The 72,089-nt window shown below is 48.2% G+C and overlaps 1 protein-coding gene across 1 annotated transcript; it reads left to right on the forward strand.

The window, feature by feature from the left end:
* Positions 1 to 28,281: 28,281 nt before the first annotated feature.
* LOC144160706 (uncharacterized) lies at positions 28,282 to 29,961 on the forward strand. The gene has a single exon (XM_077691904.1). It carries the CDS (start codon positions 28,282 to 28,284, stop codon positions 29,959 to 29,961), a length of 1,680 nt encoding a protein of 559 aa, XP_077548030.1.
* The last annotated feature ends 42,128 nt before the right edge of the window (positions 29,962 to 72,089 follow it).

Consider the following 72,089-nt stretch of genomic DNA (forward strand, 5'->3'; position numbering starts at 1 on the left):
AAAACTGTTTATGAATAAACGCATCCGTTATGTAAGACCCGAGCGGTACGAGGTGATCGTTAGAAGATCACCCTGCCCTAAAGCCTGCCTGGCAGCTCTCGAGAAAACCATTGTACACAAGAAAGTACACGAGCCTCCTGTTTATCATCTGCTCGAAGAGCCGGCACAGGCAGGTTGTCAAAGCAAAGGGCTGGTAACTGGCGGGAAAAGAAGGGTCCTTCCCTTCTTTCAGGTTAGCCAATAATATGGCCTCCCTCCAAGAAGGGTATGTGCCCCGAAAGCTATATTTTATTGTATACAATCTAGAAGAGTTCCAAGCGTGTATGAGTGTACTTGTTTTATCATGGTTTATGTGGTTTGGTCTCTACCTGGAGCGGAAGGATTACATGTGCTCAGGACTGGAATTAAAAAAAAAAATTGTAGGAAGTGTGCGATTTGGTGCTATCACGCAGGGACTTCTTTTTTGCAGTCGTTTTGTGTTGCATGAAAGTGTTTTTGTGGTGTGCTGAACTGGACAAGTGCTCGAAGTTTGCAAGAGTGTTAGAATTGTATTTGAGTGTGTCCCCCGTTGTGCTAGCCAGGGGCAGGAGGCGTGTCTGTCGTCCTTTGAGCTTACGTATATGTTCCCCGCCTTGGTGTGTGTCCATGTATGAATTATAGATGTCAAGAAGGTGTGCAAACTGTCCCTTTTTGACTCACGGCGAACACGTTTTCGAAACGCCTTGTCCCGTTTGAACAAAATAAGGCTACCCGACGTGGGGTACCGACGAAGGATACAGCACGCCTTCTTGTGGGCCTCTCGCGCCCGCCTTCAGTCCTCATTCCACTAGGGCATCCTGTAGTTGCGCGGTGCACCAGAGGTGTGGTGAATGCACTTTTTGGCGGCATCGAGGATGTGCGCCGTGAGGAGTTGGGTTGCTTCGTCGATGTGTAGGTGGCCTAACGTTGTGTTGTGTAGTTTGGATGTCTCTGTAAATGTATTCCAGTTAGCTCTTGCTTCATTGAACCTGTTCTGTTAAGATGGCTTGCATGGGCATTTACCTATAAATGTTAGGGATTTGGGAAGTGGTCACTATCATATGGTTCACCTCCCACACCCCACTCGATAAGAGGAAAGAGAACTGCGGCGCCAATAGCCATGTCAAGATAAGAGTGTGTGTTATGTCCTATATTAACGTATGTTGGCTTATTTTTGTCGAAGAGGCATAGTCCTCAAAATGTAAAGAATTTCTCTATATGGTGACCTCCTGCAATTGTGCGGGAAGAGCCTCAAAGAGAATTGCGCGCTCTAATGTCGCCTGTGAGGATGCATGGTTCCGCCAGCCGGTCAACCAGTGCCTCTAAGTCAGAGCTCGAAAGTGCACGATAAGCAGGAATGTATATAGATCATATCGCTATCAACCTGTTTAATTGTCTTCTGCGTATTCCTGCAGCCTCAAGAACAGCGTTCACTGTGATATAGTGGCATGCTAAGTATTTCTGGGCGATGATGGCCGCACCCTTTGAAGAGTGTGTGCAGTCAACACTATCCTTTCTGAACACCATATAGGTATTTAAAAACTTGATTGATTGGAAATTAAACGTGTTTCTTGGACACACTATAAAAGTGGCTGATTAACATGCCGAATCTGATACACGTCGTCAAGATCATTTAGAAAGCCTCTGCAGTTGTATTGAACAATATTTTCTCTTCCTATTATGATGTGTTAGAGCTACTGGAGTGTCACTATTTACGTAAGGTCTTTCGGCGCTTCCACTTTTGGGAGGATTTTTTATCTTCTCTAAAGGTTTATATGGAGCGACTTGCTCTTTTCGCTACGAAGCAGACAAAAAAGTTCCCACATCAAAGTCATCATCAGATTTGAAGGAGTACCCGGCATACCGGACCATCCTCAATTGCACCCTTTGCGGTGCCCTCCGTTTTGGCCGTCACCGCCGAGGTGGTGAGGAGCGCCCGGGGTGGCAGAGGTGCCGATGCGGGGGTGAGAACTGCTCTGGTTTCCTCCGTACCCATCTCCTCCGTACACATGTCCTCCGTGCCCTGGCGTGTGCTTCGTGCCGGTGGTGAGGAAACAATTGATGCAGCAGCATCCCCAATGAACGTGGGTGCCACCAAAGCCACTTCTGACTGAGAAGGTGGTGTGGTTACAGGTTGGGACGCCGGACGTAACCCGGGGGGGGGGGTAGCGTCGAAGGCGGGACAGAGTCCGACTCGCGGTACTGGGTCCCCGCCGAAACCAAACGCCCCTCCGCCCTCCGGCGAGCCGTATCAGCGCACCTCCCCAGAGGAAAAGAGGCGAACCTCTTTGGTGCCTCTGCGAAGGGGATGTGTTCTGTGACCTTGATAGTTGTTCTCTTCTCAAGTTGAAGCTTCTCGTATTTTCTGGACTACGTCGCGTGTAGTCCGCGTGTTGTCCAGCTACAATTATCTGTTTGATAGTCACGTTGGGCGCGCTTGGCACACGTTATTTGGCCCTGACACGAGTTAGTACCATACCCGAACCGTTTGCACTTGAAACAGCACTGCGGGTTTGGGATCTACCCTCGGACTGAGCACCGGATGAAGCCTACGTTGGTGTGATTTGGAAGAGTGGGCCCTTCAAAGGTGAGGATTATGTTCCTAGTGGGTATTTGCTTGTCAGCTCGTCCTATCGTAATGCGCCGAACTGCCGACAAACCTTGATTTCGCAGGCCTTCAAGGACGTCGGCCTCGGTCTCGTTTGCCAGATGTGGCTCAGAGGTCAGGCCTTTTGAGCTGTTGAGGCTGCGGAGGTGGTGACTCGGATGGCCAGATTGGCGATGCGGGTTTGAGCAAGGAGTTCATCAGCCTGATCATGTGTACTGACCTCGACAAGGATTTCACCAGTTCGACGTTTTTTTTTTTTGCCTTATACGACTCTTAAACAATACGCTTAAAAATTTCTGAAACAAGAAATACCGACTGTGAAGGAAGCGGTTTTGATTGGTTGACCAATTCCATCACCATGAAGCGGGGGTAGTTGTTCGGTTTCGGAGGACTCATGATAGGAAGATGTGGGAAAGAAAGTTTGTTGCGTCCCCTTTTCGGGAGGCGATCACGTTCGGGTTGGGGTTTTGATAATACCATGTAGCATAGTATAAATAAGGGAAACGGGGGTACATTCTTTGTCAACCTTACCCTGATAGCTAAAGAGGTCGCGGAGCTCCCTACCTGGTAAACAGACAGGGAGCCCATCTGCTGGAGCTTGACCTGGGCTCTGAAGGCCACCGTTCGTGGTTTGTACCCTTCACCAAAAATTGAATTATAGAACTTTTAACACATCGCCATGGTTGCTTCAAGCCTGTGTTTGGGCGCACGGGGTCCGCGGTATCGCCAATACCGTCACCAAGATTGGTCAAGGTACCCCCATGCTGGGTGCTAGTGGAGCCTCTGAAGAGTTATTTGATTGATGAAAACAAAACAGAGAAACCTGCCATCCGACACTGTACACTCGCTTCCTTGCTCAAACTAAGTAACAGAAAAATGAAGCAAGCTTTTATTACCCCATTTCACTTCATGCTATATGACAACTCCAACCATAGCACACCCCTAAAAATAACGAGTCACCATGCACACAAATTGTCTTTAACAGAACAATGTGCAGCCGCCCTTTTCGCTACCCGCAAATGATGTAGCAAGCAAACAAGTAAGAGAGATTGTTCTGATCATTGTGAAGAGTATGATTTCTGGAATATGTAATTCTCATGCACTGTTTTTACCATCACTAAAAAATCATATGGACAATGCGAGCGAGTGTGTGCATGAGCAGATTTCATCTGTTTTTTGATTGGGAATATTCTGTTCTAAACGACAACATGGTCCATTGGAGTGACCGGTTAAGAACTTTGTTTTTTGCAGTAATGCAACACCTAGACACGTATGCTCCCTGAAGAAAAGGCATATAAATATATAGCATGATGAATCCATGAGGGTGAATTCAAGTCTAAAAACGTGGGCAATATTTTTTCACCTCTAGTTCTAACAGTGCTGCCTCCATGAGGATCAAACCGCATCGTTCGGTTCATCATTACGTCACCTTATCCACTAAGCAGCAATGGCATGGTAAAGAAATATTAGGCACGTTTAAGATGACAAACAAATAAAGATTGAATGCTGGGGCCTCACTACAGGAACACATAACTGAAAATTGAGAAAGAGACAGGTAGACCTGTAGAACTACTGAGGCAGGTTCCCGCAATTGCTCTTGCATTCCAAACCTGAGACTCCATCTTTCAAGAAGAGCCCACCCATATGAGTAAGCGTTGCAGCTACAAAAAGTACACTATGGAGAGTCGCATCACCTTGATAAAAGTTCGTTCCCGCCCACAGTGCGGTCATGCAGCAGGAGAACGAAAGGCTAAAAATTGCTGCCATCCCGCCCTGCGAACTTTACTGTCCACGGCGGCTGTACCAAACAAGACACATGCTGATGGGGGGTATGTTTTTTCTGGGTTGTCCGAGGTATATATGGGGGAAAGAGAACTCTTCTTCAATTTTGTGACGCAGAAGCGATATACGAACTCGTCCTTCGGTGGTATCCATAACGAGGAAATTAATATGAAGTTTCAAGCCTGCGAGATTCACCTCTGCATACACAAGGGCCTGACTGGATGCATTCATTGCGACGATACAATGATAGGGGTCATTCATATCACCCACAAGGCTCAATTTCTAGATTTCTTTGTTGTCTACGCCCGCATATTCAGGGATAGTTGCGAATGTACTACGGCTGAACACGATTTTAATGTGCTTGTACAGCGGACGCCGTAAAAGTACGTCCAACAACGCTTTCACATTTGCTTTCTTAACTAACCCATGCAGTTATGTGGGTTTCGCCATAAGACGACGCCGGATGTGTGGGTTAAAGGTGGTGTCATCCAAAAGTGTCTCGGTGGGCGCTGTAACGTAGTTCGGATATTTTTCGGTACCTTAACGACATGTCCTTCAATACCAAACTGCCCACCACCATGCGTTAGGCGCCTGGTGCTCATGAGAGGTAGTCTCGCGCAACGAGCTGTTCGAATGCGTTAAGGTTAGGTAAGTTAGACGGTATTTCAGTAAATATATAGCCATGCGTCGTAGACAAGAGCAGCGCTTTACCTCGTAGAAGAGAGTCTTTACTTGCACTGCACACACTGAAGCTTCTACTGTCACCGTCGGGGAAAGCATTCCTGAGCACGAAGTTCTCTCTTCGACATGTTCTTGACACTTGCAATTGTCAACAAGCCCTCTTCATACCACAGGTGATCACACAGACTGCACGATACACCAAATTCATGGTCCAGGAACTGCCGCCTAAATTTTTAATGAGCACCCTCAAAATTGACCAACTGATCAGCATGATACTTGCGTCTTTTCGCAGCGTTCTCGGCTTCCCGACGATCCTCGTAGCCTCGGCGGGCCTGCCTTTTGCGCTGGGTTCTTGGGCGAGAATGGCGGTGTTTTACCGACGGCACTGTTGACCATGGCGAATGTATTTCTTTCGTCGAGCATTGTAATCACGTTGTTCAGCTGGTGTGTTTTATTTCCGTGGTCTACCCATGACGGTTTTAGAAAGAACTGAATCAGTTTATGCGGTTTGCACCTCACGTGATAACTTTTAATGACGTCAAACGGCCCTTTCGCAAGTAGTTTCAACCAAATCAATAGTGGGAACCCGTGACAGGGTGTACCCATTGTTCACAAAGCCTTATCATCTCTAATGCGGTTTGATGATCGTTTTCTGTTTTTGTTTTTAAAATGAATGCTGAGCTGTTTGTTGCACGCCTGATTAGCACGATGCATGGATTCAGCGTCTTGGTCGAGCACTGCTTGGTCCTGCATGGGGGTTTTTGTTTACGACACGAAGTTTCCGACCAACAAGACAGCAACAGCTTCGCTGTAAAAAGCAGCCCGATGCAACATACCTCTTGGCCAGGTTATGATCACCTATTGTGCGGCCGCGGGAAAGATGTTTAGCACCACTCTCGTTTATCCTAGCAACTGATGACACCCGCGGGTGTCATCACCCAATTTCTGTCGCAAGGTTTATAACATGTACAAAGCAGAAATAAAGATGTCATAAAAAAACGGAACCACGAACGTTCTTCATGTGACCCCGTCGACTCCAACATCTCTAATTTGAAGTGGTCCCCAACCAGGCATCTCTAAATAGCAACCCCATCCTAATTGATGTTTCTGGTCATCCACCACTGCGCCTCCACGGCTACCACATTGGACACCACCGGGAAAGCTAGAACACTATATGTTTTTGGTCATGTCGTGCCTACGGGCACGAAGAGTAAAAGTGCACACAGTCGTGCACTACCAGAAAGGCGCAGCAAACACCCGCGAAAACCTTAAAGAAAAGTAGCGTACGCCTGTAATTCAATGCGCGCTTAGTGAAACGGTCACGGGCGCCCTCTACCCCATTTCCTCTAAACCACAATGGCCACTCTCCGGCATTCACTTAAGCTTGCAACGTTTACTGTCGTGAGTCACGTCTCCGCAAAGCACAGATGTTGAACACTCAACTTACTTGGAGACCATAATATCGACGTCCCCTTTCTACAGGAAACCAAAATCACAAATCTGGCACACGCAAGAAACTTCATCCAGTTCTTCGGAAAAAAATTTTGGCATTTTTGTACCGTTGCGCGTGTCCGAGTGGGGGGTTCAGTTCTTTTCATAGAGTAACAACTTGTTAGTATCGTCTACTGCAAACTGGTGACAGATGGCCACTTTGGCATGAATGACACGGTCATGGGGAGGGAGCTAACCTTTTTCCAGTGCACGTACGCCCCCAGAGATATTCCCCCCACGGGCTGAGTTGTTTGAGGTACTCCGCTCCCTCCGTCCCTCCCCCGGAAACGTGTTTCTGGGAGGTGACTTTAACCTCGTCCTAAATGCAGGGGACCAGTCAGAGATTAGAGGCAGGGCAGACTATTCGGAGCGATTATAAATCCACAAAAAAAGCTGCATCTTGATGGATGCTGCCTTAAAGCAGGAATAGAATACAGTGCAGTATACACGTTGGAATGCCCAGTTGCTGGCCCGCATAGACCATGCGTATATTCCTGTGGATTTGTTGTCACAGGTGTTCCGCTACGAGGTCACACCATTCCCCTTTTTTGACCACGGGCTCGTTACTTCTACACGTCCAGCTCGGCCACACTTTGGCTACTCTAAAGTCATGTAAGCGTGGGATAATAAATGACATCATGCTAAAAATACGTTATCAAAGAAAAATCACCACAGAAATATAAAATCTCAAATTAGGTGCTCTAGACATCACTCCCTGGGGACAGCTGAACATACAGCAAAGGAGCGCAGCCTTTTCAAAACGCTTTGAGGGCCCATCGAGGTCGATGAGGAACAACCAGGAGAATTCGAGAAGGACTTATAACTAGTAACAGAAGAATTAAGTTATGAGCTCGAGCGATGCTACCGGGAAGCACAGGTCTACAGTCGGGAAATACAGGTTGACCATAAGGCACAACCATGGAAAATCTCTTAAACCTTCGACAGGGTACGCCATGCTCAAAAAAAGATTATCCAGGTTGAACGCAATGGCGTTCTTGCCTCCAGGAATAGACAAGTAGCTTTTGCCTTCTTCGAACACGTCCCGCGAGTATTCAGCACCGACAAAGAGCCCGAATCCTTCCCACAAGAAGTACTGCAACACATCCCGAAAGTGTCAAAGCATATTAAGAACAATGAATATGCCAATACACCCATACCACCCTCTGAGGTAGACCAGACTGTTAAAAAGGTGCAGATAAACCAATCCCCAAACCCAGATGGAATTGTCGCAGAGTTCTAATCAACTTTCCGGAAAGAACGTAGCACTAACCTCGCGATGTGTTTGGATGCGTGGCGAAAGAGAAACTCCTGCGGCTATTCATGCGGGGCAGTCGTCTTTTTCTAATCCTAAAAAAATCGTTAACAGAATCCAGGCCAGATGTGAATGACTTCTGCCCCATCAGGCTATGATAATTTTATTACGATATACTCGCGAAGATCCTGACCAAGCGACTTGAGGCGGCCCTAGGAGGCATGGTAGGGAACCAAACAATTGGAAGTCCTCCAACAGGACTTAGGGAAAGCTTTTGACCAAGCCAGCGGCCCCTATGTACTTACCCTTCTGCGCAACTTAGGAATTGGGGACGTGATGCTCAAATAGATGAAGACTTTTTACAACATTACCACAAGCCCTGTCTTAAACTGTCGGCCTGGCGCCCCTATTTCAGAGCACAGATTAGTGTGTAAGGGGAGCTAGATGTCGCCAGTGCTCTTCACCGAGTACCTTGAGACACTGTGCTGGATGGTTTCTGCGCCAGACACAATCAGATGCCTTATCCTCGGGGAGGAGAACTTGCAAGTCCGGCCTATGTGGACAATTTTGCTTCTGCACATCTGCGGCAGAGGCGGCTGAGGTGGTAGAGCTGGCTAATCGCTTCTCCTTCTCGGGGGCAGAAAAAAATATGTCTAAGTCAGAGGGAGTTGGCTTGGTGAGTTGGGTTCAAAAACCTTGACAGCTCTTCGGCATAATTTAGGGCAATTGTTAGGTAACTACCTCAGTGTAAATCTTCACCTGTAGAAGATGTTTATTGCAGGATCGCGGAAGAAACTGGTATATTCCAAGAGGAAACTCCAGCAAGGAAGGACGCGGCACACCATCATTCCCTCAATCGCTCACGTCTGCATTCTCCTCGTGTAGTCTGCCATGTTGTACGGAGCCCGGATCACTACGATTGACACCCGCTCAATAAACTTTACGGGTTATGGGCTGCCTGTCTCTTGAGTTCAACGTAGGAACCCATGTGGACCCCGTATCGGTTTTGGAGTCTATAGAAATGCGAGGAGCGACCCTGGTGAATGCAGAGCTCACGATGATCGTTCAGTGCTTCGTGTACTTCCACTACGAGCCGGGCTCTTTTCTTTGCGCGACTTTACAGTGGCTCGGCCTCGTACACCTAAGCCGCTGGCTCACCATATCAGAGGGCCTTAACGACAATCTGAGTAACACTGTTTTTACAAAGAGGTTGCCACTAACCTCGTAGCATTGATTCCATACACCTAACCAGCTGGCTCACCATGTCAGAGGGCCCTACCGCAATCTGAGTAACACTGGGTTTTACTAAATTTCCACGGCCCTCCTAACATTGGAGGAGCAGTTTTAAAGGGAAGCCACCAAAGCCTTAGTGTGACATTTTGGCGGAGGTCCTTCTGCCACCTTTGTATCGGCAACCTTGCGAGTTCCCGCCATGCAGGAATGTATAGCGGCGTGTGTGAGCCGTGCCTGTGGCCACCAATTCTAAGATTTCTTCCTTCCTTTTTATGCCGAAGTGCTGCCAGTTATGACCCGGCAGGGGTCTTGGGGCTACTTTATGCCGTGAGGCGCGAGATGCGCCTTGTGCCGTAAAATGCACCTGTTTGGCACAAGATCGCAAACCCGTGGTAGAGCCTCACATAACTAAGGGCGGAAGCGGATTGTCCCGTCCGTTGCAACTGTGTTCTCGGCCTTGGCCTTCACTCCCTCAGGAGGGCCCACGTCGACCGCGCTGAGTGCCGTGTGCGCTAAAACCTGCCTCGCCTCCCCTTGTCCATAAAGTGAACTTCAAGTGCCCTAGACGAAGCCTAATCTCACGACGAACTGCGTGAGGCATTGGTGCAGGGTTGGCAGGTGGTGATCTCCTTCAAGACAAAGGAGGCTATCCGCTAATTCAGCTAAGCTATACGAAAGGGGTAGACGCTGAAGAAGTAAGCGTCAAATACAGCTTCCGGTAATTTCTATCACGGGCATATCTTACTTTTTGCTTTTCCGAAACTATTGATTACATTTGTGAGGCCGTTTTCTAGGCTTCCAATGTCCCAGCTTATGAAACTTTTTACTTCCCTTTATTTTCCAGATGCACTGCGAAACACGTCCTCATGATAATCGTTTTCTAGTTTTTTTTTGTTTGTAATCGCTACCGTTTTTGCCATATATTTACGTCTGAGAATATCCATGGGTGAATGCCTAACGTTGTCACCATTGGCCGCGCTCTCATTCCGTCGCAGATCATATCATATCTTCTCATCTCACATTTAACAATAAATATTCGGCTTAATAAAATTATTGGAAAATCAAGTGCTTTAAAATGGGAAACAGTCCGTATCAGGGCACTAGCATGTGCTGGGAGCACATGGTTGCTTAGTTAAAAAAAAACAGCAAAAGTCAAATGAGAAATTCTCTGGACTGAAATGGTGGAGCAAGTGGGTGGACACATCCTTTAACATTGAAAGGCTTTGTACTGCCCAAACTGTATGGTTTTCGCTACCACAACGTATCTCAACTGTTATATTGCACTACCCCAAAGCAACTATTCGGTTACTGAGAGCATGATGTAACCTACACACCAGAACACATCCGTGGTTATAGGATGACCATGGCCGTTAATAAAACTTGGGAAGTTGCAGGACCAACCACACCTGATGCAGCCAAAGGTGAAGTCAAGATGTGGGCAGCAGCTGGGAGCGGTGAGGAATAATTTAGCAAACACAGATCTACAAACCAGTGAAAGGCCAACCGGAAGTCTCCGCCTGTAGGACCCGTATAAATTAGTTGCAGATAAATTTTTCTATTTTCTGAAATCTAGTACGGAAGCAGGGTCCCCTTTGGTACACAGTTCTTCTAGAAATATTGAAGAACTTTAAGGCCCTTGTACCAAAGTTAGTACGAACGCGGTTCTCCCCCATTAAAGTTACTGCCGCCACTACTATCACAAGCTCAATCGATGTCGCTGAAGAAATAGCTATTGCCCTGGCCGCCATTTTCCGCCCTGACCAAGTAACCATCCTCACCGATTCGCAGACACCCTGCCGAAATTACCAAATTGGCCGAATTTCTTCATCACCACTTCACATCCTCAAAAACTGCTCAACGACATCTGACATCCGCATCGTCTGGGCTCCAGGACACGCCGCCATCCCCGGCAATGAAGCGGCTCACGCCGCGGCTCGCGATATGATACACCGAGCCATTACCGACTGTGTCCAATGTTTACCCCCTCACGATCAACCCCACCCACTCAGTGGCTACACGGAGATTCTCGCGCATTACCTGCAAACTCGCCGTCGATCAAACCACCACACTGGCGCCTCTCCAGAGACGACGCTACAACTTGGCGGTGGCTCCAAACGAATACCTATCCACACCCCACCCACCTCCACCTCATCTTCCCCACGCAACACTCTTCCCTCTGTGCTCAATATACCCAGCCTGGCACCCTCTACCATATATTGTGGGAGTGCCAATGAACTCCAGACTTGCCCCCCCTTTCCAACCCAACCTTCGAGCAGTGGAGGGCTTCCTGGCCAGCCCGGACCCGGATATCCAGCTTAAGTTGGCGACCCAAGCACGGACGGCCAGCCGAAGTCAAGGCATCCTGGACTAGGAACACCTTCCACGGGACGACGCCCACACATCAGCCTCTGCTGGAGAAATAAAAATATTTTCTCTCTCTCTCTTTTATTAGAGAGAACAAATGGAAGTGCTTTCATTTATTGCACTTAGTTTCAATCAACTAGACGAAGTTCTGTAGATTGCACCTAATGTTTCATTTGAGTAGCTGAAATTCTGAAGCTAAGGTGAAATATTTTAATTTCTACATGCGTCCTAAATCTGTTCAGTTTTACCTTAAATTTTGCGCTTTTTCACTAACTGTCTGCCTTCATCACACATATGACACCAGAATATGTTGCTGAATTTTCGCCAAATCCACTTTTACACAGGCAGCAGTGGCTTCAAGCCCTCATTATATGTAAAAATCACTTCATCACGATTGCACACTAACCGACCCACAGGACAGAGAATGCAGGGTTGGCCCAGACCAGTTAGAAATTAATCAGTTATGATAGCTTGGCGGCTGCCGCTTTTTAAAAGGTGGGGGCCTCTTGGATAGATATATTTTTTGGGCGTACTACCGTTTGATTGTTGTTGTCACCTTGTTGATTCATTCTAGCCCCCTTATTTTCTTTATATTGCCAGTCGACATTACATAATGTAAAGCTGATTCTGTTGGTTTATACTTCCTGCACTTATTGTTGGCGCTGCACATGTATCCGTGCAAGCCCTTTTGAGGAATTCTTCATGCAAAGAACACAGAAACAAGACAGAAAACAGACTTCGACACAGCACCGAAACAGCAATGTGTCAATCTATTTTTTTTTGTCTGGTTCCTGTGTCAGTTACCTGAAGAATGTAAAGAGAGCAAATAACCGACAGTCCAAAAGTTTTGCAAAAAACCTAGCACCTCTTATTCAATGACACCACTTGGGTGTTGGTGGTTTAGTTTTTCGTACAGCAAGACTTAGTTTGGCCAAGTCCTGTTCCTCCCCACTGACCAACTTTCACCAACACATCAGAGTTCTCCACAACTAATATGTACATGTAGATCGACATTATGTTCATGTAGTGAGGTGTAGGTAAAAAGCTCGGCCGATCCTCGGAAAGGATGCTGCCGTACGTGCTTAGGCAGGGCAAAAAAGAAACCCAGCAAAACAGGCTACGTGGCACAGATATCCCGGAGACGTCAGAAATCGACATTCCAGATGTCCAGGAGACGTACCAACGGGGTCGAAATTACATATATTCAACGTTGCTACTACAAAAAACTCATGCAAATCACACGAAGGATAACATAGAATGGACCTGTCATGGTACGTTCATACACTGTTTACGCGACGTTACCTTAGCGGTGCAGCTTACGGACATGTTAGTGGTGCACATGCAAGATGTACATATATATGTCTGTTCTACATTGTTTTGTTGTCTTTGGCACAAGCATTAGTTTGTTATATTCATGTCTAGTGTACGTTCGTATGATATTGTTGAGATGAGCCCGTATGCTTGAAATTTACAGTGTTTATACATTATTCTGGAGCTTGGCCAGCCCCCTTTCAAAGGTTTCCTACGTGTAGTGGCATTTATACTTCATATACATGTCTTGCTAGCTATTCAAAACTGTTTGCTGTACTTCGTACCTGGTTCATAGATTAATTTGTTTCCATTTCTGAAGTGGTGCATACTGCATGAAGTCTCATATGTGAAGTAACAAGCTTACCACACACTCTTGCAGACGCACACGAAGCACAGCTCCACACAAGAACAAGTGGCCTGGAAAACAAGTGGCTCTAAGTAACTGTAAACCAGTCCTGATCAGCACAAGCGCCCTTGACACTAAGGCAAGCACAGTAGCGTCATCGAATTGTACCACACAGCACTGCTGTACAGGCAATCTGCAAGTAAACTATCAAAGAAAAAATTAAAAATTAAACTAATTAAAATGACGGTCTTGCCAACCTAGCTGCGTTTAGGTGAAGCTGGGTAGTAAGAAAGCTTTGAAAGTACACGTAAAACAAAAAAAAGTTCCCGTAAAACAGTTTATCTCGAAATCCAAATTATGTAATATGCCTTCGTAACACAACCACTTTGATTCCTATCTGCCCTGGCCCACAGGGTACACATTGTATAAATACAGTAATAGTACAAATATTGAGAGGACCTTGTGGGACTGGTGCAGGAGGACGTTTATTAGGAAGCGTTGCAACCGTCGCGGACCCAGAACCAGCCTCTGATTACGATGATCTTCCCAAGAAGGGAATTGATCGAATGGTGATGAGAATGATTATGAGGGGAAGAAGATGAAGCACAGGAGGTTGCCCACAATGTACGACCCGGTCACTGTAAATAGAACGCGATGCTCAGAACGTTCTCACAATTTCCCCCTCCGTGTGAAGGCGGCCTCCTGGCCGCGGTACATCAAGAGGAGCGACGCACGAAAGGCTTGAGTCGTGAGACGTGCACTATTTCCGTGCCGCGGTAGCGACGATCCACAGGAGCACTGCACGGAGCGACGCGGTAGTTCACGGGCGAAGTTTCTTCTAATATGATGTACGGGCCTGTGAAGCGGTGAAGACATTTTTAGCAGAGCCCAGGTTTGCGTGTGGGCGTCCACAGTAGCACCTCGTCACCAGGACGGAAGAGGACGGTGCGGTGACTGGCGTCGTAGCGGTCCTTGCGATCGCGTTGGCTGGCTGCCGTGTTGAGACTAGCAAGCCGACGGCAGTAGTTGAGGCGGGAGATGAACTCCTCGTGTAACAAGCTGGAGCTATACACAGGAGCACTTAAGACACTGGCGTCCAGCATGAATGAGGGATCGCGGCCGTAGACGAGCAAGAAGGGAGAGTAACCGGTAGTCTTTTGTACTGCAGTGTTGTATGCAAAAGTAACGAATGGCAGAATAGCGTCCCAGTTGGTGTGATCAGGCCGAATGTACAAAGAAATCATTTCTGAAAGAGTTCGGTGGAAACGTTCAGTGAGACCGTTCGTCTGCGGATGGTAAGCGGAAGTGGTCTTATGAACTGTGTTTGCAGTACGGAGAACTTCTTCAACAGTGCTGGACAAAAACGCCTTACCGCGATCGCTCAAAAGAACACGGGGCGCGCCATGGCGCAACACTATGGCACGCAAGAAGAAGTCTGCGACCTCGGCTGCACAGCCAGAGTGAATGGGCGCTGTTTCGGCGTAACGGGTTAAATGGTCTACGGCTGTTACAATCCACCGAAAGCCGGCAGCCGTGCAAGGCAAAGGTCCGTAGAGATCAATGCAAAACATTGTGGAAGGGCTGCGAAGGGCAAGGGAGCGGCTGTAGAAGTCCGGCAGGCGGAGATGTGGGCTTTTTCCGCTGCTGGCAAGATGGGCATGAAGCGATGTACCGGGCAACTTAGGTGGAGAGGCCAGGCCAGAAGAAACGAGAGCGGACGCGGTCGTAAGTTTTGTGGAAGCCGAGGTGACCCGCTGAAGCATCGTCATGAAGGGCTTTTAATATCTGCTGTCGAATAGCGCGCGGTACAACGGGGACCCATCTGTTGCCCGACGAGTGGTGGTTTGAATGGTACAAAATACCATACAAAAACCGAAAGTGCTGAAGCTGCCGACGCGCCCGACTCTTCGGTGGTTGCATTGTGCCGGTAAGCCGGTCGATTATCGTGTGGCAATATGTGTCTGCTCGTTGAAGAGTAGGCAAATGAGACAGGCCGTCATTAAATGCTGTGTGGTTGACGGGTACGATAGGGAGGGTGGTAGGAAGTGACGATGACGCGGAAGTCGTAGACGACTCAAGAGGGCACCGCGAAAGTGCGTCCGCGTCGAGGTGCTTTTTCCCGGACTTGTAAGTGACGGTAAAATCATACTCCTGAAGTCGGAGAACCCAGCGTCTGAGACTCCCAGATAAATTTTTCAGTGTCTGCAACCAGCATAACGCATGGTGGTCAGTCACTACTGTGAAGTGGCGTCCGTAAAGGTATGGTCGAAATTTCTGAACGGCCCAAACCACAGCGAGACACTCCTGCTCAGTGATGGTGTGATTTTTCTCAGATGTACTTAGGGAACGACTGGCGTAAGAAATAACGCGCTCTCGATCTTTGCCATCCGACTGCAGTAGAACAGCGCCAAGGCCGTGGTCACCGGCGTCCGTGTGCAGAATTACAGGTCTGGACTCGTTAAAACGGCAGAGCACCGGCCCAGAGGTCAGCGCGGCCTTCAGCTGTTGGAAAGCTGCTTCACAATTGTCTGTTCAGAAGAAGGAAGCTCCAGAGTTAAGGAGTGCGTTGAGGGGCGAAGCTATGGAAGCGAAATTCTGGACAAAACGCCGAAAGTAAGACGCCAGACCAAGAAAGCTACGCAGAGATTTATGCTGCTGGGGCCGTGGGAAGTTAACCACAGCAGAAATCTTGTCTGGGTGGGGTAGAATCCCGTCGTGGCTGACGACGTGTCCGAGCACCTCATCCAGCCATTTTAAGTGTTCAGAAAAGGTTGAAGAAAATATAACGATATCATCGAGATAACACAGGCACGTTTTCCATTTAAGACCCTGGAGAACAGTACCTATCATGCGCTCGAAAGTTGCGGAGCGTTACATAGCCCGAAGGGCATCACATTAAACTCATATAGTCCATCAGGGGTGGCAAACGCTGTCTTTTCTTTATCCGCCTCATGCATTGGAATCTGCCAATAACCAGATCGAAGGTCGATACTAGAAAAATATTCCGCTCCTTGTAAACAGTCCAAGGCATCATCGATGCGAGGCATCGGATAAACATCCTTTCGTGTTATTGGATTCAGTGCTAGGTAATCAATACAAAATCGAACGGATCCGTCTTTTTTTTGCACTAAGAGAACAGGAGATGACCAAGGACTGTTTGATGGACGAATAATTTTGCGCTGGAGCATGTCGGCGACGTTTTCATTAATGACTTTTCGCTCAGAAGAAGAGACGCGGTATGGTCGGCGGCGAATAATCTGTGAACCGTCTGTTTCAATTCGATGAGTGGTTACGGATGTTTGACCGAGTGTGGTACTCTGAGAATCGAATAACGACTTGTGCCTTTGTAGGAGGTCCAGCAAAGAATTGGCTTGGTCTGGAGAGAGGTCGGAGCTGAAAGGGGCAGATAAAGCAAGGCGCGGCGGGTCAGAGGGCGAATTCGAAACTGACGAAATACAGCAGAGGGGAACAATAAAAAAAGCTTCAGACTGAACAGTGGTAGCGATATTAGTGCCTTGCCGTAAGAGGATTGCCTCAGGGCTAGTGTTCATGGCAACGAGCGCGGCAGATCCTTGCGTAAAGCGCACAAGACGGGTGGCTATTACAATACCTCGTGGGAGAAGCCGAGAGCAGGGCACAATAAGCACGTCACCATCAGAATACTTTCCACCATAAACAAAAATTGTCGTCTCATATCCAGGGCTCAGAATGTAATCTGCACTAGCCACCAAACACTGCTCTTGGACATCCGAACTTTCTATACGGTCTGTAGCAGTGATTTCAATGTCCGGGCACTGGCAGGAGATGACAGCGCTGGCGGATGAGAGAAAGTCCCACCTTAAAATGAGTTCGTGAGTGCAACTGGACAAGACCGCGCACCGGACGTGGTGTCGAATTCCCTCATTCAATATACCTACTGTACAGTATCCGGATGGTCCGAACACAACTTGGTTAGCACCGCACAAAGTAGATCCAGTACAAGGGGTTCTCACTTTCCTGAGCCGCGAACACAAATTTTCACTAATGACTGATATTCTGGCTCCAGTGTCTATGAGGGCATCAACATCAAATCGTTCAACGTGTACGTGCATTGTATTCCACGGTTGTGATGAAGGAGTTCTTGGCTTTTCGTCGAATGCAGTTTCCTCTCCAAAAACTGCGGGCTCTAGTTTTCCTGATGGTGGCCCAAAGCGTTGGACGCGGGGCGAAGAGGTGATAAAGAGCGGCGATATGGTGAGGGCGATCGTCGCCGGGAAGAACAGTCCCGCTTAGGCGTATCAACAGGGGCTGGAGGTGGAGAGGAGCGGCGAGGCGGTGAAACAGGAGCGTTGTACCGAGTGCCATAAGAATAGCTGAGGTCGCGTTCAAATGGTGCATACCTTCGTCGCTCATCCTGCTGACGTCGGCTGCAGAAACGGGCAATGTGTCCCCTAATCCCGCAGTAGTAACAGACAGGACGATCGTTCGAGAAAGCCGGGCGGCGGGGTCGCATGTGGGTGTAGTAATAGTCCCGGGACGTAGGCGCTGGAGAGATCGCCGTCAAATGCTCATGAGCCAGCGGAATTTCTTGGGGAAAGGGTGGCTTTGAGGCGATTGCCGAATACGACAGAACGGGAGTCGTAGGAAGAGGAGACGAGGTTGCCAACAGACTCGTCATGGATGCCAACTCCTCCTTGACAAGGTCGCGCAGCTGAGGTCCATCCTTCAGAAAGGGATCACGTGGAAGGGTAGGCTGGTCATGTAGCTGCAGCTCTTCGCGGATGATTTCGCGAATTATAGCCCGCAATTCCATGTCCCCATGCGGTTGAGGAGCCCGAGCCTCCTGTGGCAAGCGAATTGACTGCAGTTCATCTAGTCGTTGACACGTTTCGCGTACATCGCTAAAGCTTTTAGGATGCTGAACCACCAATGCATTGAATGCAAATGCAGAGATTCCTTAGAGAAGGGGGCGTACCTTGTCGGCCTCTGGCATGCTTTCGTCAACGCGGCGACACAGGGCAACGACGTCCTAGATGTATGAGGCATACGTCTCCTCAGCGTGCTGAATACGACCAGACAGCTTCCTTTTCGCCACGTCGGAACGATGGGCTGGAGAGCCGAAGGGCTTACGCAGCTTCTGGGCAAAGCTGGCCCAGTCATCAATGTTGGCTTGATTGTTGAAATACCATGTTTCTGCCGCTTCTTTTAGGGAAAAAGATACGTTCTGGAGCTTAGCTGTATCGTCCCAGCGGTTGAATGCACGGACCCGAACATAGGTGTCAAGCCAGTCATCTACGCCCTCGCCGCGGAGCCCGTAGAAAAACGGTGGGTCACGCTTGGGGGTGGTCACTGCAAACGCCGGAGGCGCAGCAGAAGCGCCAGTGGGGTTGCTCCCGGCTTCACGCTGCATGGCTTGTGCCAGTAAACGGCGACCGGAAAGAGCTCCAGGGGTGCGATCAGAAAGCGTAGAGGACAGGATCGAGGTCGACCTGGACCACTTGAGAGGACCTTGAGGGACAGGTGCTGGAGGACGCTTATTAGGAAGCGTTGCAACCGTCGCGGACCCAGAACCAGCCTCTGATGACGATGATCTTCCCAAGAAGGGAATTGATCGAATGGTGATAAGAATGATTATGAGGGGAAGAAGATAAAGCACAGGAGGTTGCCCACAATATAGGACGCGGTCACTGTAAATAGGACGCGATGCTCAGCCCTTCCCCTCTGGGAAGAAGGATGGCCAGCAAAGATGCGGTGCCGATCCTGAACGTAACCTTTGACTGGGTCGTAGTCCAAGGGGTGCACGAAGCAAAACACGTTTGTTTGGAACTTGCGATTGAGCATTGTTCCTGTTCAATCAACTGCAAGCACTTTTCACGAACTAGAGTTTTGTTCGTGTGTACAAGCATGGGGCTGTCCGTTTCCCTCCCGTAGAATCCCTTATGTAATGACAGCGGGAAAGAATTCCACAATATTTACAACTTCACTGTGAACCATGCAATTTTAAGACGCAATTCGCGGTCCCTTCCCGAGACGCACTTCCCGCCGCCGCCGCAGAGGCTCACCGTCGAGATAACCCACGAGTGAGTGCAGCCCTAGCGCACGGCCGCCATCAGGAGTGAGTGGTGAACTTCGAGTGACGCAACCGGTCGTGCGAACCTGAAGCGTATGATGTGGAACGCGCTCATGCGGTCCCGGCCAGTTATTACTGAGCGATGAGCGACGCAACTGGTGGAACTGCGTCATCTGCCGCGGTTGCAAAACAACCTTCCCGAGTAACTGCGCCGAAATATCGCAAAAGGGGATATCGTAATCACCAGCCAGTTTTTAAACGAAATATATGCCGTCTTGTATTAAAATATGAAGGCCCTAGGACCTGCTTAATTTTATGATTTCTTACATGCGTAGCATTTCTTAGGCTCGCCAAGTCCTCCTTCCATAGGCGTCCGCAGGTCATGACGTCACGTCGAGGCGCAGGTGCGCGCCTCTCCCCCGTACCCTCCTCGCTCTCAACAACAGCTGCGGCGGTGCGGCAGGAGCGCGTCTGCGCGCGCATGCGCTGTAGCTTCCCCGTGCGCCTCGTCGCTCTCAACAACAGCTGCGGCGGTGCGGGGGGAACACGTCTGCGCGCGCATGCGCAGTAGTTACCCCGTGCGCTCCGTCGCGCTCAGAAGCAACAGCGGCAGGTGTACACGTGATAGCGGCGTGCTAGCGGCGTGACAACTGCGTGACAACAGCGTGGTGGGGGGCGGGGAAAGGTCGCGCGCTTGTGTACGGAAGTGAGCGCATGCGCGTCTCTCCCCCGTACTCCTCTCCCTGGACAGTGCGCGCAGTGTATATAAGCAGTGTATATAAACGACCATAAAGCAGTCGTTCTCTCCGCCCAATACAACGACAGCACCAAGGAATAAAAGAAAATAATGATGACAATAGCTTCACCTGTCCTTCCTGTGTCCTAAAATCGCGAAACATTAAATAAGAATAATAAAGACGAAAGAAATAATTAAGCATTCCAAACCCTCCCCACATCCAAACGGTAACCACAAACTACCCCATTACCCAACTTTCACGCAATACAACCACCCCTATCCCACGCATTTCCTCGAGTTCCCCCGTGGGAAGATGCGGGCGGGTGGCTTTTTTCCATGCCCTGGGGGTGTGGCGAGCAGTTTTACGATTCCGGTGATTTGAGTGGGCTCCGAAACGTGGCGTTACGCTCGCTAGCGATTCACAGAAAGTGATAAGATTTCGGAACAAAAGAAAAGACGGGGAACATGGAAATGGTTAAATATTAGTCACAACTAGACAGCAAACACGACTACGTAATTCACACCAAGTGATACGCTCAAAGAACAATAAAACAACATAAAAACGCATGGAAGCACGGAAAATATTCTATGGTGGTTCAATGGTGCATGCCTCCGCTATCAGCTATGCTAGGGACTCTTGAACAGTTTATATTCTTCGTTGTGGTGCCAGAAACTGCCAAAATAGTTGCAGACCAGATTGGTTGAAATATGAGTAACAAGTTTATGGCCCAAACGCGGAAAGAAATTGGATACCTCTTCTATCAATAAAAACTAAGAAGCCGCAGGATGTCGACAAAGGTGATATTTGCAGAAATTGTGAAGGACAATAAAAATTTGGGCTCTATACACTGTCTGGGGAAGGAATTTGATGTCCGTAACAGACGAATATATCTAGTTACACACAATGCAAGATGCCACTCGCAGGTAGAAAAAGCTTGCTTCTCCTTTCCCAAACCAGGGAAATCCTGCGCCAAGTTTACCGTCAACAGCAGCTTGAGCAGGCGCCTTGGGCAGACTGATGCAGTACCACCTCCCTTGCATGCCACTTCTTAAATGGAGACTTGGGTACAGGAAAATCTGTGTTGTAATTACAGTTTTTAGAACTGGTATAACAATGAATGGCCGCCTACCCTTGTCCCTGAAAAGACTGTATTACACCTGCATCCTACCGGTACACAGCCATGTGGCAGAAACTTCCAAGGTCTCTAAAATGGTCTCATTTAAATTAGGACGCTCTATCAGGCAATAGAACACTAGATGATGGGTGGAACATTAGGGGACCGTAAGAGGGCGGAGTGGATATGATTTATAGTCAGCATTGGCATTACTCAGGCAACCGTAAATAACTATGATGGCAAATGTAGGGTACCACTATTTATAACAACTATATTTTGTCAATTGGGACTGTGAGGTCATTTTAGCCCAGCTGCAAGCTCAATCTGAACTTGCAAAATATTTTTCTGTGTCTATCCTAACGGCTTGGTAGATTGAAGTGGCAATATGTACACCGTTAAAGACATGCGCGCAAAATGTTGCTAAAGAAACATGCAGAAACCTGGACAGGGTCACTGCCGGGGACGTATACATCCTGCTGAATGGCGATGTGGGGTAGTTGGTATATTGCATCATAAACGTTCAAAAATCACATCACTAAAAAACCCGTCCTGTTGTCCTGTTCGCTTCTCCTGTTAAGCCTACATTTTTAGTTGAAGTATACGTTGTACGGCAGTAAGCATGAAAGTAGTGGAAGAACTTTTTACTGCCAAATCCCATTCAAATCTTGTCTTCCGTTATTAATAACTCTATGGCAAATTTCCAATTGTCTCTGTATTCGAATTGCCGAGGTTAGAATTCGATTGCAGTCAGTTGTTTAGGCAGGCTTTCATTAAATTAGGTGCATTTTGTTTATGTTCTTTCAGTGAGCATTACGTTTAAACAACCGCCGTGTGACGGTGGTGGCTGCGGCATTGCCTAATAAGCGCTGGGAATGACACCAAAATAAAAGACCCCCACTCACTTTAACCACTACGGCACTTATGATACCCTGACCCCAGCAAGCTGAATATTTTTCCAATTGAACTGTGCATCAATGCACAGTTGATGAGGCCACATAAGAACACTTACATCACAACTCCTACAATGCAGTTTGAGGGTGGGATCATGAGACGGCATTGGCTTGCACCAGGAGCTAAATGGGAAAACAAGTTAACAAATCTGTCTCAGCGATGAAGCACATGCAAAATATGATGACTTGGGTGGCATTTAGGCAACAAACATGACTGGCTGACGGAATAATCAGGACACAAACAACATGCACGTGAAGTAAAACATGATACATGCAATCTGGAATTGATACTGGTTCAATTTTACGGCATACCGCAGGCTTTGTTTGTTACATAGGTGGGATGACTTGTCTGTACAGCTTGCTATTCGTGGCAGGTCTTCCCCAAGTAAAAGTTGGCAGTCCGTCTTGTTATGAGTTTGGTGCTGCATTTGCAATTCAGCGCTTGACATAAAAAAGACACCAACCTGTGCCAAAACAAGGTTGCTACACTCAGCAGAACGGTATGATAAAAATAAAAATATCACATTTGCATTTTGCACAATTGCATTGCATATGCTTAAAATGCTTAAGCACTTAGAGTGAGTGTACATCATCACCAGCCAATGTACGCCCACTACAGGGCAAAGACCTCTCCCATTGATTGTCAATTGCGACCAATTTACCGCGCAAACTTCTTGATCTCATCTGCCCATCTAACCTAATTTCTTCCGCCCCCTGACACGCTTGCCTTCTCTAGAGATGCAGTTCTTTACCCTTAATGTCCAACGATTATCCCTCCTCCGCATTACATGCCCTGCCCACTTCGTGCCTCAATAAAACTAGGTTGCAGTTCAGGGCTTTGTCCTATCATCTCTTCGTGCAATGTTCTCGTCTATGTGCGCTGTTAATCCATTGAAGATCACGTCACCAATAACCGTTTTTTTAGGCACGCTTCACAAGAGTTTGTAGTTCGGATGGTTGGTACACAACTTCGAGAGAAGGCTGAAGCCAACGGAGTGGAAGGGGCGGAACCTAAAGAAACAAAGCGCAAGTGTTTATCTGCTTATCGCTCCATACCGTCTGGAATGCCAGCGGTTTATTTCGAAGGCACGTTTCAAACAAAGCCAGCTACAAAGTACAACTTATATGCCTTTTCACAGATATGCTGGCAAAACTAATAAAGCGTGAAATTTCATTAGTAATGACGTTGAGATGCACAATACTCACGAGGGGAAGTCGATGCACAAGGTCGCAGCGGCAACGGTGTAAATAGCGTATCATCGGTGACAACTATCGTCGCGCTTTTGACTCGCTGAGCTCTCGCAGGTGAATTGAGTTTACAACAGAATTCACACGGCTGCCCACAGTCTTCATTCATTCACAGTTGTAACAGTAGGCATTTCAATTAATTTCGAAGCTCTCACCCTGCCACACTGTAAACTGAACTGCGAAGAAAAAGTGAAAACTACTGGTCGCTTCGAAGGTCATGCCCAGTAGATTGGATTGGCTCATGTGACCTGGCTTTATAGCACCGTCGTTATTTTGCGATCTCAAAACAACACATCAAACAATAAACTTTGAAACATTTCAAACTGCAGCGTTAGTACACATTTTGTGTGTTTTATTGCATTTTTTATCTTAACAACGCAGAATTCATGCCCACTTTGGGATTTGCTGGTATAATGAAACAGACAGGGCTAATGGCTCTGATACAAATAAAAATAGATTGTTGGCCGCAAGCCTAAAACCCTAAATAAAATTTGTTCTTTATAAAAAAAATTCGGAATAAAAAAATTAATGATAATTTATCTGCCTCAATCTTGCATTGTCAATTCGGGTTGTCCAACATACGCAATTGGTGCGAAATTCAAACAGAATCAAAACCTCGCAGGTTGTATGATATCTTAACACTTTATGTGTGTTTAAGATTAAATAGAAGATATAACGCATAAAGCTAACGTCTTACTTTATGAACCAATACTAGGCACCTCCATTTACAATCCCAGCAGCGTATGAAGACTTGCGAATGATCCCGACTGCAACACACGTTTTTATTACAGCAAAGCTGTAAATGGCTAGGATCCTGCCGATCGTCTCCTGTCCCAGAGCGATGTAGACAGGAATCGCTAGCGAGCGTAGCCCCACGTCGCGGAGCCCACTCAAGTCCACGGAATCGTAAAACTCTGCGCCACACCCCCGGTGCATGGAGTCTGACGCTGTGTCGGAGCCGCTTGATAGCCGTTCCACTTGGCTCGTGAAGAGCCGTGCTGAGCAGTGACTGGACAGATCTGGACTTTCAGGTAATAAGCAGGAACAATGCTCAATCGCAAATTACAAACAAACGTGTTGCTTCGTGCATCCCTTCGACTACGAGGGGCACGTGCCAGCACGTGCATGGAACAGTTGCCTGTTCGGTGGGCTCCGCAAATTTTTCCTTTCTGTGGCCAAAATTCAATTTGGACGCCGAAAATTGTGGCGTCAGCGTCTTCGCGAAGCTCAGCGGTACAAGCGGATACCACTCTTATCAAGGTGGGCCCATTTTTGAGCAAGCTCTGAGTGACTGAATAATTCACCGGCTGCCGCGCCACTAAGCCTAGCGGCGAGCATGCTGCCACTAGCGAAGACCGGGGCCTCCCCGGCGGTAGCGGCGTCCAAGACGCCGCTACCGCCGGGGATACGACCCTGTCTCAATGCAAGTCGTATGCATGGACACCGCCCCACACGAGGACTGTCCACCATCCGAGGAAGAATATTTAGAAGACATGATTCGCATATGGCGGCGCAAACACAGTTCGAAATCTCCCAAGGGCAACGACGCTCCTGGCCAACAACAGACGGCGGCTCGCTCTGGTCATGCTCCTCAAGGGGGTGTGGCTAGCAAGTCCTCCACCCACAGATCCAGCAAGCCCCAGTGGCGACCGAAGCACACGCCCCACATTGGGCGCGACGAACTCATCGTGGTTCTCAAGCCGAGCACAACGCTGGATTTGAAGGCAACTTTTGCTCCAGGCCAAGTCGGATCCGCAGTGCGCAATCTCCTACGCGAATAGGGGAACGTGGAACTGTCTGTGTGGCCGGTGTGGGAACAAAATGTGATAGTGTGTGGACTCAACTCAGAGCCTGCCGCCCGACGACTGCTCGGTGATGTCACGCTGACAATCGACGGTCGCCAGCTCCCCTTCCGGGGACATGCCACAACCGCAGGCGACGTCTGCAAAGGGGTCATCACCATCGATCCCAATGACACGTCGGCCTTTCTCAAACCCAAGCTGCGACGGAAAAATGGCGAAATTCTTTCCGTGAGAATACTTCGCAGCAGCAACGTCGCTGTGGTCATCTTCGAGGGAAATTTGACCCCCGCCAAATCTACTGCAACGACCAGGGCATCCCGGTGAGATTGTACAAGAAAACGATCCCCGCCTGTCATCGTTGCGACACGGTGGGACACAGGGCGGATATCTGCTCGTAACCCAAGCCGGGACGCTGCGACCAATGCAGCTGCGAGGTGGCTACCACTCCCGAGGGCCCTGTCGAACACAAATGCACTCCCCGTTGCCTCATCTGCTGGGGCGAACATCTCACCTGCACCTCTGGATGTAACGGCAAATACCGGAAACCGATCAAGCCGGGAACCTCACCAACCACCGACAAACGGAAAGACGACTTCAAGAAAATTCAAGCAAGCAAGGGAAGCCACAAGACTTCGACCCCAGTGTCGGGCAGACCTGCTCCGGTCAAGAACAACACCAGATCGGGGACCGTGGCAAGGACGCAGATTTTCAGCGCCGAGGACTTTCCAACCCTGCCAAATGCCCCAAACGAGGTGAGCGATTGGGTTAGGGCTGCCTCCCGGCCTCTCTGTTCCCCTTCCCTCCTCACAACCCCAACCGAAGTAGCCCTCCAGCGACAAAATGCGGAGCTAAGGCGCCAGAGCGAAATTCTTGCGAACGAAATTCAAGAGCTAGAAACGAGGCTAGCTGGGCTCACTGAGTCCCAAACAACAGCTGGGACTTCGGAGCCAATGCAGCAGTCCGAGCCATCAGAGCGGGATGAGAGCGCCTCGGTCGCGTCTGGGGTGTCTAGCGCTTCCCGATGCTCAGACTGCACATTTGTACAACGTGTGCCACATGTTGAACAGCGGCTGACAAAACTTGAACGCACCATAGAGGAACTGCCAAAGAAAATTCTAGAAGGAGTAAGGGCATCCTTTGCAGAGCTCTCGCAGCAGGACCTTTCGCAAATAATTCTAGCGGTAACTGACTCCGTCATGGACACAGTTCAGGATTGGGTCAGCACACAACTCAGAGACAATTGCTCCCGCTCAAGATCCCCGCGTTCGGATTCGCATAGGCGTAAGGTGGTGCCTCGCCCGGCCACAGGTTTGCAGGAATTCAGTTCGGCCACTACCCCTATGGAAGCACTGGTGCCTCCGTTAGAGACACCGTGAATCCAGGGAGGAGGCCATGTTTCTTAAATCTCAATAATCTTCAATCATGGCTAACCGACCGCAGCGGAAAGCCCGAAGCAAAATTCCAGATGAGAAATTCGTGATCATACAATGAAACTGTAGAGGATTTCGAAATAGGAAAAAAAGGTCGCATCTCCAAATATATCTCCAGTCCATCGGCCCCGCACCAGCTATTGTGGCTCTTCAAGAGCCTGGAGCAGATGGTAAACTTCCAGGGTATAGCTCATTCCAGGGGAGCCCTACGACTTTCATCCTGGTCAACAAGGCGTATACGGCGCTCCAAGTCGATCTAAGTCTGGAAACCGAACAGGAATACAGCATGGTAAAGGTCCTTCCACTTAGACGTCGTGATTCTCCAATACATGTACTGAACATTTACAGCCCCCCGCACAAGCCCCGCATAACTTTTAACGAAGTTTTCTATCGAGCACCTAAATCGGCCAACAAAGCACCCCTCGTGATAGTTGGGGATTTTAACGCCCCGAGCCTTCATTGGGGGCATCACTTCGAGCAGGCCAAGGGACGCAAGTTAGCGGAGTTAATCTCCACGCTTCGACTTACGCTGCTCATGGACCCGGCATGTCCCACGCGTATGGGAAACTCCGTAACTCGCGACACGTGTCCTGACCTATCCCTAGTTAAAAATAGTAGAGACGCTACTTGGGAAAACCTGGAGGAGACACTCGGTAGCGATCACTGCCTCCTTAGGATCACCCTCTTGGCGAAGGCTGCTAGAAGAAAGTGGGGCCAGGCCAAATTAACCAACTGGCATGAATTTAGGCAGCAAGAAGTTCCACCTGTTCTCCTCACAGGCAGCTATACGGAGTGGGCGAAACAGATCACCGCCTTACAACAGCAACACGTTGCAACAATTCAGGCCACCGAAAAGAACCCAACTGTGGACAACCATCTGAGGCATATATGGGAGGCACGCCGGAGCCTTACTAAAAGATGGAACAGAAACTTTATCGCAAGCTTCGAGCCCGCATCAGTGAATTGACTGAAAAAGCGGCAGAATAAGCTGTCCAACTTAGCGACGCAAATTGGATAGAGAAATGCAATTCAGCTGCGCGTCAAATGGGATCCAAGGGAACATGGCGCCTTTTTCGCAGTCTCATTGACCCAACTCAGACGAGAGTGGAAACACAACGTCAACGCCGAAGAGCCCTACACGGGTACCAAGGTACGACGACCCAACTCGCGGATAATGTCACAAATATCTCTGCCGCACCGAAGACCCCAATGGACCTCAGTATCAATACGCAGGCAAGCATAACCCAGACATGGATGCCCCCTTTACACTACAAGATCTTCGGGCAGCTTTAGCTAAGATGCGCCGAGGTACGGCCCCAGGAAGAGACCGTAAAACAGTCCAACAATTGGCGAACCTCTCGGACTCGGCCTACTTGCAACTGTTAGATTACATAAATGAAATCTGGGACGGCCGTCCACTCCCCCCAGAATGGAAGACCTCCTCGGTCACCTTTATACCCAAAGCAGGAAAAATTGTTAATATTGATAATCTAAGGCCAATTTCGCTTACCTCATGCGCGGGTAAGCTCATGGAGGCGATGCTCCGGGATCGTCTCTCTCCACACATTGAGTCCACGGGCCTCTTTGCTGACACTATGTTCGGGTTCCGCCCACATATGTCAGCACAGGACGTCCTTCTCCAGCTACCCCGCGACGTAATTCGGCCAACTACAATGCGACAAAACGATAAAGCCATCCTTGCCCTAGATCTGAAGGGTGCATTTGACAACGTCCGGCACAGCAGCATACTAGAAAACTTAAGTAGAACGGATTGTGCTCAGAAAGCCTTCGCGTACGTCAGAGATTTCCTCTCCAAACGTCAAGTATTCCTGAGGATCGAGGATGAGGAGTACGGTCCATATTACATGGGCACAAGGGGTACTCCACAAGGAGCGGTCCTATCGCCGCTACTCTTTAACATCGCTATGATGCAGCTGCCGCACAAATTAGCTCGGGTAGAGGGTATACAACATGCCCTTTACGCCGATGACATAACAATCTGGAGCACAGAAGGCAGCCTTGGGGAAATGCAGGACCGCCTTCAAAGGGCTGCCAGCATTGTCGAAAGCTATGCTAATGACTGCGGCCTCCAATGTGCCCCAACAAAATCGGACCTTTTGCACATTAAACCCAATCCTAACGAGAACACCACAAGGCTTTGCATCTCTTTAACAGGTGGTTCTATCAGAGAAGTGGAAGAAATTAGGATCCTGGGCCTGCTCATTCCCAACAAACGTAGTCCAGAGACCACCATTGCCAAACTGAAGCGAACAGGGGAACAGGTCGGACGGATGATACAACGCGTATCCAACAAGCGTGGCGGGTTACGGGGCAGGGACGCACTCCGGCTCGCCCATGCCTTTGTAACCAGTAGGATCCTCTTCTCCGTACCCTACCTCCGTACGAACAAACAACACGAGAACAGCATTGGCGTCATCATTAGGAAGGCCACAAAACGAGCCCTTGACCTCCCGGTGGCTACCTCCAACACCAGGTTATCGGCCCTGGGAGTGCTCAATTCGTATCAAGAGCTGAAAGAGGCTCATCTCACAAATCAGTACACTAAACTCGCACAAACGGCGTCCGGGCGCCACTTGCTTAATCGCCTACAAATCAAACATGAGTGCATCCCAGAGGAGACGGGAAAACCCCCAGAGTTGTGGCGGCACAGGCTCTGGGTGCATCCACTTCCACGTAACATGGAAAATCACACTCACGAAGGCAGGAGGGAAGCACGCGCTAAGACCCTGGAAAGGAAATACGGAAATGGGCGAGGTGTGTTCTACGTTGATGTGGCAGGACCGTCGCCTCTAGGGTTCTTTACTGCCGCTGGAATTCACAGGGACCAGCAAGTCAATGCGCTCTCCTACCGGGCTCCTTACTCCACGCAACCCGAGGCGATTGCCATAGCGCTCGCCGCCTCGGACCCGAAGTCAAGGACAATAATCACGGACTCTCGCCGAGCCTGTGAAAGCTATTTAGCGGGCACGGTACCACCCTTGGCCTACAGAATTTTAAAACGAGTGGTGCGGTTCGTAGACCCCGCACCTAAAGAAATTGTGTGGTCTCCAGGGCATCAGGGTCTGAGAGGTAACGAGGCCGCGTACGCGGCTGCCCGAGCGCTTACACACCGGGCGCCTCACCCATGCTCTCCCGGCTCGGAGATTAGCAAACCACTTCTGCGGTTTAGAGAAATCGTAAAACATTACTGCGATAACCGCCGGCTTTACCCAGCCCCTGCAAAGGGTCTGAGCAAGGCCGATGAGCGAATACTGCGGCGCCTGCAGGCGAACATATTTATGTGCCCTGCAGAAGCAAAGCATTTCGACCCTAAAACCGATGGGCGGTGTCTGCACTGTGGGGAGGTGTCCGACACCTTCCACATGGTGTGGGCATGCCAGCGCAACCCTGCGTTATCCCCTAACCCTTCCCCTACCCGAGAGGCATGGGAGGCATCCGTGCTCAATTGCTCGGGGCTGGAGTCTCAAAGGGCTCTAGTTCGACGGGCGAGAGTGGCGGCCTTGACCAATGGGGTCCCGCAATAGGGACTGCACCTTTGCGGAGGGCCACATGCCCTAACTCTCTTTTATTCTGATCAAAAATAAAGTTTCACTCCTACTGCTCCTCCTTCGACTACGACCCAGTCAAACCTCACATTGAAGCTCGGCACCGCAGTTTGCTGGCCGTTCTTCATCACAGAGTGGAAGGGAACTGAATTTTTAAAGGAAGTGCGCTAGCTTCATGATCGACCCCATTTGTTTTAAGAATTTCTGAAACACACGTGTATGATGCTTAAGACTGTAATATTTTCTACTGACTTTTATGGTGCAAAAGAACAAAAGGTGTAAGAATTTGGTGAAACACACATGGACGCTCCTATATTTTTGTGGCAACAGAGGCTTTTACTATGAAATAGCTGAGCCCAATGCAGGGAGTGCATGCCGTCTTGACATCACTTACCATGAAATGTTTTGTTCACCTCTTTAATATGAGACCACTCCAGCTTGTCTCGCAAAATATTTTAATATTTGAACCAAGCTGAACAGTGGTGCACAGTTATAAAACTTGAACACTCACACGCAAGAATTTAAAAAAGAATGAGCTTTTTAGAGTTCTGGTATTAATTGTAATGCTCCAGAAGTGGGATAGCAAAGCTGAGGACTAAAATTAACATCATCGAATCATAAATGCTTTGAAGTTACAAAATCGTAAAGTAACTGCCAACGTTGAAATTCTGCTAATTTTTTTAATTCTGCGAAGCGTTTTTTAAACAGGGTATTTCGCCTGTCTTCGCGCCCGTATGTTCGTCTGGGTGTTGCTAGAAATGCTTTCGAAACATGGAAAAACGTCGTTTTTACAGAAAAACCATGATAGACTATAAACATGCCGGTTAATAGTTCTTACTAAAATTTTGCATCTTTTCACTGCCGGGCTGTTGACAAGCTCTTGGTTTGAAGACAAAAAATACCAACAAAATGCCGAGCGCACGGCATCATACAGGCTTTTGGGGGCTTCCACCACGTGAGGGGTTCACAAAAAATAATATACTTAGGGCAGAAAATACAAGCGCATGAGAGCGAGAATCACGTGAGAGCGCCCGGCATCATCCAACTTGTCCTTCTAGAACACACTGCCCAGCGTTTGTGACATGATCTCTCGCGTGATGTTCTACACACCAGGTCACATACGCTCGCGTCGGACGTTGGCAGCACCGAATAGCTCGCGCTGCAGACGCCGAGTTCGCGAGCTGCACGGTCCACCTTGTTAAATATGATTAAGCCAACAGACGAAACGATCTCAGCCGGCCACTCATGAAGAGCTTTCAGGAGCAAGTTAGGAAATTCATGTCAAGGTGCAACAGCCGGGTCTCCGACGTAGGGAGAGAAAGAAAGAGAAGTCACTTTATTTTTCAAGTAAGTTGGGTAGGAACGCGTGGTGGCTGCCGGCCGAAGGCTGGTGGTGGCAGTGGTGGCTTGGTCAACCAGAAGAGGCTGCGCCAGCTGTTGCGAGCAGCCGAGCACGTCGTCCCGCTGCTAGACGCTAGAGATGGCGTGGAATGGGTTAAAAGGTGAGGCCCACATGCCGTGGCTTAGTGCGTCTAGGGAGTCACACAGGAGACAGTTGGGCGCAGGGAACTGAAATAGTAGGTCTTGAGGAGGAGGGGTCGAACGGCGAGGAAGTTGGTCTGAAGGAGTCGCCATAAGGGGCTTCTAGGCGTTGGTGAGGGGTGTGTGGGCCGTGGGAAAAGGCGGCGGGAAAGGCGATAATGGTCCGTGGCTTCTTAGTACCAAAGCAGACGATCGCGTGCCGACCGAGCACTGTGTTACAGAGCCGTAATGAGCCCAGCGCGGCTCTCGTGCTGCTTTGTGGGCCGCCTCTGTGCCTCCCACCCCAGTGGAAGCCGGGGTCTAGACAATGTCGACTGGTTGACTATGGGGATTTTGGATAATTTTGAGCGCCGTACCCGAAACGTTACCACGAATGATGTTTGGAATGGCTGTCTTCCAATGCGGGAATATAAGGCGTAGTGGCAGCCTGGTGATGCAGGCAGGGCTATTGCTGCCTCTTCCGCTGTCGCAGGGTAAGATGTCCGTACGGTGACGGAAGTGACCGGGGGCAGCCAGCAAGCTGTCCTGTTCCTCCAGCTTTTACCCAAAAGTACAAGCTGGGGAAATTGTTTTGTTCCCATATGTGGCTGAAAAGTGTCGCCAGCGAATTATCAGACCAGCATTTGCATTTTCATTACGATGGTAGAACAAGCAAGTGAAATGGCGGTTCTGCGGAATGAAACCTCCAATGACCATCAAATTTTGTTCAGGCATATGTTGAGTCTTATTTATTTATTAAGTCCTCCGTATTTATATTTCCGTAAAAGCAATATTGGTGGATTACCAAGCTCGCGGAAAATTTCTTGGTGCAAAACCCATGCAAAACACATACGAAATCCTTCGGTAACTTCAAACAGTACTCCTTCAGAGAGTTTGAAAATACAGTATAGCAGATATGCCTAAAATAAATGTAACTGCAATAGGCATGTACGAAGTAGAAACTGACATACCAGAAACATCTGTACAACGTCAGCGAAATATGTCTACTGCAGGGACATAGACGTTTAGATCTTTTTGGGACATCGCACAGATGTTAGTGGTTTGCTTGGAAGTACCAGTACCAGTTCAGGCAAGGCGGTGACGAAACGCTGCCCCTCGCTACCATGTATAAACAAAGCGCAATGTGGCAAACATACAATGCTCAGGCTATGAGGGTTCACCTCATTTCTAGTGACAAACATAAAGGCATCTACTGTAATTCCGTGCAGCACAACAAGTGCTTTTTTAAACAATGCAAGTTTAAGATATTTTAGTAGCCATACTTACGAATTTCGCTACCTGAAACACATTTTTCAACTGTTAAAAGTTGCAGGCTTCTTACGTTTCCTTTTACCGCATAAAAATTCCTGGTTTAACTAACGGCTCTTGCTTCGAATGGGCAGCATCTTTTTCCATCTTGTTGAAATACTTCCTACAGTTCCATACAGTGCTGGGTTATTTTGCGCGGAAGTTGGATGTACCCAGCTTCTACACGATGCAGGCGAATCTCGCTCAGACGCAGGTGCAGTACCTGACTATGCACAAATTCATGACGCAGTTCAAGATGTGTAAATAAATGTGAACTGATTTTTACGATGTGTAAGAAATGCATTTTGCTGGTAGAGTTTATTCTGTTAAGACTTGTGGTACTGGACCTTTTGCGTTCAAAGAGAATTGCTGTCATATGCTGTCATAGAGAATTCATATTATGTATCTCATTACATTTGGGGGCACATACATTTATTTTTTCAACGGGGCATGCTATATTTAATTACCATTGTAATTGTGATTAGTCGCACAGTGAGAATTTGAGGCAAGACTTTGTACATTTGGAAAATGTGTCCAGATATTAGTGGAAATTATTCATTGCCAGGCAACACGGTAACAACTACTTGCAGTATATTACTAAAGCTAACATGAAGTTGGCACAACATTTTCTCATAATAAATTTCTGAGTCTCAAAACTGCCTAAAATCCGCCGTAAGAAGATTTATGTTTTTGCATCTGCACAATATTCTACCGACTTACACGCCATAACTAACAAAGCGTATTTAAGAAACAAAACAGTGAAATAGTAGGAATTGAAATTTTATTTATTTTGACCATGAATACGAATGATTTTGATATATAGTCCTGAACTTTTAAATGCACAACGGAACAATAATTCGGTTGCTTACAATGACTGGCTGTGTTTTCATAGATATAAGGAAATATTGGCGTATCGTATGTTTTTAACATAGGGTTTGGCACTTTTTAAGGTAAAATAATTTAGAAGACACACAAAAAGTTTTTATTCTCTAAATAAAAGCCCAAATTTTTATATTAGGAGACTAACAGTTCATGCAGAAGCTGACTACTAAAGCCTTCGCGAAAAAAATGCATGGCATCAATGTACGCATAATGAAAAAAAAGCGGGTAATATTGCCAAGAATATGTCAGCAGTACGGCAACTTGTTCAATAAAAATCTCTGAAACCATTACCATCGTTTAAATACTAATTTATTTGCCTCAAAAAGCTGCTGGGTACAAAACGGCACCGGCCGCAGGGGGGGGGGGGTGCTGGAAAGCAAATAAACCGGACAACGCGGGTTGTAATACAGGTGTTTCGAAATACGACACGAATCTGAAACACCGTAACAATAAGGATCAACGTTACGCTTATTAATTTTTAAAATACACATTAGAACATCACGAGACTCCAAAAGTTGGTGTGAGAGATTGTTCCAATTGGTTCTTGTGCACGCAAAAAGAGTGTCTAAAATTACAGTATTGGCAGATTACTCAATGCTTTCCAAGTCTCGAAACTCCGGCAGAAGTTTGTTGGAGCCAAAAAAGCTGCCGCGAGGGTCGCCGCTGTCAGGAAAGGGGTATTCCGAATATGGAAATGGCCGGACTCGACGCTCCTTCTCCCGAGATACCTTTACGGCTTTCGGGAAAACGGGTAGGGGCTTGGGATTTTTTCTGATGCCTAGTTGGGTGCTGACCGAACGAGGGCAGCACCACCGCACCTCGACGTCCTCGTCGCCGCCTCCCTGCGAAAAGCGAGATCGAGGCAGCTTGAGTGTCGACTACATAACCAGTGAGCTTTCGCGGTTGCATTTCCTCATGAAATGGGGCAGTTCGTGTAACTGATATGGCCCACATTTGTTTTGCTCTGGTACATACGATATATACGCAAGACAGTTGTTTACGCAGTGAGCTCAGAGCAAAAGTTGTTCGCGTATATACTTTATTTGCTTGTAGCATTCCTGCCTTGAGGCGCACTGTGCGCATAAAGTTTTATTTTAGGCCCAGCTTTAATCAATTTTGCGAAAGACGCCTATCCCATATGACTATACCTGAATAAAAGCAACACGCTCCACAAGAACTGCCTAATGTAGTCGTGTAAAACGGAAAAATTACACCAAGAACGAGAAAGGACGAAAGGGCAAGTGCTACTTCCAAATAGCATTTATTCGTAGGTGAGGGATGGGGGTTCAATTCTCAGTCACGGTGGCTGCTTTTCTGATACAGGCAAAAAGCGAGAATGACTGTGTGATATTTCGGTGGACGTTTCGGATACCCAGGTGGTCAAAATTAATCCGGAGCTTTTACTGCGCTGCACCTAATCGCTTGTGTAGTGTTAGTGCAATTAACCAATAATAAATCAGTCAGAATGTTTTTTGTAAAATGCTCTATATTACATAAAAAGTGCACACATCAGCGAAAAAAACCTTCCGCTGCGTAATTACCATCTGTTAGGCGGCAAAATGCCAAATGTTCTGACACAGCTCTTGTTCTCAAGTACAGATAACTATGCAACAACCGACAACTGTGTGATATAAAATAAAATAAAATAAAATAGAAACAAGGCAGAGAAAGCAGGGTGCGCCCATTTAAAATTATTCACGTAAAGATACGCAAAATATTTTGCCGATGATCCCAATGACGACATACTTATGCGAGTGTGACCAACGCAAGACCTGTTAAAACGACCCAATGGTTCCTCTTGAAAGCTGGTTTTTCTGCTTTGCTATTCCTTCAGCCACATTAAAGAGAGGCGTGCATTCGCGTTTCCGACAATGTGCACTGAGTAGCAGTGTGTATATAAAATATATATATTCAATGTGAGCGGTGTTCCTACCCCGCTGTGGGAGTTTTTCCTTATGATTTCTCAGAACTTGGTGGAGCCTGGGTATTTATATACAGCTTGGCAATTACACTAGAGAAATTGTAAACCCGATTGATTAGTTAGAGCAGTTTAACGAAGAGGCTTCAACTTACCAAATAATGCCAGCTTGTTTGAGAGCAACAGCACTACCATGCAGCGGTCACTATGTGGATGTAGCCATTTTATACACAACAAGAAAGCCATCTCTCCAGATTGGCGTCCATATTCAGGACATGTTTTTATGGTGCCACCAGATTTTTTTGCAGCTATGGGTGCTGGCCAGCGTTAATACGGTAAATGCAGGCACCTTACGGGACAACACTTCCTGCTCATCGCAATATGTGCAACCAAGCGCGTTACACGTCAGAAATGGTCACAGATGTGTCTGTAACCGGCACTGCGGCGCACACACTGCGTCTATAAAACCGCTTTGCGGCGGCGGAGAAACAGTGGTGTAGCAGCGCCACCCCGAACTTTCGGCGGCAGGCAGCAAGACGCCCCAATTCAACGGCCGTAAGGGAAGCGCGGAGGAGGAGAGTCGAGTCCGACCGTGGTCCGGGTCTCCCATGCACAGAGGGCACTGCTGACGCAACTGCCATTGACGCGGTGGTTAAAAGCGCAGAGAGAAGTTTACTATCACTAGAGTGACCATGAAACAGTATACTCAAGCGGCAGAGGGGGGGGGGCATTTGTGGACGTCCAAAGACAGAGGTTGAGGTTGGGAGAACCCATCTTGACGCGAGCGGTTGTTTATTAAACAACAACACTCTGAACTACACCCCTACTTCAGGGAAATGTAACAGCCTGGTTCACAGGTCAATTTGCTCCATTATTTTTGAAGTTGCCGCATCAGGTCCTTTCTGGGTATACTTTGCAAACAATTGAATTTTGATTAAGAGCTCATCCCGCCACACTTTGTGTGCAAAGTGCTTCACACGTATGTAAGTAACAGTCGCAAAACTAGCACTGCTAGTAATGGTGACAAAAGGTTGCTGTACACGCTGACTTTCCAATGAAAAAATAAACTCGCTGAACTAGAGCAGTCGTTCCAGCAAAACACGTTGCTAGCTCGTGAGCGTGTCAAATATCCCCTCAGGGTACTTCCTGCTCAATTCAAAGATTTGCACAGCTCTCTCAGAGACCGAAATACCTGAAAGTTCAAATATACCACCTTGGTTTTAATGTTTTGCTTGACAATGGTGCACTGGCGGAAATAACGCTTCTTCGAAGTCGTTTTCGGCAGCAAACTTGAAAGCGTTCTTCACACAGAAGAGAGCTGAATTGTACACTGCATGTAAATATTTTAACCTACTGAATGACGTAATTTTAAATAATGCTTGTAACGGGCGGGCACAGTTTAAATTTGGTCACTTTGCCTGGAACCAGTTTTTAAAATATGGAGCCCGGCGTAAACGGGTCTTATTGTTTCTTGGGACAAAAAGAAGGGACGGAATATGCGCGCCTCAAAAACGGGACTGTCGGGGCCAAATTGGGACATCTGTCACTGACACTTCGTTTGACATACAGTGAGGTGTTTCCCTCTCTATAGTATCGGGGGTAATTGTCGCATTCGTTCATGCGAGGCACTAGTGCGTACTGCTTGGAAGGGTGGCACTCTCTAAGAGGTCAATAGTGGGGCAGAAATAAATAAACAACGCGTTCCGCCAGGTAGGGGATCGGAAACTGCCTTCGTGTCTTGGGTTTAAAATCCAAGTGACGAAGGCAGTTTCTGATCCGTTATGGGTCTATAGTCTCGCCACGACGGCGGAGGTGGGGGTAAACGAAATGAGCTCCTGTTGCTTATGAGCGCACCGTGTGGAAAATTGTTACATTTTTTTGGTGTTTAGCACAATTTCAGTGCGCGTCATGTTAACGATCCTTTAGAAAGACCACAACAGTGTCGATGGCAAGCTATCACAGTTGCTTTTAGTTGGTCGGTTTTTTTTCTGTGTTGTGCTTGTGTCTTGAAATTTATGTGAGAGAGTGTGGATCACGTCATCATTTGTGAACAAACATTCGGTGAATGTTCCGGCCAATCAAAAGCCTACAGTTTTTAGTAGGACGTCCTCACTTTTTGTTTGGACATCCCATTTGAGTCATGGTCTTTGTGTAACAAAACGGAAGTGTTTGGTGTTTTTGGGGTTGATCCAAAAAGCGGTGACGCCGGGCGAACATTGTGAGGTAAATATGTTTATTGGGTGCATTTAAGTTCTTCGTTTTCTTGTAAACTGTGTATGTTCGTTAATCGGTAAATTCCAACTTGTATCCAAATGTCGTCAATGAACAGTGGTTAACCTCAGGGCCTGCACAGCATGTGTACTTGATTTCTGGACCACGAAATGTATTGTCTTTATTTCTTTATTTTTTATTTATTTTCATTTGTTTGTTTCTTTGTCATTTATTTATTTTTTGTTTATTTTTTGTTTATTTACTTAAATTTTTGTATATGTATTTATTTGTTTATTTAATTATTCATTTTTTTATTTAAAGAATTTTTCTACAGTGGTGAGTCATTCCGGGTGATGGACTGGGTATATGATTATCGGCATTAAAGGAAGGATAATGAAAAGTTGCAAAAATATGTACATACCTACAAAAAAGGACAGCGATCGAGGAAGGCGAAACATTTTCTGAACCACCACATTTCAGAGGTCGTATTTGCAGTGGCAATAATGGACGCTTAGCAGAGAAAAGTATTCCTAGCCAGGATAATCAAGGTTCTTTTGCGGAAAGCGGCATCTTTGTATTGCTTGGTCCAAGCAGAGGCCGGGGTGCCTTGTGACGCTGACGGAAGGTCTCTTTAAGTGCAGGCTATGATTACGCGTTTGAGATGGCAAAGCGAGGGTAGGTCTTGGTCGGTTTGGTTATGGTCCGTGCGGCGTCATTCGTAAGGAAAGAAATGATACAGGCAAGGCATGCCGCTGGGCCTGGATGTGTCATACCGTCCAAGGTACAAAGTGTAGTTCAAATTTGTTAAGGCACTAAGCGTCGCCACAAAGGCGAATATATGGGACGATAGACTAACAGCTTCTTTTGGGATGTCAGAGGCCTTAAATTTATTTAGAGGGACTAAGGTAATGCACACGCTGTGTTGATGTCACGCGAAGAATTCGCAAGGAAAAAAAGAAACGCCGGTTAAAGAAGGCGACGAAAAGAAACTACGAAGCAGACGACACGCGCAAGATTCTCCGCCAAGTTGATCGACACCAGCTACGTCGCCGAGTGCTCGCGACCATGGCACGAGCTCGCGCCGGCCACCAGCGAATCGGGAGCGGCCAGCGACCGCGACCGGCGTGCAGAGGCGATTACGAGAAGAAGACGAGGGAGAAGAGATACTGAATTGTGGAGCGTGACCGGGCTGCGCGGCGGTCGGGTGACCAGACCCTGTCCCCTACCCCAAGAGGTCCCGCACCACGACAACCTTCAAGACATCTTCTCCACAAGCACGTCGTTACGCCGGGCATCGGTGACGACAGCGGCGCTTCCAGAGAGCTGCGTTCCCCACGACGGTGACGGGATCTCGAAGCGCGCTGTATTACCGCGGCCGCGACACACTACCTGGACATTTCAAGGCTACTTCGACCGGTGGCGGTAATCACTAGGTATCGTGTCTCATTCCTTAGTTCTCGGACTGTGACTCTTCCTCTATTTAAACTAATTGCCGTTTTCAATACCGCGTCCTCGCAGCGCCGTATTGCACTTTCGTTTGTATCTGTTCATTGCGTGCATTTTTTTGTGCTTTATGGTTATACAAATATAGTCTTGTCTAAAGAGTTTCTTCTGTAATTAATTGTTGTCCCTCGAAACTGACAGTTGACAAACTTGTGAATTTTGTCACCTCTGATAATAATTTAGGCGTGGCTCACAGAAACAATGCTTTAGAGATGCCACCCGAAGGTTAATGGCTAGCAAAGAGGGTTGTTATCAGTCGTTATTTGAACGTTGCGGTTGACCTACAAACTGCGAAACAACCTGCTAGCGCCACCGCGTTCCCTCGGCCTAGCTTCGTCGACGCAGCGGGCTAGCGCCGTCGGCCCTCTCTTTGCTCCTAGAGCCATGACGCGGTGGCTAGGGCGACGCAGCAACCTCCTCACATAGCATTACGGTGGAGTTTCCTAACCAGAAATGCATTTAAATACTTTGGTATGGGCAAAGATAGGTGCGAAATTCGGCGGATGATATTGTCTTCTCGGAGCACGAACATAAGGAGCAAGTACGTTTGCTATCTTAGGCAGGATTTTTCGGCTAGATAGCTACAAAAAAATTTTGTATTCATATCTTTCTGCAAAATTATAAAGTCTGAATTTTTTTGTTTAACATACCTTCGATGATGATTGTCTTTTTATGGCACAAGGCCGACGAGGGCAAAGAGCGCCAGAAACAAATGTGATTTAATAAAAGCGATGAGAATTAAAATTACAATTGTAACATAAAGTGAAGCAGAAGCTGTTAAAAACAAATGAGATGGCTGGTGTAGAGGGCCAGGTTGTAATTACGGGCAGTATGAAATGAGCTGTAAAAAATTAATATCTTTTAAAAACTTCGAAACATACTTAAAAGGAATTGTAGCATTGTCGGCTAAAAATTGTGAGGGGTGGAGTGGGATGGGTTGTCTGTATAGTTGTGGAAAGTCTTTGCGTCGAGTTGTGGTGAGTGCGTTACATTGAATTAGGATGTGGATTACGGATAGGTGTTCTCCACACCTGCTACACAGAGGTCTTGGGGATCCAGTGAGCAGGTGGGAGTGTATAGCATGTGTGTGGCCTATCCGTAATATGGCTAGTTTAACTTCGTTAAATCTGTTGTGTGTGTCTGTTGTGTATCGTCCCAAGTGTGGTTTTATTAGGTGTAGTTGACAGACAACTGAACTGACAGACAACAGTCTGTCAGTTCGGTCCACTGTGTTTGCCATGTTTTACGAAGATGTTGTCTGATGTGTGGTTTGAGGTCTGTGTAAGGTAGTGTTGTTATGTCCACTGTGTTCGTCAGCGCAGCAGGGGCGGCACTTTCATCCGCCAGCTCATTTCCGCGTATCCCACAGTGGCCCGGAACCCAGCACACACTCACTTCGAGATTTGAGGCGTACGCGGACATAATGGTCTTAAAAAGAAGATTGATCACATAATTTTTAGACGACTTTCCAGATGATAGCGCGCGCACAACACTCAAAGAGTCTGTGTAAACGATGCATTTGGGTATTTTATGTTGAAGGATGTGATTCAGAATGAGGAGCACGCCATACGCCTCTGCCGTGAAGATACTAATAAGTAAATTCATAGTCTTAGATATGCTTAAGTTTGGTCCGTGTGCCGCAGAGGACACAGCGGAAGCAGTCTTTGAGGCATCGCTATAAAATTCTAAACACTGATACTTTTGCTGTAGGGACAAAAAGTGCTGCAGAATCGCACTTTGTGGAACCCGGTTCTTCTGGATTTGTGTAAAAGATGTATCACAAGAAACTGGGCGGAGATGCCACGGTGGTAAAAGGTCCGTAAAAGATAAATTTTATAAGTCTAGAAACGAGAAGTCAAAGTCAGAAGCTTCCTTCCTCGCTCTAAGGGAGAAAGGTACAGAAACAGATGGACGATTTAAAAACAGTTGCAATGAGGAAGTATCGTTAAATACTGGTTTAAAAGTACGGTTACTAATTCATGAAATTTTAAAAGCATACAATAGGTCTATGTAGATTCGCTGATTTTTTAGGCAACATTTATCACACTCAGCGTACAGGCTCTGGACCGGGCTAGTGCGAAACGCACCTGACGCGAGCCGAAGCCCCAAGTGCAGCAATGGGTCCAGCATTTTCAATGTGGTTTTTGTTGCTGACCCATACACCACACTCCCGTAGTCCAATCTTGAACCTATTAAGCTGGTAAATACACGCAGCAGGAGTTGTTTGTCTACACCGTATGCTTGGTGTGAGAGGACCTTTGAAATGTTCATTGTTTTTAGGCATTTATGTTTAAGTTGTTTAATGTGAGATATAAATGTTAGTTTTTCGTCAAACACAACTCCTAAAAACTTGTGTTCCTTTTTAACAGGAATTGATAGGCCGTTCAGCTTGATCTCAGGATCGGGCCGGATCGCGCGCAATTTAGAAAACACAACACAGGTGCTTTTAGCTAGATTAAGTTTAAACCCATTTCGGTCTGCCCAGCTAGCTAGTTTACTGGCACCAAGCTGAATTGGCCGTTCACAGATCGACATGTTACATGATTTAAAAGATATTTGAACATCGTCTACATACATAAAACAGAAAATTGTTGGTGGCATTGCCTTTCCAAGCGAGTTCATCTTCACTATAAACAATGTGCAGCTCAAAACTCCACCTTGAGGCACGCCATTTTCGTGGACATGAACCCTAGAGAATGCAGACCCAACTCTCACACCAAAGGTTTGCTTGGACATGTAACTGCCAAGTGTGTTTAGCATGTTGCCCGACAAACCTAACGACTTCAGATCGCTAAGGATGCCGTAGCTCCAAGCGGTGTCGTAGGCTTTTTCAAGATCAAAGAACAGTGTAATGCCGTACTGCTTATGAACGAATGCATCCTTTATATATGATTCTAAGCCAACGAGGTGATCATTTGTGGATCGCTCTGCCCGGAAGCCTGCCTGCCAGCTCTCGAGAAGACCGTTGTATTACAGGAAATATACAGGTCTCTTGTTTATCATCTTCTCGAGAAGCTTGCAGAGGCAGCTTGTCGGGGCTATGGGACGATAACTTGCAGGGGAGGTGGGATCCTTCCCCTCCTTGAGGAAGGCCACTACTATGGCCTCCCTCCAAGACCTAGGCAACCGCCCCGAAATCCATATTCTATTGTATAGGTGTAAAAGTGTTTCTAAAGTGTCCCGGTGTAAGTGTTGTATCATAGTGTATGTGATGTTGTCTGCGCCTGGAGCTGAAGGCTTACAAGTGTTGAGAGCTGCCCTCAGCTCAAAAAGTGAGAACTCAGAGTTGTAAGACGTAGTTGATCTGTTCTTGTCACGTAGAGAGTTCTTTTCGGCAGATGTTTTGTGTTTCATGAAAGTGTATGTGTAGTGTGATGAACTGGAGACGTGTTCGAAGTGTTGTGCAAGTGTATTAGCCTGGTCTTCTAGTGTGTCCCCTGTTGTGCTGACCAGGGGTAGGCTATGTGTATTTTGTCCTTTCAGTTTACGTATCCTTGTCCATACTTTACGTGTGTCTGTGTAGGAGTTTATTGATGTAAGAAAAGCGCGCCAACTCTCTCGTTTTGCCTCACGGCACGCACGCTTCCCGAAAGCCTTTGCCCGTTTAAAAGAAATCATGTTTTCTGATGTGGGGTACCGGCGAAGGATACCCCAAGCTTTGTTCTGGGCCTCTCGCGCCCGCCGACAGTCGTCATTCCACCAGGGCCTCCTTGGGTGCCGCACAGCTCCGGAGGACTGGGGAATGGACTTTTCGGCGGCGTCGAGGATGTGCGCCGTGACGAGCTAGGTTGCCTCCTCTACGTGTAGGTGTCTAATGTCTGTGTAGTGCAGTTGAGATGTTGCTGTGAATGTGTTCCAGTTCGCTCTAGCTTCGTTGAACCTTCTATGGGAAAGAGAACTGTTTGGCCCTTTAACTATATATGTTAAGGATGTTGGGAAGTGGTCACTACCATAGGGGTTTGTGTTCACTCCCCATTGAAGAAGTGGAAAGAGTACTGCAGAGCCTATAGCAAGGTCAAGGTGTGAGTAGCTGTTGTGCGCTATTGCTATAGGCTGTTGCTTGTTAAACAGGCATGCTCCCGATGATGTTAAGAACTTTTCGATGAGGCGACCTCGGGCATCTGTTCTAGAAGAGCCCCACAGAGGATTATGTGCATTGAGGTCACCCATTCAAATGAAGGGTTCAGGTAACTGATCCACAAGAGCCTCGAACTCGGAGCTCAAAAGTGATAGTCTGGTGGGATGTAGAGGGAGCACACCGTGATTCGCCTATTGAAACTTATTACTCGGATTGCTACAGCCTCTAGGACAGTGTTCAGCTGGATGGTGTGACATGCCAAGGATTTGCGGGCAACGATGGCCACACCACCAGAAGAGTATGTGCAGCCGTCTCTGTCCTTTCGGAACACCAGGTAACCATTTAAGAATTTTTTGTGTTTTTTATTCAAGTGTGTTTCGTGGAGACACATGACACTTGGCTGATTGGAGTGCAGTAACTCGCATACATCATCCAGGTTCTTAAACAGGCCTCTACAGTTCCATTGTATTAAATTTTCTTTTCCCATTATTTTATGTTAGGAGCGACTGGAATGTGTGGTTATGTGTAGTTCGGGGCGGTTACTCTGGCTGGCTTCTTTCTTTCTTGGGATTGTGACGTCCGATCCCTTCCATTCCGCTGCGCAGCAGCGACGAACGGATTGACGTCCATTTTCACTTCAGATGTCCTCGGAGTTGCCGACTTGTCGGGCTCCTTGGACTGTGGACCCTTTCGGGGGCCCTTTTCTGGGGCCACGACCGCCAGGGGTGCCAAGGGTGGCACAAGTGGTGGGGCGGAGGTGGAAGCACCTGCCGGTCCTTCCGCGTCCATTTCCTCCCTGCCATCAGGTGAACTGGGGGCCAGAGAAGTGGAACCGGAAGGAGCGGCAACAGTCCCAACCGTGTTGGTTGCCACCGCAACCGCTGAAGGTTCCCCCTGCGGCACGGTGACGGATTGAGCTGCCAACAGCAACTCAGCGGGGGGCTCGGGCCGGGCAGTCTGCGTCGCAGTACTGTGGCCCTGCCGAAGCAGAAAGCCGCTCCGCCCCCCGGCGAGCTGCGTCTGCGTACCTCCCCAGGGGAAAGAGGCGAACCTCTTTCGCGCCTCTGGGAAGGAAATGTTCTCGGTTACTTTTATGTTTAAGATTTTCTTTTCTACTTGGAATTTTTCGCAGGTGCGGGAGTATGCTGGGTGGGGCCCCTGGCAGTTAGCACAGGTGAAGACCTGTGTGTTGCAATTATCAGTGGGGTGATCGTTCTGGGCGCATTTGGCGCAGGTTAGTCTTCCGCGACAAGCGTTAGTGCTGTGACCGAACCGCTGGCACTTGAAGCAGCGGCGCGGGTTCGGAATGTATGGACGGACTGAGCAACGGATGAATCCTGCATTTATGTGTTCTGGAAGTGTGGATCGGTCGAATGTTAAGATGCTGTGCTTCGTGGCTATTTCTTTGTTGTCTCTCCGAATGGTGATCCGCCTCACTGCCGTCACACCTTGATCTTTGAGGCCCTCGAGGAGGTCGATGTCTGTCTCGTTTAGGAGATCCGTCTCAGAGATCACACCCTCCGAGCTGTTGAGGCTGCGGTGGGGTGTGCTCCTGACATCTAGATCGGCCATGCGGGTTTGGTTGAGAAGGCTTGTTGCGTGTTGCTGATTATTGAGTTCTAGTAGGAGTTCACCAGTTCTTTGTTTTTTAGCCTTATAAGATTTGCCCACAATGTTTTCAAGGAATTTCGAGATCAGAAATACAGACTTGGAAGTGATGGGGTTTTCTTTTTCTGTTGATTCGATTATTAGGAAGCGGGGGTAGTTGTCTGGTTTAGGGGCAGCGATTGCAGGGAGTGGTGGGAAGGAAACTTCGGTGCGGCCCCTTTTCAGGGACCGATCGTGTTTGGAGGGGGTTTTTGAAGAAGCCATGAATTAATAAATTCTATTCGGCCGCGGTGCATCCGCCCACCCCGGGGCCCAACGAGGGGACGCGACAGGTACTTGCAAGCAAGGCCTGCCTGCACCAGATTTACACCACGGCTATAACCACATATGGCGTAACACAGGGTTGTTAGCCACACCAGGTTAACCCTAGCCGCCAAGAAAAGGAGAAGAACCAAGAAGAGAGAAGGTGACAGGAACGTTGTTAGAAAGAGGATAGGAAAGTAAAAGATGTAGAGGAGGAGAGGAAGAGGCGACTGCCGATTCCCTCCGGTCGGGTAAGGCCGGAGGGGCCGTCTACGTGAAGCGTGGGCCAAAGTGGTGTGTTGCCTTTGCCGAGGGGCCTAAAGGTCCAAACACTCGGTATTGGCTCAACCACTAGGTTCCCCTTTTCCCCGGACATGGCTCTTCCACGCACGGCTAGACGTGGGTGCTCGGGGTCCGTGGTGTCGCACATACACCAAACATCTGCTTGCGCAGATGCTCCCTGCGGGGGTTTATCATACCTTCAGCTGCCTTCTCAAACTACTGAAAGTGGTTTAAAAATGAACGGCTAAACTTTCAATATTGTCAAGATTTTTAATATCGTTTATCTTGTTAATCCTAAACATGAGACACTTCTTTAAACTAGAACTATTGGTTGTAATACAGGGTAGAACAATTGTGCGCGGAGGTGATAGTTTAAGTCTATGCCTAAGCAAGCTAGACCTTTCTCTTGATGACGAATCCTAAATATCAGATGCTTCTTTAAACTAGATCTATCTGCTGTAATATGGGGTAGAGGCATTGTGCTAGGGGGTGAATGTTTAAGTTTATGCCTAAGCAAGCTAGACCTTTTTCTTGCTGACGAAAAGTTTTTTATTTTGCCGGAGGATCAAATTAGTTTGCTAGTGATTGTTACACCAAAATATTTCAAACTGTAAAATTGAGATTCCGGATTCTTAAAACTGTACTTGTAAAAGAATGGTTGTTTTATTCTCGGAACAACGCAAGAGACAAGGACGAGGCGTAGACGAGACGCAGGCGCATCATTACAACAAAACGAAGAATCAATGGCATCACCTGCTTTCGCAGGGAAAATATCTCTCGGTAAAACGGCAAAGCCACCATCCTTATCAGCTGTCAATAGGAACAACGAATTTTCTTTCTGTTAAGACACGGTTTTGCTCAGGGGCAACTTGCAGGGAACAGGTTTCTGGCGAGCCAGCACGTCCTTACCTGCCTAAATGTAACGTTCTTGTTCGAAAACCTGGGCGGCCCTGGATACTTGCCTCACTAGCGATACAAGTTCGGGCACGGTCTTCGTCGGAGGTACAGCGAATTTCGTCCCAAGGCTCAAAACCCGAATCACATCAGGCGGAAGTGGAGTCTCACCTAGGACGTGAACTCTGTTGTTGACAGGCAGAGGCTTTCTCGGCTGCATTTTTCGTAGTTGACTTAACGTGTGTTGCCACACGAACTCCGTGGCGCCCTGCCGTGCTCCTTCACCGGGCTTCTGCATCCGTCTCTACATGCTCCTTCCCGACGTCCTCTTGCTTTTCGGAAGATTCCTAACGTATGATGGGCAGAGAAAAACGATCTTGCGTGTTCTCTATTCCTAATGGCAGCATCAGGCTTGCCTTAACTGGGACAGACACTACCTGCAGCTGCAAATGCTGGGACGTCCAGGCGCCTCCCAACGGTACCGTGAATTCAGCGCCATTGCCGAGAGGAGTTCGGAGTTCGTGTGGCAACAGACTTTATTTCAACTACGGAAAATTCTGCCGAGAAAGCCTCCGCCTGTCAACAACAGAGTTCACGTCGTAGGTGACACTCCACTTCCGCATGATGTGCTTCGGGGTATGGGCCTTGGGCTGAAATTCTCTGTACCTCTGACGAAGTCCGCTCCTGTACTTGTATCGCTAGTTAGGCAAGTGTCCAGGGCCGCCAAGGATTCCGAACAACAACATTGCATTTCGGAAGGTATGGACGTGCTGGATCATTAGAAACCTGTTCCCTGCAAGTTGCCCCTGAGCAAAACCGTGTTTTACCTAAAAGAAAATTCGTTGTCCCTACTGACAGCCAATAAGGAAGGTGGCTTGCCCGTTTTACCGAGAGATATTTTCCTTGCTAAAGCACGTGATGCCATTGATTCTTCGTTTTGTTGTAAGGCTGCGCTGTGTCCCGTCTACGCCTCGTCCACGTCCTTTGCGCTGTTCCGAGAATTCTATACGAACACGCCCAAGCCTATACCTTAGTTAACGTAATTTCTTTTACAAAGGACCATTTTCAACGTTCCTGTCTTCAACGATGCTCGTTGGTTTCTCTTATCGCCGTGGCGACCTGCCGTGCTCCTTCACTGGGCTTCTGCATCCGTCATCACATGCTGTATCCGTGATCACATTCGTTTTGCTGTAAGGCTGTGCTGGGTCCCGTCTACGCCCCGTCCTTGTCTCTTGCGCTTTTCCGAGAATGCTATACCAACACGCCCAAGCTTATACCTTGGTTGTTTCATGTTGAAATTGCACATAAAAACGGTTCTGCCAATGTTTTCATTCATGCCCCAACAATCAGGTAATTAAGTAACCAGACGGGCACTTTCGTTTAGTATTTCGTGGTCATTTGTATAGTAATGCGAGCGAAATTAGATTGAACCTTCCGCACTAAGGCTCATTTTAACACCTTGTTTAGCAAGCACTCCTCAGTCGGACTCGCATATGACGAACTTCAAGGGCGTCACTACATAGTTCAATATATCGATAATTCTAAATATACACTATTACAATGTGAAGCCTATATTTTTAAGGTCGTGACAAGTCGTAGTGAAGACCGATTTGTTCCTCACAGCGAAGAAATTTCGAACCGCAGCGCAACCACAATCGCATTAAATACATAAAGAAAGCTGTGCGCTTCGCTTCATTCCTTTTGCAGTAATGAAGTTCAGCAGATTGTCTTCAAGCCTACGAACGCCATACACCTTCGAAAATCCGGCATTGTACGCAGTGCCAGACAGGCGAATGTGAACACCTACGCAAGCTCGGCTGCAGTCGGTGGTTGGGAGCGTTGTTAGGGCCGTTAGTACGATTAGCTTCTTTTGCAACGGTATGTCCGCCACACCCAGAGCATCGGCACCAGCACTTACAAACTTGTGTGGGTGTGGGTTATTGGAATGGCGCAGAGGAATGCTGACACGTGTTTAAATAAACTCTCGAGGCCCTCAGCGCCGTTCTCTTCAGTATCAGAACACGTCTTGTCTCAAGCCGCGCAGCCCAGTCGTTTTGCGCACAGCGCGCACCGGTACTGTTGGGCAGTGGCCGCGCTTCCTTCAACTTCATGTTGGTTCACGCAGAGTAGCGCGCACCAAAAATCTGCAATAACTGCAGCCGACATCTTTCTTGCTGTCTGTACCCGTCGAATGATGTGCACCTTCGCAGCTGCATCCACATACTTCCGTTTTTTCGTAACCATGGACGGAAACGCCATCAGAGGAAAAAGCAAACATGCACTATAGCAGATACATCCCCCTAAGTGCGCCACCACTGGTAACCACTCAAGCACGCAGAAAAAAGTCCAGAAACCGAGCGCTTCCGGCTGACTTCCCCTCCTGCATTTTGACGTATGCATCCAGTCACTCCCTCTGTTCTCGCTGCCTTGCGGCTGTCCCATGCAAGCGTGGGAGCAGTTGTTGATGGGCATCGAAGGGACGCGGCGACTTTTCCACGAAAGTATTCACATCCACCAAACCAGGAGAAGCGAAAGCGTTAGATATATCGAATGTGGCCGTCTTCGGGAGTTCGATACACGCGTACAACAGGGCTATACTTTGCATAGAATTTGTAAGGGTATGTTTAGATGGTGCAATATAGACAAGATGCCTTCCTTTGTAAAAGATGACTAAACTGATATTTTACTGAGATGGGACCGTTATCATAAGAATTCCACAACAGAAACCGGAAGGCGGAGCGGGTAATAAAATAAACGAATTTCCAAAGGTGTAAATTTCCTACAGAAACTTCAGCGACCTTTCATTTGCTCTAAAGGAGTAACCGAAAACTGCGTAATAAAGCTGAAAACGACACCCCCGCATCACCTCGGCATACTTGCTTTTGTGTTTTAAAATGTTGAGAAACAATTTTGGTACCATCAGTTTCTTCGGGAAGCCCCGTTTTTGTGACAACAGTTATGTACGTACCGCATGCCTAATAGGTGCTTGCTAGTTAAACAGTTAATAAAAATGATTGGTGTATTCATGTGAAGAAGGCGCACGGATTCATAGTGCGGAGAAATGTTTCGTCACATTTCAGCCATCGGCTGCAAATAGGTTGCAAATTTAGGGAAAGTAACCTTTACGTTCCTTTTACTGGTGTCCTCTCACAGCTTCTCACTTAAATACACAGTGATTCAAAGCTTTTAATGCAAGACATAAGGTTTCATTTCATTTGCTTTTTCAATGCTAGAACTGTCCCATCCCAATTAGCGACCAAGGAGCGTGCATCGGGAGTAATCATGCTCAGTAAACACATTCCTAAATTTAGTGTGCTTTTCGTTCTGTTTAATTACCAGCTTGGAAAAGTAATTTTAAAGCAAGAATATTACGGGACGATTACCAGTAAGTGTGCGGAGTACTTGTGTACCACCTATGGTTCTGTATTTAGTTTAGTTTTTGTCCATAAATTTGTTCACAACCTCATTTTCAATTCATCTGCAGTTTAGTTGCTTTTTTGATGATAGTACTTTTGACTAGATTATATTGGTTGCTTAGGCCACCATTATTAACACTTATTTCGATGTGTCAACAAGAAAAGATTTTAGTTGGCTTAACCTAATTTGAACTGGTTCATTTTACTTGGTGATTGGTTTATCATACAAGCTTTTGAACGTAGGATATTTACCAGGTGTAAAAGCAAGACATTATTTTTGGAAGTAGGCTCACTCTCCAATGGGTTACGTGTTTAAAAAGAACTTGCTGTTCCACGATTTTTAAGAGCATAGCTTCTACTTCATAACCTGGATTCAGTCCTACATATCTGCAAAAAATGAGCTTAGAGGCACAGAAACAGTTCAATAATGCAGAAGCAAGTGTGTCGGCACTGCAAAACAAAAGGAAACCTGTTACTTTACCGTAGAAAACTACTTTGGTTACTAACCAGGGCTTTTTCGCCATTCCTACTGAAGTGAAACAGATGCTGTATGGTGTTTATACTGTTGGTGGTCTTTTGGCCACAAAGAGTTACGAGACGGAGTGTTTGACGAATGCGAACTGCACAGCACTTTTTTGTTTGGGGCCCGTAGGGTGGAGCAGTACCTAAAGACAGGGTAGGCATAGGTAAAAAGACGGACTGGAAGTGTTTTGTGGCTTGAAGATTGCCTGGATAAGAAAAGGAAAAGACATGGTCGGCTTTGCTGTTCAGTTCACCACTCCAGGCCAACCAAAAAGACAAGATCGGCTTTGGTGTTCAGTTCACAACTCCAGGCCTGCTCAGAGAAAGTGACATCTTATTTCCCGCAGATAAAAAAAATCCTCTTAAAAACCTTTTCTGCTGAAAAACAAACATGCGAAAAGCCCTATAGAACAGCTATAAACTGCTTGAAAGCTATGAAAGCAGTCATGTGCAATTTTGTGAAGATTTTCAAACCTGCTTAGCCCTTCTTTCAAAACCACTGCTCCTGTGATGACAACAGGTCATAATAACTTGCATTATCGTTATCACTTGCACAATTATGTCCTGCTAAGACTAACAAATTTATAGAGAAATAAACCTGTACACGCCGTAGGAGTGACGCCCTCAAATGTAGTTTTACTGCTTGAATTGTCTGGTACGCCTTGATGGCCGTGTTTATACTCGCATTAGCACGTTAGAGGATGATCTCTTCAAACCGATGTTTATTTTTTCTTGGAAACCACAACAAAACACATACGTTTAAATTATAATAAACGTTCTTGGAAGTGGCAGAAAGGAACTCAATGTTCTTGCAAGTCAATTTGTAAATTTTGAAGCATTCGGTTCACTGCGCGCAATGTCTGTCGTCCAGTGAGCGCGAAACACAGTGACCGGAAAATGCACGAATCCTGCAACCTAGCGAATATACTTAGGTAAAACTTGATATCGGGCTAGTTGGTGTAGCATGTTTTTGAAGGTAAGTTCAGCTTAAACCAGTTAGATCAAATCAGTCGGCCAGAATGCTTTTGTACATATCGCACTACCTTTTTGTGTTAGTATCAAAGCAAAAGCAAAGGAAGTATAATCATTGGATACTGAACTTTTGCCATATTCAGGGAGACACATAATGATCCACAGACGTGCACATTTTAAATTATCGACGGGTAAAATTGTGCTCATTTTATGGAGATGTTTAAACAGAAAATAAAAATCCGCATTGCTAATTCTCTAGAAGAAAGTAGCGTGCTCACCAAATTCCACCACCAGTGTAAGCACATTTACTCAGCAAGAACAATAAATTTTGAATAAATCAAATGTGTTATCTCAAAATTTTTATAAGGCATTTTACAGCTTCTGATGGTGAACTACTACTCAACTTAGACAGTATAATAAAACCAGAATTTTTTTGGGTCCACTGCAGCTTACCTCTCTTACCGCCAACAAATCGTTTGTATCAATTGCGCGCCGTGCAATTATGGTCATAATGGCAATGTTGTGCGCTCGGCCCTGCCCTGGGTCTTTTTCGTTTTCACATTTCTTGATGGTATTGTTACCGGGCTTAAACTCATTATCAAGTTGTACGCCAACAATGCCATATGGTTCAACAAATATGTGTCTACCAAGAATCAATATAGAAAAATTTAAAAAACTAAAAAAGGTAAAATTTAGGTAGGGAGTGGCAAACAAGAAATAATTGTGACAAAATACTTCAATATAGGCCAAAAAAATCTCTCTCATATATCTGCAATACTGGAAACAATACGCTCACCGTTGTGAACATATAGAAGCGCTTCGGTTTGTGAATTTTGAATGATTTCACCTGATCATTCTCACCTTATCGTGAATGTCTTGGCAAATACACTTAAACAACATTTTACTATAGACATGCTTTAAAGATTTTTAACCCCTCTATACGCCTAATAGACTACAACTCACTTCTTCGTACCATAATTGGTATGTATTAGATAGATACATTTTTACACTAAAAAAATTCTGAACACCTAAAACACATTGAAATAAATTGATCTTGATTTAGTAAAATGTTTATGTGCTCATTCATACTTGCACTTATTTGTAGGTCCAGCGTACCTCCGAATGCCGAAACGAAGAAAATTTTGCGACTTTTTTTCCCTCAGATAGTCTCCAGACACCATATTATTGCCACAGCTGAAGTTAATTTAGAGAGCGCGTGTTCTGCTAGAATGGGCAATCCAGCCACAGAGCATCAGCGGGAATGGTTGCGTGCTGACTTGGAGAAGAGGGGGATCGTTTGTGCTTTCTTACTGGCTCCTTAGGATTGTTGTGATTGAGCTCTCCTTTTGTTTTAACATTAAAATAGCTACTCCTCCTTAGTGGTTCTCTGGTTCACACTACAACATAGACATTTTGAGTATTGTTACTCAAATCTGAGGTTTGACGAAAGCTCGTTTGGTCGGGTACAAGGTTCGTAGTTGAAAACCTGTCGTCACCGACGAAAGGTTTAATTAGAGCGGAAAAAGACGTTTCGGCTTCCATACAGAAGCCCTGAACAGGGCTTCCGTACGAAAGCCAAAAGATCCCTTTTTTACGCTTTTAATAAACGTTTGGTCGGTTGCTGCAACTTTTAACTATAAGTATTGTTACCTCTTCAACAGGTTAAGACACCCACAGGCACTATTTATTACAACTCTGAATTCACGCAACTGCTTCAGATACTTCTTTTTGGCGAGAACTACTGCCAATCGAAACAACTTCGCGAAATACCCCGAATCCCAAAAATCAGCATTATGATTTATATAATCAACACACAATATGCATTTTTTATGTGTATGTTTGATTATGTGTTTTGAAAATGAAACGGACTTCCTTAAATTATTCTCATCCTACTCTGCTGAGAAATTATTCCACGATTGCAGCATTGTTAATAAACAAGAAAATAATAACATTTCTGGTAGTATCGTTGCTTGGGTGTACGATCTAAAAGTTATAAACGCTAACGCTGTTCTGAAACCTGTACATTTGATTATGAAATGACCGGGTAGTTTCCCCTAAATATTTAGGCATTATGCATACGGAACAGAATACTTCACCGAAGCAAGTAAACAAACTGCATGAAATGGAAAGCGCAATGTTCAGGTTTGTTTCTGGGGAATAAAAAACTGTGGAGCTTGACGCCAAGCGATGCACAATAACAATGCGTGAAGCTGCATTTCTGATATACGAGCTGGGTACCTGCGGTCGTGTGATGATCCCCGCGGGTATTGCTCTAACAGATCAGCCGAAGACCAAGTGCTTGAGAGGGAGCTCGAGCCTGTCCACCAGTGCGTGAGTGGTCGACTTCAGGGCACCTGTCGCAAATTCGGACTGCTGCCCTCGGCAACCAAGGTTGCGGTAACACGCTTCGCAATCACGCCAACGGAGCCAAACGACACCATGCCAGGTCAGGTCGTGTTTGATCAGCCGCGCACACCCCGAACTTTTAAAGGCGAAGTTTTTGAAGACGCGCTGGACTGGCTTGAGCAGCATAGCCTAGTTGCGACGTTTAACGGATGGGACCAGGTCATTAAGCTGCACAACGTCTACTACACCCTATATAAGTATCCGAAGACATTGTCCGAAAAGTATGAACACGAGCTCGGAAACTGGGATGAATTTCGCCGTCTATTTCGGGATGTCTACGCCCGCAGTGTCCAAAGGCAAAATGTTTAGTGGCTCTGCATACCAGAGTACACCGTCCAAATTACAGCATGTACATGTATGATGAGAACATGTGCCTTCTCTTCTCACGGGAGAACCCGAGGATGGCCGAGGACAAAAGGCTACGGCACCTCATTCACGCAGTCAAGGAAGAATTGTTTGCAGGGCTCGTGTGCAAACCACCGCTTTTGGTCATCAAGTTTACCACGGAAGCATCGACCATAGAAAGGACGCGCAAACAGCGCTCCAGATAGTTCCACCGCAAGAAGACTGCCCATAGGCTAATACGCTCTCTGATGTTTGGGGCACCAACCTTCAGGCTTTAATTAAATTGTTCCGCTCAGTACTTCATGAGGAACTTCATTTATTGCAACTGGCTCAGACTTCGCCAACGTGTGCCTTTCTAGCAGAAGTTGTTCGAGAGGAAGTACGGCAAGGGTTTCAAAAACAGGGGGAGCATGACTTGCAGCAGCCGTAAACCAATGCGACCACATAGGCCGTAGCTTTGCAAGAAGAAGCTCCGTACGCTCTCTGGGCGTTGCAACAGTCAGTCTGTACGCTCATTCGAGCATCGCCGTTGCCACGTCCGCCGTGTATGGTGCACCCAGTAACTGCGGCATTACTTGTGGACAGCCTGGGAGCAAGCCCGCATCGCCTACAGGACAGACGATCATACGCAAGAGGGATGTTTGGTGTACACCACACCCGCAGTCACTCTGTTGTTACTCTAGTAAGCTTGCCATATATACAGGTGCTGCCCATAACGCTGTATTGAACTTCGTGGTTTTTCTCCAGATATGCACAGTGCCCCCGAAACGGAAAATGCCTGGCACAAGTTAAGGAATACCTCTTTGCACAGTTAGCGCCACCTACATCCAAGCATCGGAAAGCCGGACCGACCTCATATAATCTTTACCGACGGCGGAACTCTCGTCGTCCGTCCAGCTCTCGTGGGGCCGCCCTCCCTCTCTGTCTGCGTCGCGGAAACTGAGGCCAGCAACCACAAGAGGTGGGGTCGCTGATGCAACAACGATCCACCAAAGATCCACCTTTATCATCGCGATGACGTCCGGGGGGGATGAAATTAGATAATTGCAGTAACAAAGGGACATCTGACCTCACCATAACTAACAATAATTGCGACGTCAAAGCGCTAGTGGACACGGCAGGTGGACTACTCTCTTAAAAGCAGCGACCTGGCAATGCAGTGCAAGAAAGTTCAGATGCGATGGATAGGGTCCCACATTGACACGGAGGGAGGCCCATTGATTGTACATACAATAAAACTCTCCGCTTGTGTGTCGATTGCAGGATGCAGAACTGTGTGACAAAACGAGATGTGTAATCGCTTCCACGCTTCTATGACGGGTTGAGACAGTTGCAAAATACCAGGTACTTCTCATCATTAGATCTTAAAAGGGGGTACTGGCACAAGGTGGTTGATTAGACGCACCCCGAGAAGGCCACGTTTGTAACGCGCTGATGGACTTTATGAGTTTAAACTGCTTCCGTTTGATCTTCGCTCAGTACCGGTGGCATTCCAATGAATCACAGGCAATGTCTTATCCGGCCTAAAATAGCAGTCATGTCGCATTTGCCTGGATGGTGTCAATGTTTTCTCAGCGACCTTCGAAGAACATAAACGGAAGCGGAAGCTGCTACTAGAGGCCATGATATCAGCTGGATTTAAAATATTACCTCAGAAGTGCAACTTTAGATAAAAACAGCTGCGTAACCTCGGACACTGATTTGGAACAGAAGCAGTCCGAATTCGCCCCGAGAAGGTGGTAGCTGTTGCCACGTCTTCGAAGGCCACCCAACAAAAAGTCCTTAGAGCATATTGTGGGCATTTTCGATTACTATCGGGGCTTTGCGTACACTTCTTTCGACATTGCCGAGCCTATTACAATACTGATGAAAAAGAACGTGCCTTTTACTTGGTAATAAAAGCAAGATGCTGCCCTCAGTGACCGGCGGGACCGGCTACAAATTGCCCCAATTCTCGCCCATTTTGATAAAATAGCCAATATAAATCCACACAGATACCAGTAACGTCTTTGGGGTCGCGGTCGCTGTTCCGTGGCAGGATGCAGCAGAACAATTTCTAGCTCATGCAAGCCGCACTCTCTTAGGAGCTGAAACGAATTGCTCCACAACGGAAAAGGTTTGTCCAGAAGTCATCTGGGCTGTCAGCAAGTTCCCGCCACGCCTGTATGGAAGGCCTGGAGTCGTACGCATAGCCCACTCGCTGAGCTGGCTGCTGTTGTGAAATGACGATCCCACCGCTGGCACCACTGTTGGGAATGACTATCCCAGGGCGGTCGCCAAGGTTGTGACTCGCCTTCCTGCTCGTCACCGAGGTTGGGAATCAGCCATCCCGACGCAGTCTCCGCTGTTGTGACTGGCCACCCGAGCGCAGTCACCGGTGTAGCGATGTTGCCTTGCTCCGTCGGCTATCGACGCGGCGCAGAGCCGAGCGAAGAAGTTCTCGAGCCGACGAAAACTGAAAGTAACATTTATACACAGTATGTACAGGGTAAGCAAACGTTACATAACTCGCACAAAGGCGACAGCACCCCTTTCACTCGGTGCTTCCGAAGAGACTGGTGCCGGAGAGAAGCCGCCGAGGAAAGCCGACGATGAGAGCCTCCGGGCTTCTTTTATAGCCCGGGAAGTTCGTTGGGGCCCCGAGAAGTTCGAATAGCTCCAATCAGAGCTCTCGCTGCCTGAAGTTTGAATTCCGACGAATGGTAGCGAAGCGTGAGTCAGCTGCGCCGCCAATGGGGAAAGGGAGAGCGATGCCGCCGCCGTCTCCGTGACCTCGCCTCCGGGCGTAGCGACATGCCCTTGTTTGGGTCGTTCTCCGCTGAGGGATTCGGCCGCGCCGCAGCGTTTCGAGATGCAGGAGTCGGCCGCGCCGCAGCGTTCTGAGATGCGGGATTCGGCCGCGCCGCAGCGACGAAAGGGAGAGGCGTGACTCAGCCTCGCTGTCGGCGCGTCGCCTCGTGCAACGCCTTTAGGCCAGGCGCCCTGGCACAACAGCACCCCCGCCGCCAGACAATGCGCCGTGAAGACGAGCTGCCTCCACGTGGCTCGGATGCTGGGCGCGCTCGTTCGCCAGTCTCATCCAGGTACACCTCCAGTGCCCCAGGAAAAAGGCAGCTCCACCAAGTTCCTCTCCTTGAACAGGTACCGCCTGCCAGGTCTGGATCACAGGTACCTCGCCGTGCTGCCCAGGTGTCTCGACCAGCTTCGTGCGGCTCTTCTGCTCTATCCTCAGCACCGGTTGCTCATCGTTCTGGAGCTTGCAAAGAACCGACCGACAACAGGCAACACCCAGCGCAAGCAAGCATTCTCTGTTCTCCGTCAGAACACCAGACTCTAAAATGTGACAAACTCTCCTAGCTAAGTGTCTATACCCAAATTTGGACCCTCTACACCAAGAGACCCATGCGGGACGTAAAACTCTTACAGGGAGAACTCACACTAAGTGTCAAACGTAACACACGACATTAAATGATAACTAAGGTTGATTACTTGAAATCACGCGGTGCGGAAATAATCAACTGAGGCTGCAAATGAGGGCAATAATTTTGCTCCGATCTACCTGCTACGCTCAAATCTGCTCACGAAGAGAAAAAACGAAAGACACGGGGAGGAAGAATGTAGCCCTACTTAAAACGCCCGGCCTAGTGCGTCTGCGTTACCGGCTAAAGAGCACGCAAACTTCTGCACTGCCCACACGACGCAGCCACATTCCTTTCCGGAAGTACTGTAAGCCTCTTCCTTGCAAGTTAGCTTGCGGCTGAAGTACAAACTAGTCGTTCCCGGCCGTTAGCCTCCTCTTGGCATAGTAAAGCTTCCATGCCACGATCGCTGGATCGCACTGAATAACGAACCTTTCGAAAAGTCGGGGACCGTTAGAACTGGCTCCTCGCTCAAGGCTCATTTCAGCGCTTAAAACGCGTCCTCCTACTTTGTGCCCCATTCTACCCTCACTGGCTTAGTCTTTCTAAGAGCATTACTAACGGACTAGCCAGTGTGCAGTAATCTTTCACATAATGCTGGTAATTTCCAGCCAAACCCGAAAAAGTCCTTATCTCTGACTTAGTCATTGGTCGGCGATAGCTTACGACTGCGGCTACTTCGACGGCTGACGGTCTGCGTCGGCCGCGCTACCACCGCCACATGCGCTAGATACGTCACTTCGGCGTATCCTACGTGACACTTCGACTGTTTGATTAGTAGGCCTGCTTCTTTGAGCCTGCTCAGCACGACTCGTAATTTCTGCACTTGCTCCTACCCAGAGCGTAATCTGACAGGCCACGAAACACCCGATGGGTTAGTTTCGACTCAAGAGGCCACACGGCGCGCGTTTGAGACCGAAACTTAACATGACGGGAAGGCCTCCCCGAACGGGGAAACGAACGCAGCGTTACAACCAGCTCTTCCCCGCAAGCTAGTTTCGCCATTCGAAACGCGTTCTCTTTCCCCGGTCATATACAAGCCTCGCGTGGCTGACGCCTGTAATCGCGCGCGGAGCTGACCTCAAGGCCAACATAGCGGCAGGCACGCAAGCCTCCCAGTCGCGTTTCCGCTCATAGCAGAAAGCTCTCAACTTTAGCTTTCGCACTGTGAGTCTTCGCTCCACTGGCTTGAAATGCGGGTGAAAGTTCCCCACCTTGCTTTCAAGCAAGCCATCGAGAACTGGGGACAACATCGAGTCAGCCTCGCAACACTCGTCCACCTGAGTTTCCCCGCCGATGGGGATGACGCAACCCGCTTCGGCCGTCGGCGGCTCCACTAAGCTACTGCCCGACCTTTCGTTCCGCTCACCGCTCGGCCTTCGTTGCTCGCTCGTCTGTCGTGTACCGCTCGCAGGCTTAGCCACTACATCGCCCGCGTTAGAGCTCGCACCCGAAGGAACACCTTCTGTTTCCGGGGGCTCTAGCGGCTTCGTCCGGCTAGCCTCGCTGTCCAAACTTTCACGTGAAACCTCGCTATCTCGCGCACTGTGCCCGATCCTGTTGGAAGCCGTCCCTGAGGCCTCCGCTGATTCTGAGCGTTCTGCCGAGATCGTTGAACCCGAGACCGACACCTGAACTCGATCAGCGGACTCGTACGGCCCTCTATCGGACGTCTCGGCAAGTGCGTTATCTACTTCAGGTACGCCATTGATCTCCGAGACGGCGGTACAGTCTCTGTCAACGTCATTCGCCACAAGCTCACTGGATTTCTCTGTGGGCAGCGCTTCGACCTTGTGCTCGTTGTCGCGCAACAGCCGATAAAAACCGGTAACAACGTACTCTTCGCGTCGCCCGGCTGCGTTTCTCCACCGAAAGGTTTCACGCAACCCCGTTCAGCTGCTCGCGGTTCCACTAGCCTACCGCGACAGTTTTCGGTCGGCTCGTAGTTCGGGCTAAGCTGCTCGGTGTCCTTTCGCGTCTCGCTCGCTGGGGAAGAGTCAAGTTTCTCCGAGAGCTTCCCCGCTTGCGAACTCGAAAGTGGCATGCCCTGTGCCATGCACTGGCCACTGCTCGCGGCCTGCGCGCGCGTTTCGAAATCTTCGTTTCGAAGCGGCTTCTCTGCCTTCGCGCCGTTCTCGCTCTCTTGGCTCGCTTCTCTGTTCAAGAATACGAGTGCGGGAGCTTCGGGTTTGCCCTGCGAGGCTCCGTCTTCCGGCCCTGACCTCTCCACAACGAACTGCGGCCGTTCGTCCCGACTTCTCGGACCGCTCGCCTGAACTGTTGGACAAGTCACGCTAGGCGCCGGCGAACCCTGCCGGAGCTCCGACTCTAGCCTCATCAACTCGAGCCACTCGAGCTGCTTTTCGGCTTCCCGTTTCTGCTTTTCGGCTTCCCATTTCTGCCATTCGGCTTCTTCGCGCTCACGGCGCTCTTTCTTTTCGGCCTCCTCGCGCTCACGGCGCTCTTTCTTTTCGGCCTCCTCGCGCTCACGGCGCTCTTTGATATCCTCCCTGGCCTCATTGACTTCCTCAGCCGTTACGTTCTCCTTCCGCATGATCTCAAGGATCACATGCTTCCGTTTCGCACGACCCAAGTCAAGGCTCAGCTCCTCGCAAATTTCGATGAGTTCCTTCATTTTAAGGTCCTCCATCGTTTGCACTGGCCTCTTGCTGCTTACCCGCGTTAGAATTCCCTTGCCGCTCCTATGCTATCGAGCTACTAGTAAGGCACGCGCAAGTAATTCTCTACGCTCCTTTGTTTACCTCTCGGCACTAGCTCTGGTTTCAACACACTCTCTAGGCATGAAACAATCAAAGCTATACACAGTGCTTCACCCAGCCCTTCTCTAAACTGTGCTAGAGAAGTCTGGTGAACTGAAAGAAAATGTCGAGCGCTTACCACATCAGGTAGTAGCCGTTGCCGGTCGATCCCGCAGCTGCCATCTAATGTTGTGAAATGACGATCCCACCGCTGGCACCACTGTTGGGAATGACTATCCCAGGGCGGTCGCCAAGGTTGTGACTCGCCTTTCTGCTCGTCACCGAGGTTGGGAATCAGCCATCCCGACGCGGTCTCCGCTGTTGTGACTGGCCACCCGAGCGCAGTCACCGGTGTAGCGATGTTGCCTTGCTCCGTCCGCTATCGACGCGGCGCAGAGCCGAGCGAAGAAGTTCTCGAGCCGACGAAAACTTAAAGTAACATTTATATACAGTATGTACAGGGTAAGCAAACGTTACATAACTGGCACAAAGGCGACAGCACCCCGTTCACTCGGTGCTTCCGAAGAGACTGGTGCCGGAGAGAAGCCGCCGAGAAAAGCCGACGATGAGAGCCTCCGGGCTTCTTTTATAGCCCGGGAAGTTTGTTGGGGCCCCGAGAAGTTCGAATAGCTCCAATCAGAGCTCTCGCTGCCTGAAGTTTGAATTCCGACGAATGGTAGCGAAGCGGTGAGTCAGCTGCGCTGCCAATGGGGAAAGGGAGAGCGATGCCGCCGCCGTCTCCGTGACCTCGCCTCCGGGCGTAGCGACATGGCCTTGTTTGGGTCGTTCTCCGCTGAGGGATTCGGCCGCGCCGCAGCGTATCGAGATGCAGGAGTCGGCCGCGCCGCAGCGTTCTGAGATGCGGGATTCGGCCGCGCCGCAGCAACGAAAGGGAGAGGCGTGACTCAGCCTCGCTGTCGGCGCGTCGCCTCGTGCAACGCCTTTGGGCCAGGCGCCCTGGCACAACACTGCCCAGTCCCAAAGACTCCCCTTACAGACAGAGCCTCCGTCTGTAAGAATAGAACATGAAGGTCGTCTACAATTGGGGACACAAGCACAGCAATGCAGATGGGTTGTCCTGGTCTCGCATTTTCCCGGCACGTCCAGAAAGCGATGGAGAATGACCTTTCCTTCTGCTCGTCAGCCCGTCACAAATAGCTGTACTGCAACGAGAAGACCCTGCTAGCCTTCTTGTTATGCAGCCTCTTGAGGGCCTCAAAGTTAAGGTTCCACGATCCGCTTCTCAGAACATTTTGTGATTGAGCCTCCGAAATGGGGTGCTGCACAAGCGGAATTTTGGGAAGACAAAGGAGGCATTTTTACTTGTGTCTGTGGCGATGATTTCAGAACTGTTGTCGCTTGTGATGACGTACAATTGGCGGAGCCTTTGGGTGTATGCCGTACACTGGCCAGAATTCGGCAGATATGCTATTTGCCGAAGCTGCTGCAAGCAGTCCAGCCCAAATTCAAGATGTGTGGTAAGTGCCAGAGAAGGCAGACTCCACTATTTAGGCCTGCAGGATACCTTTAGGCTATAAATCCTCCAAAAACACGTTCCCAGTAATCAGCATAGATCTACCATACTTCTTTCCGGTGTCGCCAAAGGGAAATTCATGGATTGGGATGGCGACCGACTATCTCACGGTGTATACAGACAAAGCATAGGCCTTCCGAGCAACTGCTCTGGAGGTTCCAAAGTTCTTCATCCATAAAATTGTTATAAATATAGTAATAAAGGAAAGGGGAACAGCTTTTAAAACATATCAAATGCTATCCGCCATGGCGCTCACTTATGCGACTCACAGGCGAACGACTGCGCACCATCCTCAAATGAACGGATTGATCGAGTGAATAAAGAGGTTCTCGCAGACATGCTTTCAACGTACGTCAACGTTTATCACAAAACCAGGGATTACATCATACTACACGCTGCAGTCGCCTACAACACTGTAGTCCAATACACTATAGGAATGGCTCCATTCTAACAGGTTTATGGTCGTATTTCGACGACTACTCTAGAGTCCATGCTGCCCAATCAGGATAATAAAGACGATACACACATCAAAAATTTCGCCCACAGAGAGGAAGAAGCCGCATGCTGGCGCGACAGCAGACTAGAAAGAACAACGCGCCGCGCCAGCGACAGGCGGACGGTGTATTGGTAGCCTGGAGATGCTGTAGGGGTCTGGACTTTAGTTTACCATTGTTGTTGTTCAGAATAACTGTTCTAAGTACTTATGACCATAGAAAGCCCCGATATCTCAGTGGCGTTAATTATCCAGTCACACCAGATAAAAGGGCACGCTCCTCGTGACATAGGCCAGCCCGCCTGGCCATACCCGTAGTGAGAATGAAGCCTACTAGGGCAGAGGCTACCCTATGACTCCGAAACGTAATGAGTGTAGGACCACTGTTATACCACCAGTGAATGTGAGTATCGCATTTTACACAAATACGCCTAGTCATCTCGTTGTTGGTGTTGTTGTTTGTACATCCGAGTGAAACCAAGAATAGAGACGATGCTCCCTGTGCAGAGGGCGCCAATATCACCGCAAAAATTTATATGTATATCGAGGTTTCTACAATATAGTCAATCCCACCAAAAAGCAGAAGCTGGCATGTCTGCCTGCTGGCTTCTACAAGTGGAGCAGGCTCTTTCGTGCTTTGCTGCTGGCTCCGCCGCAATTAGGACGGTTGTGATTGAGCTCCCTTTTTGTGACTTCATTATTAGAAAGCTCCCTGCCACAAATATCAGAAAGCTACCCTACCACAAAACCCAGCTGTTGTTTAACGAGCACATAGATATGACAATGCTCATACCACAGCACTTTAATACGAGCTTTTGAAGTCATTAAGGCTGCAACAAAAAAGACGACCACACATTCTTCAAGCCATTCCGCCGTGTGGCTTCACAAGAGCACAAAACTAAATATTCACTAAGTGTCAGTTTAATTCCGTGATCCCCGCACGGGCACCTTGATCAATCTTGGTGACGATGTTGGCGACACCGCGGACCCCGAGCCCCCATACTCACGCTGCAACTTACCATGGTAATGAGTTTAAGGTTAAGGGTAGAAATGTCTAACGGTGACCGTCGGAGCCTTGGTCAAGCTACAGCCGATGGGTTCCCTGCCTGTCTACTAGGCAGGGAGCTCCGAGACCTCTTTGATACCAGGGTAACGTCAAAAGAGAAAGTACCCCGTCTCCCTGCTTTTATACATGCTGTATGGTATTTTCTCAAACCCCCCTCCAGTGATCGGCCTCCCAAAAGAGGCCGCACCGAAGTACTTACTAAAGAGAAGGCAGAGCATTTCTCCAAACATCTTGTAGTTCATTCCACAGGGGGCACCCCTGTTGGTAAGAAATCAGTCATTCTTTCGGCCAAATGCATTGAATCTGTTGTCGGCTCAGACTATGATGCTATGAAGCTTTCTTCCCGTGACCTACTTGTTCAAGTAAAAAGAAAAATATCAAAGTGAAAACCTCCTGAAACAGACCACGTTGGCGGACCTGTCTGTTACTGTGACTCCACATAGAACCCTCTACTCCTCTCAAAGTGTATTCTCAGAAAAGGAATTACAAACTGAGACCGAGGTGGAGCTTCTTTAGGCGCTTCAACCTCAAGGAGTAACTTCTGTCAAACGAATTGTAATCCGTAGGGCAAATGAAGAAATTCCAACAAAGCTTCTTGTCCTAACATTTGATTTCACAACCCCACCCGAAAAGGTCAAAGTGGTCTTCCTAAGCTGCAATGTACGACCATATGTCTCTAAACCCAGGGGATGCTTTAAACGCCAACGATACGGCCATGGAACCCTATCATGTCGAGGAAAGCTGACTTGTCCTAAATGTTCAGAGTCTGACCATTCGTCGGATGACTGTCAAAACAGCACAGTAAAATGGCCGAATTGCAGTGGCCCACACACTGCTTATTCGCAAACCTGTCCGAAATTCAAATAAGAAAAAAATTCTACAAATGAAAGTAACAGAAAACATCACTTTTGCTGAGCCACGCCAGAAGCACAAGCTGCTTTCGGCCACATCTTATGCAGACGCTGCCCGCCGGGGGCTGGGGCGGCGTTTGGGCAGCACAGCGACACAGTGCAGCCTTGCTGCTGATGTGTTGCTGTCCAAGCCTAAAGCTGAGCAGCCACCTGCTGCCTCTACAACACCTGTAGAGGCTGCGGGGGCCCAGTCTCTTCCCGCACTACCTTCGGTAGTCCAGCGGTGTCAGCAATCGCCCAGTTTATCGACTCCAGCAATTGTGGCGATTGTGATAGCCGCTGGGAGCTCTGCCGCTCTCACTGTTTCTTCTCCACCGGCCCTAGGGACACCTGAGGGCACGGAGATGGAGACGGGAGGGCCCACAGCAGCGCCCATTCAAGCTCCACCACCTGCCTCGCCCACGGCGCAGGCAAAGAACACCCGCAAGGGCACCAAGTCAAGGGTGCCCAGAACGCTGGGCACACCCTAGCCTTCTGATGACGACATGGACGTCGAAGGAACGGCCTGCAACGTCCAGGTCAGTAGAGAAGGCCAGAAAATCCCTTCCAAGAGTCCATGCCCCGAAAGACCCTACATAAATAGTCACACTTCAGTAGCTCAAAACACATCATAATGGGAATAGAAAATATAATACAATAGAACTGCAGAGGCCTTCTCAATAATGTTGACGATGTATAAGAAATACTGCATGCTTATCGTACAAGTGTAATGTGTGTTCAGGAAACATATTTGAATTCTAAACACCCAAATTTCTTGAACAGTCACCTGGTATACAGAAAGTATAAGGATGGCTGCACGCACTCTTCGGGGGTGTGGCCACAATCACCTGAAATCCTTAGCACGCCACCGTGTCACTCTAAAGAGTGTCATTGAGGCTGTGGCAATTCGAACAATATTATTTAATAGGTATGCTCTATATACATTCCTCCTGATGCTGCACTTTCAAGCTCTGACTTCGAGGCACTGGTTGACCACCTGCCCGAACCATACGTCCTTACAGGCGACCTTAATGCTCCCAACTCTCTATGGGGCTCTTCTCGTACGGATGCCCGATGTCGCTTTAGAGAGAAATTCCTTACATCTTCAGGAGCATGCCTTTTGAACGATAAACAGCCTACATACCACAACATAGGACACAAGACATACTCATATCTTGACTTGGCGATTGGCTCCGCAGTTCTCTTTCATCTTCTCTAGTGGGGTGTGGGCACTCACCCTAATGGCAGTGACCACTTCACACCTCACTAATATATAGGTAAAGGCCGATGCAGTCCATCTTCCCGAAACAGGTTCAATGAAGCAAGAGCTAACTGGAATACATTTACAGAGATATTCAAACTGCACCACACATCTATTGGACACATACACGTTGAAGAATCTACCCAACTCCTCACGGCGCACTTCCTCGACACCGCTGAAAAATCTATTCCCAGCGCCTCTGGTTCCCCGCGCAACCAGAGGAGGCCGTGGTGGAATGAGGCCTGTAGGCGAGCGCGAGAGGCACAGAACAAGGCGTGGGGTATCCTGCGTCGGTACCCCACGTCGGGTAACCTCATTTTGTTCAAACGGGCCAAGGCGTTTCGAAAACATGTGCGCCGTGAGGCAAAACTAGAGAGTTAACTCCTACACAGACACACGAAAAGTATGAACGCGTATACGCAAACTCCAAGGACAACAGACACACAGCCTGCCCCTGGTCTGTACAACAGGACACACACTGGAAGACCAGGCTAACACACTCGCACAAAACTTTCAACGCGTGTCCAGCTCAGTACAGTACACAAACACTTTCATAAAACACAAAACATCTGTAGAAAAGAAGTCCCTGCGTGGTAACAACAAACCGCACACTTGTTACTATTCTCATTTTTCAATTCATGAGCTGAGTGCTCCCCCGGCCACATGTAAGCCTTCCGCCCCAGGTGCAGACAAAATCACATACACCACGATACAACACCTACACTCCGACACCCTTGAAAAACTTCTACATCTATACGATACATTTGTCTCTCGGGGCACATTCCTCGTTCTTGGGGTAAGGCCATAGTAGTGGCTTTCCTGCAAGAAGGAAAGGACCCTTCCTCTCCTGCCAGTTACCGGCCCATTGCTTTGAAAAGCTGCCTGTGCATGCTCTTCGAGGTGATGATAAACCGTAGGCTGGTGTAGTTTCTTGAGTACAATGGTCATCTCGAGAGCTGCCAGGCAGGCTTCCGGGCACGGCCATCCACAAACGATCAATTATTTGCACTGGAATCTTACATTGAGGATGCCTTTATACACAATCAGTGCTGCATGACCGTATTTTTTGATATCGAGAAAGCTTATGATACGCCATGGCGTTATGGCATTCTTGCAAACCTAAAATCCTAAGGTATAACAGGTAAGTTGCTGAATACTATTTCCAGTTAGCTCACTGAACGAACATTTCGTGTCAAAGTAGGTTCGGTACTTTTGAAAGTTCACGTGCAGGAGAATGGCGTACCTCAAGGTTGCGTAATGAGCTGCACCTTGTTTATAGTTAAGATGAACTCTCTCTGAAAGGCACTGCCGCCAACCATATCCTGCTTGATGTATGTAGATGACGTTCAAATATCTTTCAAATCATGTAACATATCCATTTGTAAACATCAGGTCTACCTTGGGGTAAACAAACTTTCCGGCTGGGCAAATCAAAATGGATTTATACCTAATCCTTCTGAAAGTACCTGCGTTGTATTCTTCAGGTCTACCTTGGGGTAAACAAACTTTCCAGCTGGGCAAATCCAAATGGATTTATACCTAATCCTTCTGAAAGTACCTGCGTTGTATTCTCAAAAATGCGGGGTATCCTGCTCGATCCCGACGTAAAAATATTTGGTGACTCAATTTCACTAAAAAGTGAACACAAGTTTGTGGGTCTGGTGTTTGACGAGAAACTCACATTCATCCCTCACATTGAACGACTCAAACAGAAATGCCTCAAAACAATGAATATTCTGAAAGTCTTATCTCACCAATCCTACAGTGCAGACAAACAACTTTTGCTTCGACTTTATGCCGCGTGGGTGGGGTCACGGTTGGGCTACGGAAGTGTTGTGTATCTGTCAGCCACAAAACAGCACTTATAATGCTCGACCCAGTGCTTCACTTGGGGCTTCACCTGTCTTGTGGGGCATTCCGTAACAGTCCGGTCACAGTCTTTATGCTGAGTGCGACAAATGGTGCTTAGCGTACCAGCGATTTTATGTTGATCTTCTATATGCCTCAAAAATCTTATGAATGAGTGACCATCCCTTTAAACCGGTTTTAATGATATGTCCATACCTAAACTCTTTTTAAACCGCCCTTCAATTTCTGTTCCCTTCTCACAGAGAGGGAGGGACGAGCCGACTATTCATGAGGTCTCCTTCTTAGACACATTCAAATCATCTCACACTGATCTTGTAGCACCATGGCTTCTCCGTACAGTGTCATGTGATCTGTCCTTCATACGATACAATAAGAACAATTCACCAAGTGGGATTTTGCAGCATTTCATGTACCTGCAGGATAAATGCAGGGCTGCAGAGTTTTTTAGCGATGCATTTAAAACGTTCACTGCGGTGTTTCGTCCTGCACTTGACCCAATTTTTAAATGCAGAGCATTTCAGTAACTCACGATGTCACCCGCGTTGACGTCCGTAGTCGTAGTCCACACCGTCGTTCTCGGCACCCCTCCCCCTACACTATATAAAAAAGTACTGTCCGGCGCCTGGCTTCGATCCCTCGACCCTGCGGGCGGAACGCAATGTACATGGTGCTCTACCCACTGCGCCACAAAGCCGACACAGAATGCGAGGCTACGAACGCGCCTTATATCCTTGACTCATTCAAACTACGTCAAGAGGCTGCTGAATCGCTCGCATCGCGCTCTATCGCCGTGGTCTGTTCGCGCTTAAACAACATATGTCGTTCGCGCGCGCTCCGGTGATCGTGGCGTCAACCTCACGCGTATGTTCGGTGTCGTGATTTCGGCGCTATAACACTCGCTCGCGAGGTGCATTGGATTGGATTGGATTCGATTGGATTGGCTTAGATTGGCTTGGCTTGGCTTGTCTTGACTTGGATTGGATTGGTTTGGATTTGGATAGGATTGGATTAAAGTGGATTTTGTTAGATTGTGTTGCGTCATAGCCGCGCCACGTTGCGTCATAGCCGTGGCAGGGGGTTCACGGCACGTTTCACGTTTCACCATCGACAATGTCTACGCTGGAAGAGAAGAGCGGAAATGCTCTGCATTTGATCGTGCCACTCGCGAGGGGGATGTTAACGCTGGATTTTTTCTGTGCCCATCAGACGGTACGAATCCTCCGAACAGCAAGCGGACGTCGGGAGGCACGATGTGATGACGGATGCAGAAGCCCAGTGAACGAGCACGGCAGGTCTCCATGGCGGTAAGAGAATACAAGGAGCAGGGTTGAAGAGAGGAACATTGAAAAGGGCCTTTGTAGAAGAAATGAAGCCAACTAAGGTATAAGCTTGGGCGTGTTGGTATAGCATTCTCGGAACAGCGCAAATGACGGTGACGAGGCGTAGACGGGACACAGCGCAGCCTTACAACAAAACGAAGAATCAATGGTATCACGTGCTTTCGCAAGGAAAATATCTCTCGGTAAAACGGGCAAGCCACTTTCCTTATTGGCTGTCAGTAGGGACAACGAATTTTCTTTCAGGAAAGACACTGTTTTGCTCAGGGGCAACTTGCAGGGAACAGGTTTCTGACCAGCCAGCACGTCCATACCTTCCGAAATGCAACGTTCTTGTTCGGAATCCAGGAGGGCCCTGCATACTTGCTTCACTAGCGATACAATTCTGGTGCGGTCTTCGTCGGAGGTACAGCGAATTTCGCCCAAGGCCCGAAACCCGAAGCACATCAGGCGGAAGTGGAGTCTCACCTACGACGTGAACTCTGTAGTTGACAGGCGGAGGCTTTCTCAGCAGCATTTTCCATAGTTGAAATAAAGTCTGTTGTCACCCGAACTCCCAACTACTGTCGCCAGTGGTCTGAATTCACGGTACCGTTGGGAGGCACCTGGAAGTGCCAGCTTTTGCAGCTGCAGGTAGAGTTTGTCCCGGTAAACGCGAGCCTGATGCTGCCATTAGGAATGGAAAACCCGCAAGGTCCTTTTTCTGTGCCCATCAGACGGTACGAATCCTCCGAACAGCAAGCGGACGTCGGGAGGCACGATGTGATGACGGATGCAGAAGCCCAGTGAACGAGCACGGCAGGTCTCCATGGCGGTAAGAGAACACAAGGAGCAGGGTAGAAGAGAGGAACATTGAAAAGGGCCTTTGTAGAAGAAATGAAGCCAACTAAGGTATAAGCTTGGGCGTGTTGGTATAGCATTCTCGGAACAGCGCAAAGTACGATGACGAGGCGTAGACGGGACATAGCGCAGCCTTACAACAAAACGAAGAATCAATGGTATCACGTGCTTTCGCAAGGAAAATATCTCTAGGTAAAATGGCAAAGCCACATTCCTTATCAGCTGTCAGTAGGGACAACGAATTTTCTTTCAGGAAAGACACGGTTTTGCTCAGGGGTAACTGCAGGGAACAGGTTTCTAACGAGCCAGCACGTCCATACCTTCCGAAATGCAACGTTCTTGTTCGGAATCCTTGGCGACCCTGGACACTTGCTCAACTAGTGATACAAGTTCAGGCGCGGTCTTCGTCGGAGGTACAGCAAATTTCGCCCAAGGCCCGAAACCCGAAGCACACCAGGCGGAAGTGGAGACTCACCTACGACGTGAACTCGGTGGTTGACAGGCGGAGGCTTTCTCGGCAGCATTTTCCATAGTTGAAATAAAGTCTGTTGTCACACGAACTCCCAACTCCTGTCGGCAATGGCGCTGAATTAACGGTACCTTTGGGAGGCGCCTGGAAGTCGAAGCTTTTGCACCTGCACGTAGAGTTTGTCCCGGTAATGGCGAGCCTGATGCTGCCATTAGGAATGGAGAACCCGCAAGATCCTTTTTCTCTGCCCGTCAGACGTTAGGAATCCTCCGAACAGCAAGAGGACGTCGGAAAGCAGGATGTGATGACGGATGCAGAAGCCCAGTGAAGGAGCACGGCGGGTCGCCATGGCGATAAGAGAAACCAACGAGCATCGTGGAAGACAAGAACGTTGAAAATGGTCCTGTGTAAACGAAATGAAGTTAAATAAGGTATAAGCTTGGGCGCGTTCGTATAGAATTCTCGGAACAGCGCAATGGACGAGGACGAGGCGTAGACGGGACACAGCGCATCCTTAAAACAAAACGAACAATCAATGGCATCACGTGCTTTCGCAAGGAAAATATTGCTCGGTAAAACGGCAAAGCCACCTTCCTTATCAGCTGTCAGTAGGGACAACGAATTTTGATTAAGGCAAGACACTGTTTTGCTCAGGGGCAACTTGCAGGGAACAGGTTTCTGACCAGCCAGCACGTCCATACCTTCCGAAATGCAACGTTCTTGTTCGGAATCCAGGAGGGCCCTGCATACTCGCCTCACTAGCGATACAATTCTGGTGCGGTCTTCGTCGGAGGTACAGCGAATTTCTCCCAAGGCCCGAAACCCGAAGCACATCAGGCGGAAGTGGAGTCTCACCTACGACGTGAACTCTGTAGTTGACAGGCGGAGGCTTTCTCAGCAGCATTTTCCATAGTTGAAATAAAGTCTGTTGTCACCCGAACTCCCAACTACTGTCGCCAATGGTCTGAATTCACGGTACCGTTGGGAGGCACCAGGAAGTGCCAGGTTTTGCAGCTGCAGGTAGAGTTTGTCCCGTTAAACGCGAGCCTGATGCTGCCATTAGGAATGGAAAACCCGCAAGGTCCTTTTTCTCTGCCCATCAGACGGTAGGAATCCCCCGAACAGCAAGTGGACGTCGGGAGGCACGATGTGATGACAGATGCAGAAGCCTAGTAAACGAGCACGGCAGGTCGCCATGGCGATAAGAGAATACAAGGAGCAGGGTTGAAGAGAGGAACATTGAAAAGGGTCTTTGTAGAAGAAATGAAGTCAAGTAAGGTATAAGCTTGGGCGTGTTGGTATAGCATTCTCGGAACAGCGCAAAGGACGACGACGAGGCGTAGACGGGACACAGAGCAGCCTTAAAACAAAATGAAGAATCAATGGTATCACGTGCTTTCGCAAGGAAAATATCTCTAGGTAAAATGGCAAAGCCACCTTCCTTATCAGCTGTCAGTAGGGACAACGAATTTTCTTTCAGGAAAGACACGGTTTTGCTCAGGGGCAACTTGCAGGGAACAGGTTTCTAACGAGCCAGCATGTCCATACCTTCCGCAATGCAACGTTATTGTTCGGAATCCTTGGCGGCCCTGGACACTTGCCTAACTAGCGATTCAAGTTCAGGCGCGGTCTTCGTCGGAAGTACAGAGAATTTCGGCCCAATGCCCAGAACCCCGTGCACATCAGGCGGAAGTGGAGTCTCACCTACGACGTGAGGTCTGTTGTTGACAGGCGGAGGCTTTCTTGGCAGCATTTTTCGTAGTTGAATAAAAGTCTTTTGCCACATGAACTCCGAACTTTTGTCGGCAATGGCGCTGAATTTACGGTACCGTTGGGAGGCGCCTGGAAGTCCCAGCATTTGAAGCTGCAGGTAGAATCTGTCCCGGTAAAGGCGAGCCTGACGCTGCCATTATTAATGAAGAACCCGCAAGATCCCTTTTCTCTGCCCATCAGACGTTCGGAATCCTCCGAACAGCAATAAGACATCGGGAAGAAGGATGT

This window comes from Haemaphysalis longicornis, unplaced genomic scaffold (genome assembly GCF_048455015.1).
Source record: "Haemaphysalis longicornis isolate Haplotype H1 unplaced genomic scaffold, Haemaphysalis longicornis Haplotype H1 scaffold_11, whole genome shotgun sequence".
NCBI lineage: Eukaryota > Metazoa > Arthropoda > Arachnida > Ixodida > Ixodidae > Haemaphysalis > Haemaphysalis longicornis.

Coding starts and splice junctions, on each gene's coding strand:
- LOC144160706 (XM_077691904.1), top strand. CDS start 28,282: ATGGGCACAAGGGGTACTCCACAAGGAGCGGTCCTATCGCCGCTACTC.